General features: G+C 39.4%; 1 pseudogene; it reads left to right on the top strand.

The window, feature by feature from the left end:
• The first annotated feature begins 51,069 nt into the window (after positions 1-51,069).
• LOC138828827 (U6 spliceosomal RNA) lies at positions 51,070-51,166 on the top strand (annotated as a pseudogene).
• Positions 51,167-72,089: the final 20,923 nt, after the last annotated feature.

Raw genomic sequence — 72,089 nt, 5'->3', positions numbered from 1 at the left:
CCATCAAGTAAGTGATTTGAGAATAAACAGTGAACACCAAATTAAGGAAGTGAAGAAGTTCATACAAGATCTAAAACAATGCTTCAACAAAGAATTTAAAGCCATCAAAGCTGCCCAATTAGAAGGAAAAGAAATAAAATACAAAGTAGAAAGTTTTGACAGCAGGTTAGACCACGCAGAAGATCGAATCTCGGGCATTGAAGAAATACTAGGTATTATAGAGAAAGAATATAAAACCATCCAAGACAAGTCCAAGAAATATGATAGATCTATCCAAAACTTGGAAGACACCATCTGAAGGCCTAATCTAAGGAAAATGGTTGCAGAGGAGAACCTAGAAACAGAAGTTAATGGTCTAGGAAATTTGTTTAACAGAATCCTAGAAGAGAACTTCCCAAACACGCAAAAAGATAGACCTATTCAGATACAAGAGGCTTTTAGAATTCCAAATAGACCAGACTAGAATAGGACATCCCACCATCACATTATAATCCACACAGGATCAATTCAGACCAAGGAAAAGATCATTAAAGCTATCAAGGAGAAAACATTAATCACCAAAAAAGGGAAAGCAATTAGAATCACCTCACATTTCTCAGCAGAGACAATCCAACAAGAGTCTGATATGATGTATGCCATGCCCTAAAAATCAAACAACTATCAAGCAAGAATACTGTACCCAGCTGAACTCTCCTTCATAACTGAAGGCCAAATAAAAAACTTCCATAACAAAGAAACATTGAAACAATCCATCGCCACCAAACCAGCCCTACAAAAGATTCTTAAAGATGTCCTGCATATAGAAAACCAACAAGACCACAATAAACACTAAGAAACTGCACCCAAACTGAGAATCCAAGAACCATAGGAAGAACCCAGTTTTTGAAACCCCCAAGAAGGTGGATCACATGGCAGGAACTCCCAAATACCACTCAATCCTATCTATCAACATTAATGGAATTAACTCTCCAATTAAGCCACATAGACTGTCTAGTGGAATAAAAAAAACAACATCCTTCTGTCTGCTGCCTTCAGGAGCATACTAATTAAGGGATCTCTCCTTCAGCAGGATATTACCATTCTAAATATCTGTTCCCCAAACAATGAAGCACTCAAATTTATCCAAGAAACACTACTTTCCCTCAAATCCCACATAGATCCAAAGACATTAATTGTTGGGGATTTTAGCACACCACTCTTCCCACTAGAGAGATCAACTCAGCAAAAACTCAACAGAGAAACCGCAGATCTAAACATCTCCATAGATCAACTAGATTTAACAGACATCTACCGAATATTTTACCCAGCAGCATCAGAACACACGTTTTTCTCAGCAGCACATAGAACATTTTCTAAATTAGACAACATTTTAGGCCACAAAGCAAACTTGTCTAAATTCAGAAACATTGAAGTTATACCTTGCATTCTCTCGGACCACAAGGGAATAAAATTAGAACTCAACACCAAAAGCCACCAAAAAAGATCAGTAACACATGGAGGGTTAACAACACACTGGTGAATCATGAGTGGAAGAGATTAAAAGGCAATTCAAATGTTCATGCTATTCAACAAAAATGAGCACAAAATTTTCCAGCCCCTCTGGGACACAGCAAAGGCAGTACTCAGAGCCAAGTTTATAGCTCTGAGCTCCTACATCAACAAATTGGTGAGATCTGAAACCAACAATTTAATGACACATCTAAACCTCCTTGAAAAAGAGCAGCAAGATAAAACCCAATCCAGTAGATGGAAATTAATTAATTAATTAATTCTGACTTATCAGAATTAAATGAATTAGAATCCAAAAAAAATCTATAGAGAGAATCAAAAAACAAAGAGTTGTTTCTTCGAAAAAATCAACAAATTGACAGAAACTTAGAAAATCTTATCAGATAAAGAAGAGAATGCACCCAAATAAATAAACTCAGAGATGAGAATGGAAACATGACCATGGAGACAACCAAGATTAAGAACATTATAAGGGAATACTTCTCAAAACTTTATGCTAATAAGTTTGAGAACTTGACAGAAATGGGCATTTTTCTAGCAAATACTGACATGCCAAAACTAAACCAAGATGAGTTAAACCATCTTAACAGGCCCATATCAAGCATTGAAATAGAAACTGCAATAAGAGACCTTCCAGCTAAGAAAAGTCCAGGACCAGATGGTTTTAAAGCTGAATTCTACAAGGCCTTCAAAGCAGAGCTCACACCAATACTCCTCCATGTCTTCAATGAAAATGAAAGAGAAAGTTCACTACCGAACACATTCTATGAAGACATCATAACCCTCATCCAAAAAACAGGCAGGGACTCATCAAAGAAAGAGAATTATAGACCCATTTATTTGATGAACACTGATGCAAAAATTCACAACAAAATTTTGGCCAATCGACTTCAACAATTCATCCAAAAAATCATACACCACGATCAAACAGGATTCATTTCAGGGATGCAAAGCTGGTTCAATATATGCAAGTCAATTAATATTATTCATCACATAAACAAGAGCAAGAATAAGAACCACATGGTTATCTCAATAGATGCAGAAAAAGCATTAGACAAGATCTAACACCTCTTTATGATGAAGGTTTTGGAAAAATTAAGAATCCATGGAACATTCCTCAATACAATAAAGGCTGTATATGACAAACCTACAGCCAGTATTATACTTAATGTTGAAAAATTAAAACAATTTCCTCTTAACTCAGGAACAAGACAAGGATGTCCCTCTCTCCACTTCTCTTCAATCTAGTATTAGAATGCCTAGCTACAGCAATAAGACAAGATGCAAACATAAAGGGGATCCAAATAGGGAAAGAAGAAATAAAACTCTCCCTCTTTGCAGATGACATGATCTTGTATTTAAAGAATCCCAAAGACTCCACTCCCAAATGACTCAAGCTGATTCAAAACTTTGGCAAAGTAGCAGGGTATAAAATTAACCCCCCAAATCAATGTCTTTTCTGTATGCCATCAATGAGAAAAGTGGGGCTGAAATTAGGAAAGCAACTCCATTTGTAATAGCTCCACAAAAAATAAAATACATAGGAATTAACTTTACCAAACAAGTGAAGGACATCTATGACGAAAACTTTAAAATCTTGAAAAAGGAAATCAAAACAGAACTTAGAAAATGGCAAAACCTCACATGATCCTGGATTGGAAAGATTAACATCATGAAAATGGCAATACTTCCCAAGGCTATGTACAAATTCAATGTGATACCTATAAAAATTCCAACCTCATTCTTTAAGGAAATAGAAGAGGCAATCCAAAAATTCATAAGGAACAATAAAAGACCCCGAATAGCTAAAATGCTACTCAACGGCAAGAACACTGCTCGAGGAGTAGCAATATAAAATTTCAAACTCTACTATAAAGCCATGGTAATCAAAACAGCTTGGTACTCGCATAAGAACAGACCTCAGGACCAATGGAATTGATTTGAAAACCCAGAAATGAACCTACAGACTTATAGCCATCTAATCTTTGATAAGGGTGTTAAAAAATAGAATGGAAGAAAGACAGCCTTTTCAGTAAATGGTGCTGTAAAAATTGGTTAACTACTTATAGAAAACTAAAGCTAGATCCTTATACATCACCTTGCACCAGAATCAACTCCAAATGGATCAAAGCCCTCGGAGTCAAAGCAGACACTCTGAAAATACGACAGGATGGGATAGGAGAAACCCTAGGTCTCCTTGGCCCAGGCCGAAATTTTCTTTATAGAGACCGGGAAACACAACAAATAAAAGAAAAGTTGGACAAATGGGATTGTATGAAGTTTCAGAGCTTCTGCATGGCAAAGGTTATAGCTAGCAAGATCAATAAAAAGCCTACGGATTGGGAGAAGATCTTCACTAGCCATACAACGGACAAGGGTCTCATATCTAAAATATACTGGGAATTCAAAAAATTAAATCCTCCAACAACAAATCCTCAAAGAAACAACTGCCCAATAAATAAGTGGGTTAAAGACTTAAAGAGAAACTTCTCTAAAGAAGAAAGAAGGTTGGCCAATAGACACACGAAGAAATGCTCAACCTCCCTAGCCATAAAAGAAATGCAAATCAAATCAACGTTGAGATACCACCTCACCCCAGTTAGAATGGCAAAAATCAAGATCTCTAACAACAGCAGATGCTGGAGGGGATGTGGACAGAAGGGAACCTTACTGCATTGTTGGTAGGAGTGTAAACTTGTTCAACCACTTTGGAAAGCAGAATGGGGTTTCCTCTAAAGACTTCACATAGAGCTCCCATACGACCCAGCAATCCCACTTTTGAGCATTTACCCAAATGTTTACAAACAAGAACAAACTAAATGTACCAGCACAACTATGTGTATTGCAGCATTATTTACCATAGCTAAGATCTGGAACCAACCCAGATGCTCCTCAGTAGATGAATGGATTCAGAAAATGTGGTATATATACACAATGGAATTCTATGCCTCCATCAGAAAGAATGGCATTGCCCCATTAGTTAGGAAATGAAAGACTTGGAAAAAATTATATTAAGTGAAGTAAGCCAAGCCCAAAGAAACATAGTTACCATGGTTTACCTTATTTGTAATATGTAGTATATGTATGAGTCAAGGAGAAAAGGTTAAATAATGTGATGTTAGGAAAATGAACTCTTAGATTTGTATTTTAATGTTTTTTTCTTTCATGCATTTGTTTCTAACACATTTATAAGATTATTTCTTTTTTTCTTTGTATGTCCCTCCCCCACTCTATAATCCCTGCTTTCACTATATTTGATGTAGGTATAATTTCTGGAGATGGGGAAAACCAAGTTGTTTAAGGATACAGGTGGACTTGTTGCAACAATGAGAAGTACAAGTTTTCATGTCGAAAACAAACTTTACAACTTTGATGAGGGGGAGTTGGGGAGGATTGGCAGTGGGGGTGGTGGAAAGGCTGGGAAGGGATGTGAAGGGTAAACAAAGGAGGAGGCTGCAATTCGTTATAAGAAATGTACTCATTATCTTGCCCATGTAATTGTAACCCCTCTCTACAGTATGTTCACAAACAATTAAAATTAAAATTAAAAAAGAAAGATTTTTATGGCACCTTTTCTGGAAAAAATGATTTTCTTAGCATTTCCTGCCATTTGGAGGTGGAAGGATCAGGATTCGAATTGTGGGCTCTAGCTCCCACCACTTAAACCCGAAGGTAGGGAATTCACTGGTCTGTCCAAGAATATCAGCAAGACCAATGATTAAGTAGGCACCAGTGGCTCTCAGCAGTCCTCCATGATACTTGCAAAGCTGTGAAAGGAGATTCATGGTAAAATTCACCCTAGGCTGGAAAGTACTTGAGACGCCTGTCCAACTTCAGTTTCAACAAATCCAGAAGTAGAGCCATGTGGCTCCAGTGGTAGAGGGGTATCTTTGAGCAAAAGCAGCTCACGTACTGTGCCTAGGTCCTCAGTTCAATGTCCGGGACTGGCAACAAACAGACATACACAACAATCTGTGTAGCCATCCGGCTGTGTGTTGGTTGACACCACTACCAGAAGTTGCGGAAGGTAGAGGTAACTGAGTGGTAAGCAAGAGTCTAGAGGCGAATTTGGAGTAAAATAGAAAATTGGCAACCTATTAAGTGAGTGGGAGAATAGAGGATTTCCCAGAGCCTGGGAATGTGGCCAGGCCATCTTTCCCATCAAAGCACTCAGATGTCTGAAACAACAAGACTCTGAGTCAGAGCTGCGGGCAACAAACTACTGCCAGAACACCAGCAGAAGAATCCTCACGTCAGACCTTCAACATTCAAGAAAACAAAGAATACAAAAAAGGGAAGGATTCCAAACACAAACACCACTGGGGAGGGTGATTCAACGGAGGGTCTGGCCAAAGGTGATGCTTACCACAGGCCTCCCCTGCCTTTGGACACAGTCACAGCCACCAGGGTCCAGAGTGTCAAGGGTCCAGATACCACCAAGAATCTGCAGAGGTGCTACTGACATATGGTGCCTTCCCTGGACTGCAGCAAAAGAAGAAACCGGGTGTTCTGTGCCGAGATCCAACCACTGAAGCAGGAAAAGAAAGACCTGCAGGATTGACAAGCGAAAGAGAAGGAGAAGGTAGCCCAAGTTCACAAAGCACCGAGAACAGAGCTAGACATCCACAAGCTACCCATACAGTGGTTGGTTTTAGCAGAAAGTGATTTACAATCGGCACCAGCCCACATGCAGCTCGCGGCCGATGACAGAGAAATGAAGCACGAAGCTCTCACCAGCTGCCTACAGGCTGCAGAGCAGTGCATGGGGGAGCTGGAGATGGTGGCTTCTGTGGTTACTACTTACAGAAGGATACTGAAATGTTTGAACAGCTGAAGGATGTAACACTTCAGCTCAAGGAAAAGACCAGAAGCTTCTATGACCTGGAGCAAGTGAACACAGAGTTTTCGGAGAAGCTGGAAGCACTCTGGACATAGAGGAGCAACAGGAAGAACAGAATCTGCAAGTTCCAACAAGTGCTGCAGAGGTGTGATGTACTAAAGAGGCTACAGGACAACCTGAGCTGAATGGTGACCACAGCAAATCTGGAGACAGACACCTTCTCCCAGAACCTGAGCATTGAGAGTTCCATGCCGAAGGAGGTGGCCTGGTGGCTGACTGAGCACGTAAACCAACTGACAGAGGAGAAGGAGTGAGGATCGAGGTAGGTGCTGCACCTAGAGAATAGTTGGGGGAACTGAGAACGAAGCTGGCAGAGCCATGGCCCCCCAAGGGTCCATCTCAGGAGGAACAGCAATTGCAGGCCCATGCCTACTGCACGCAGATGGGGTTGAAAAACCTGGAGAAACAACTTCACATATAGGTCCAGGAAAATCAAAGTCTCCATTTCCAGATTGCGGAGCAGCAGGAGCAACTGGGAAGACTAGAGGAGAAAACCAAAGATCGGCAGGAGATCCCCGAGACCCCACGATATGCATGTGTGTGCAACCCACAGCTGGAGGAACAGCTGGCCTTGCTGCGGGATGCTCTCTGCAGGGTGAGCAGTGAGAAAAAGGAGCTCACGAGCATCGTGGACTCAGTGCAGCAGGTGAAGAATAATCTGCGGGAACAGCTGGACTGCTCAGAGGAGAAGATAGAGGAATGGAAAGAGGTGGCTGAGAGAGAAGGCCAAGCAGCTCGTGAGCTGCAGGGGCAGCAGGAGCAGTCCCTGGCCTAGCTGCAGGAGCTCAGAGCCACCTGCGAGCAGCACATCACTTCAAATGAGCAGCTTTGCTCCAAGTAGTAGGTCCTGCTGTAGAACCTGCAGAAGCAGACCCAGCAGTTGGAGCAGCTGAAACAAGTGCAGGGTCCGACCAAATGGAGGGACTAGGTGGTGCCCCCAAAGTGGCAGGACAGTTTCAAGTGCCTGGAAGTGACCAGTCCAGAGGAGGAGCACCTGCAGGCCCAGCTGAGCTTCCTGGCTTTCCCTGGGGAAGGGGAAGCTGTGAACCCTGGAGAAGCAAAAGCTGAGGAAGCGACTCTCCTCGATGTGCCCATGGCAGAAAATGGAGATGTCCCCCAAACTGAGAGGGATGTGGTTCTGTTAGCACTCTCAGAGGCTGAGATCCACAGGGGGAATCTCCTGCCTGACTGCTGCAGGCACTCCCCCTTCCCCGGACAGCTCAGTACCAGATAGAGCTGGAGCCACAGGTCCCCCGCCCATGAGCTGCCACCACAACACATGAGAGAATGAGAAGTGGGACATGTGGGCATCCAAGAAGAAAATCTGGTTCATCCGCAACCTGCCTGATGAGGTGGACTTCCAGACTCCTGCAGATGAGCTCCACCATCGATGCAACCAGCTGTCGGCACATATCCGCACCGTCCAGGAATCCCTCTTGGCATGTAAAGGACAGATGTTCATTCTGGATCAGCTGTGTCAGGAGAAAACCGAGTGCATGTGCCGGCTGTCCTAGGAGAAGATGAAGAGTAGATAGCTGGAAGAGTTTCTGTCGCTCCTACACGGGGCTCCAGATACCGACACAGGCTGAGCTCTCCACCAGTCCAGCTTCTTCAGAGGCCTCAGGCTCCTGGGTGGGCAAAATGAGGAAGGCACAAAAAGGTTTTGAAGAATTGCTACTTCAGGATAGTGTGGAAAATGCAAGAGGAGAAGTCAGGGTTTGCTGCCCCATACAGGACTCCCCCACAGAGCGTGTCCTGCTGCAGATCCCCACATCCAGAACTACCCACAGCTGGTGCACTCAGGCTTGCAGTGCTCCATCCCTTTTCTCTGTAGACTGATGGGGATGATGACTCCCTATGTGACATACTGATTTACCAAATCCTCAGCAGCCACCAGAACTAGGTGGCCAGGTGGGGTTCTCTAGGCCTCCATCTACCTGGTGATAGGAAGGGTAACCTGTGGGCCAAGTAGAGCAGAGGCTGCTGGGAGGAGGCCCAAATTCCAGAGCCATCTAATGGCCCATTGCTGGCCAGGGAAGAGGCCCATGTTATGCTTATCACAAAGCATAAATTGTTTCCAAGGGGAAAATAAAGCCTCCACAAGGATTTGTTCTTCCAGTTATGGGGCTTGAACTCAGGGCCTGGCCACTGTCCTTGAGCTCTATTTGATCAAGACTGGTGGTCTACAAGTTGAGCCCCACCTCCCCTTCCAGCTTTATCTTTGTGGAATCAAACCCAGGGCTTCAGACTTGTTGGCGACCAGTCTATCACTGAGCTACATTCTCAGCTAGGATGATCCTCCTCCCCCAAACCCACATGCCAATCCTCAGATAAATAGGAATTAGGGGCTAGCATGAATATGAAGCACAAGTCTGGTTCACACGGAAATACTTCCCTGCCCCTTCTTTGACACCCTTATTTAAAGTTTCTCTTTTACTATTGAGGGATGAGAGAGGGAGTGGGACATCCGAAAGAGGAGTACCAAGAACAGTGCCCCCCTGATTGCCACAGCCTCCCCCACACAAGTGGTGCTAAAGATTCCCATCTTACCTGACTCAATGTTGTGTCTACACTGTCTCCCTACCCCAGCAAGGCTCAGAATGAAATAAATGTCAGCCCTGGCTTCAGCCCACACCCAGAGTAGAAGCCTAGTCCCAGGTTGGCTTCCACCTCTGACTTCCCTGAGTTAGGCTGGACCCACCATTCACCACTGTGTTGGTGTCAATGATCTCATGGATGGATTTCAGGAAGAACGTCTATGGCAAAGAGCAGAATCAGCAGTGTGAGCAGGGAGGAAGGAGCCAGGGCAATTGGTCTGGGATCTTCGTCCTTGGAGCCTTGCCGTCAAGCCAGAGCCATCCTGTCCTGAAGCACAGCCAAGGACAGGGATTGGACAAGATAGAAGAGCATGGGACTAAAGGAGGTACTGCTTTATCTTGGCACTCTTGAAATTTCCAATATTTGGCCCATGTCAATCCCAAAGCCAACATGCAATGCCTCTCCTTGTTGTTGTTGTCCATGAGCATTGTCCCTGAGCTCTTTTTCTCAAGGCTTGCACTCTACCACTTGAGCCACAGGGACACTTCTTTTTTTTGTGATGATTGTTTGAGGATAAGAGTCTCACAAACTTTTCTACCCAAGCTAGCTTGGAAGCCAGATCTCACCTTCCTGAGTAGCCAGAATAACAGGCGTGAGCCACCAGTGCCCAGCATGTGATGCCTTTTTAAAGGATCTTGGCAAGTCTGTAAAAGGTATCCCATAGGGTCTGGATAGACCATGACCCAATAAAGGAGCTCGGATTGGGGAAGGCTGATGTTATAGCCAGTCTGTTCCCCAAAATTATAGATGTTAGGTGGTGTTGGATGCATCGAAGTCCTAGGCCAACAACCACCAGATTTAGTGGGGAAAAAGGTAGAGAATACCCAAAGGTTACAGTGTAGAAATCTCTAATTTTGCATGAACATGGTGTGTGTGTGTGTGTGTGTGTGTGTGTGTGTGTGTGTGTGTGTGTGTGTGTGTGTGTTTACCAAGGCTTGAAGAGCCTAGGTGGGAACCTTTAGCTTGTTTGCACAAGTTTGATACTCTAATATTTGAATTATAATATTTCTTCTTCCCAGCTTTTTGGTGATTCTTTGGAGATAAGAGTATGCCCAGGCTAGCTTTGAATCTTGATTGATCCTCCAGTGTCAGCCTTGAATAGCTAGGATTATAGGCATGTCTTTTCATACTTTCTGTTCTAACAGCTGTCTACTTTCCCTGGCCTAGATCTCAGACCTCTACATCAACTCCCAGCAGCCCCTGGCTCTGTGGAGAACTTAATGCTCAAACCTGTCAGTGCATCCTATTTCTTTGTCCTCAGGGGAGAGTATGTTTCCTCTGAAGCCTGGAGGTTTAGGGGAGGGGAAGGAGGGATAGCTGTAGATGGGTGCTTGGCTAGGAAATAGGTATTCTGTTTTATCCAAGAAGGAAAGCGTGGCCAGATGCTAATGGCTCATGCTCTCATATTCTTAGCTCCCTCAGCACGCTAAGATCGGAGGACTACCATAAAGATGCAGCCCAACAAGAAATGTCTCCTCTCCCAAGAACCACCTGAAAACTGGAAGAAAAGCTGTGGCTCAAGTGGTAGAGGGCTATCCTTGAATGAAAAAACTGAGGGACAGAGCACGGGCCCTGAATTCAAGCCCTACAACCAAGATGCACTCATGCACATGTGTGCACAAGCACACATACACACACACACACACACACACACACACACACACACATATATACATATATATACATATACACACACACACACACACACACACACATATATATATATATGGCACTACTGTGGCTTGATCACAGGTCCTCAGAACTTCCTGGCTGCAACTCAGTTTTCTGGAGGCTGGTGGGCTAATACTGTGACCCCATTTATGGATTGGACATTGTCGGCTGTGAGTTGAAATCCCAGCATGGCCAATAATGTATTCATGGAGTAAGAAGCCAATTTTGTCCCATTTTTTTCCTTCTCTGTGAAAGTCCTGGGTCTCAGTATATGTGATAAGATGTAATAAAATAAATGTTTTATGTGTAATAATACTAAATCATAAGGGTAAAAAATGACATATGGAATAAACCCTTGTATGTAAATAGATCTCATATATGAGTATTATTTTTTTCAGTACTGGGACTTCAATTCAGGGCCTTGGAACTTTTCTGAACTTCTTGTCTTCTAGGACGGTGATCTTCTCCTTCACCCACAGTGCCGCAGAGTTACCCAGACCCTGAGTTTAAATTCCAGGCCTGCCAGTAAAATGGTGCAAATTCCAAGCCTGAGCCTTATTATTATTATTATTACTATTATTATTGTTGTTGTTGTTGTTGTTATTTGGTTGTAGTCCAAGTACCGGGCTTGAACTCAAGTCTTGGCATCTCTGCCAAAGACGATCCTGGGATCTTAGGTCCTTAGTTCAAATCTCAGGACTGGCAAAAAATAAAAAGGAAAAGGATAAAACTGAGAAGTTCAATAAGGTGGTTTTACTTTTTTTCCCTTTGTATTGTACCATCCTGGGGCTAAATAACAATGCCCAGACAATGTACATGACCTTACCTTGCTGATGTTTGGTGGGATATTAGGGAAGCCAAGCCGAAATCAGCAACTTAGGCCTGAAGGTTGAATCCTGGGACTCTCAATAATGAATGGCTGGCGGGAGATTCTAAGAAATGCTTTCCAGGGCTGTGAAGGTGGCTCAGTGGTAGAGTGCTTGTGTTGCATGCTAGAGGCCCTGGGTTTGATTACTCAGCACAACATAAGCAAAAAGAAAAAAGCCACAAGTGGCGCTGTGGCTCAAGTGGTAGAGTGCTAGCCTTGAGCTGAAGAGCTGAGAGACAGCAACCAGGCCCAGAGTTCAGGCCCCACGACCGGAACCCCCCCCAAAATTAAAACAAATTAAAATTAAAATTAAAAAAAGAAACGCTTTCCAATAGGCATCTGTACAAATAGAATGTTGTAAAAGCAACAATTACATTAGTAGTGTACAATTACATTATAAAATTATTCACAACCATTATACTACATTGACTAATTTTCAATTAATACTTTATTAGGCATTTAATCATGATACTTAAAAAAGGAAGGAATAATTTAATTGGCAATATTTGGTAGAAATATCAAATATGCAATTTCATAATTTACAGACATCTCTCGTTAAATATATCTATATCTATATCTATCTATCTATCTATCTATCTATCTATCTATCTATCTATCTATCTATCTATCTATCTATCTATCTATCTATCTATCTATCTATCTATCTATCTATCTGTCTGTCTGTCTGTCTGTCTGTCTGTCTGTCTGTCTGTCTGTCTGTCTGTCTGTCTGTCTGTCTGTCTGTCTATCTACCAATCTACACATTTATCTGTTTATACACTTGTCACTACTGGGGCTCAGTGGTAGAGTGCTCACCTAGTAAGTACATAGCCCTTGGTTGGATTCCTCACTACCATGTGCATAGAAAAATCCAGAAGTTTTGCTGTAGCTCAAACTTTCGAGGACTAGCTTTGAGCATAAAGGCTTAGGGACTGTGTCTAGAACCTTACTCAAGCCCGAGGACTGGCACCGAAACAAAAACAAAAAAGGAAAAGAGAATGTTCTGACTGCAACTATATAAGGATAGGGCTGCAAATACCTCATCACAGAGCAAGCTGGGAGTCTAGTACTGACATTTGCCATCTAACCTGAATTAGCCAGAGGTAATCCGCTGCAACCCAGTTCCATGAACTAGATGCTGCTGGCTTGCTCATCCTGTCATCCAAGATACTCGGGGGCTGAGATCTGACACTGGTGGGTTTAAAACCCAGCCCTGGCAGGAAGTCTGTAAAACACTGAGCTGTGGCTTAACGTGTTAGAGTTCTAGTCTGATCAAAAGATCTTAGGACAGTACCCCCAACATTTCAGTGCAATCCCCGTGGCTGACTCCCCCCCAAAAAAAATCTCACCCCTCTAAAATTTAAATTTGGACTGTATGTGGCATGTTTCTGAAAGAATGGTGATACTGATGAAAGCCCCCTATTTCTAATGACATTATGTGGGTTACAGCTATGTGATGTCTTTCATGAGTTGTGTGCTGAGTCCTTCATGGGGTGCAATTTTTTATTTTTTCATCTGGTTCTTTTAAGAGCTACACAAGTAAGATGATTGTGCAGATGAGAAATTGTGGCTCAGATATGTCCTCATGTTAGGGCCAAAATTATGTATGTACCTAACTCTAGTGAGTTGTCTCCTGCTGACAATTGTTTTGGTTTATGTTTCTTGATCATGAACCTTGAACTCAGGGCCTAGCCACTGACACTTACCAGTGGGGATCATGGGTAGTGCCCTACCATGTGGAGCCAAGGACCCCCTTGCAACAGAGTGTTACAGTCTAGTCATGTAGTAGCTGAGGTCTGTCATCCTGCCTACTCAGGAAACTGAGATCTGACGATCTGGGTTCAAAACTATCCCAGACACAAAAGGTCCCATGAGACTATTATCTCCTATTCACCACTTAGAAACTTGAAGTGAAAGCTAGTCGCTGCTGACTCATGCCTGTCATCCTAGGAACTCAGGATGCTGAGAGCTGAGGATCACGGTCCAAAGCCAGCCTGGGCAGGAAATTCCTTGAGACGCTTCTCTCCAGTGACCCACCAAAAACTTGAAGGTGTGCTGTTGCTCAAGTGGTAGAGCGATTGGCTTTCACTAAAGAGCTCAAGGATAACACCCAGGCCTAGATTTAAATTCCTCCAATTTCCAACAAAAGAAAGAAACCTGAAGTAGAATGCTGGGAATGTGTCTTTGGAGTACAGTGCTTTGCATGTGTGAATCCCTGGGTTTCATTCGTTAGTACTACATCACTAGAAAAAAACGTGAATTGGCTGTGTGCCTCAAGTGGTAGAGTGCTATCCTTGTACAGGAGAAACTCAGGTACAGTGTTCAGGTCCTGAGTTGAAGCTCCAGGACAAGGATATGAACACACATACATGCACACAAACATACACACACAGATACCAGAAGTAAAGCTGTGACACCAAATGATAAAGAACTGAGCTTCTGCAATGAGTTCATAGTCAGTACCCAGGTCCTGTGGTCAACCCTGAAACACAGCCATACAGGGCCCAACTAGGAGAGGTCAAAATTTCAAAATCTGACGAGTTTCACCAGCACTAGATGACAGGAAGCATAGTGATATTACACATGTGCTTTGATTTAGCAAGCTTCTGAAAACACAGGGAGGATCATTGCCAATAATGAATCATTTCATTAGGCTCAGGTCCCTAGTTGTCTGCCAGAAGGACCCTTGAATTAATTGCAGCAGGTTATTTCAACACTGGAACATAGTCTAACAAAGACAGGACAATTGCAGGGAACTTGGCCATGGAAGGTGCACAAATGAAGTCTTCCTGTCACAACAGAGCTCTTGGCAGAGAGATAGGTTGAGGTACATAGAGGCCTTTTTCTCCTGGCCTTCAGAGCCCACCCACACTCCTCACTAATTGGCCTAGAAGGAGTTTTTTTTTAAATCACTTAGCTGTACAGGAGTGAGGCCTATTCCAACAACGAGGAAGACTTCTTCCAGCAGTCCCTGATGTGGAGAAAACCTCAGGCTACAATGGGAACAGTGAGAGGAGCCCTGGAAGATGTACTGTCTTGAAAACTCTCTCTGTTCTATGAAATCATTCTATTCAAAGTAAATTTCCTAGCTGGATACCTTTCATCATAGGAACTCGACCTTCACCAATAGAAATACATGCATACATACAGGGGGTGACAAGTTGTTACTGGCTTTTTTTTATTGGAAGGTGCGGGGGTTTTACTGTGAGCCTAGGCAATGTTCCTGAGCTCCATTTGCTCAAAGGTAGTGCTTTGCCCTTGAGTCATAGCCCCATTCATGGGAATTTTTTATTCCTGTAATCCCTCAGAAATAAGAGTGTGGTGGGATTTCCTGTCCTGGCTGAATTCAAACTGGCATTCTCTACCTCTCAGCCTCCTGAAGAGCTAGGCTTACAGGTAGGATTCACTGACACTTTGCTTTCTTTTCTTCTCATTCTTTTCTTTCATCCTGACAATCTGAAATCTTCACAGTGTCATTCCAATGGTTTGCATTTTGAAGTAAATTACCCAGGCCTGGAGTTGAAGTGCCTGGACTGCCACCTACAAATGGAGGGAGATCTTGAGAAATCATTCCTATCCATGGGAATGCCTAATGGAATGTTATAAAAGTAACAATTAAATTTGCAGTTAGTTCATGATTCTCTTATAGAATGCCACACAAAAAGTATTGTCTTCCATTCTAGCACCATGGTATGATTCTCCCAATTAAGGAATACTGACTACTTTTACATTAATGCTTTAATAAGTATTCAACCATGATACTTCATTACATTCAAAGGAGGCATAATTTAATAACTAATAATCCATAATATATATAATTTAATATCCTCATATTCTCTCTCATATACATAGCAAGCTACACATCTATCTATCTATCTATCTATCTATCTATCTATCTATCTATCTATCTATCTATCTATCTATCTATCTATCTATTTATCTATCTATCTATCTATCTATCTATCCGCCACTAGTATTGCTTGATCTCAGAAGTGGCTGGCAGTCCAGTTTGCCAAAGGCTTTTGTTTTACAACTGGCCCATTCATGATTTGTGCATTGTGGGCTGTGTGTTCAAATCCCAGCATGGCCAAAGTTTATATGTGGAGTCAGAAGCCAATTTTGACCCACGTTTTCCTTCTCTGTGAAAGTCCTGGGTCTCTGTATGATGTATAATCTGTATGCAAATAAATCCATTTCATAAGATGTAATAAATGAAATAAATGTTATATATGTAATAATACTAAATAAAATAAATAGAAAATACATAAGGGTAATAAATGTCATGTGGAGTAATCACATGTATGTAAATAGATCTCATGTATGAATATTATTTTTTCCAGTACTGGGCCTTGAATTCAGTCCCTGGAAACTGGTCTGAAATTCTTGTCTTCAACGATGGTGGGTTTCCCCTCCCCCACAGTGCCAGAGAGATAATCAGACCCTGAGTTGACATCCCAGGCCTGTCAGAAAAATGGTGCAAATTCCAAGCCACGGTCTTAAATTTTTTTTGACTAGGAAAATGCACTGTCTTGAAAGCACTCTGTGCTATGACATCATTCTATTCAAAGCAAATTTGTTAGCAGGGTGCTATTGTTCATAACGACTATGGATGTTCACTGATAGAAATACATGCATATATACACAGACACATGCAATTACTGGCTTTTTTTTTAGTGCAGATTCTGAGGCTTAAACTATGAGCCTAGAAATTGTCCCAGAGCTCCATTTACACAAGGAAGCACTTTATTGTGCCTTAATCCATGATACTTCATTAAATGGAGGCATACTTTAATACCTAATAATTATTAGTAATATATTACATGTAATTTAATAATATATAGACATCTCACATTCTATAAATATATTTATATTTAAATGTACAGTGGAATATACATATACATCACTCTCTTTCTCTCACTATATATACTTATATACACGTATTTGCAGCAATTTACACATCTATCTATTTATATATTGGACACTCATGTGGCTAGAACTCAGGTCCTGAGAACTGCCTGGCATTGAATTTATTTGAGGCTGCTGTCCTTAAACTGACCCCTTGATGATTTAGACATTCCAGGCCCTGAGTTCAAATCCCAGGAGTGCTGAAGTCAATAGGTGGAGTAAGAAGCCAATGTTGACCTGATTTCCTTTCTGTGGAAATAGTGCCCTAGATACAATATGTAACATCTATGCAAATACATATATATGATAGATATTATACATGTATATAAATATTTTTTTGCCATTTCTAAGGCTGGAATTCACACACTGGGAAATGCTCCGGATTTTTTTTTTCTTCTAGGAGGTTACCTTTCATTTCACCCAGAACACAATAGTGTTACCCAGTCCCTGAGTTCAAATTCCAGGTATGGCAGATAAAATGGCCCTAACTCCTAGCCAGGACATTAACTTTTTGGGAGGGCAGGCACGGGGCTTGAACTCAGGTCACCACAACTCTGCCTCAGCCTTGATTACCCTAGGCTGATGTGCAGCTTTTACACCTACAGATGATCCAGGGATCCTACGACCTGAGTTCAACTCCCAGCTCTGGCAAAAAAAAAAAAAAAAATAAAGCAACCAAGATAGAGGAGGAAAAACCAGGAAGTTTTAGACAATAGTTTTACCTTTGTTTCCTTTGCACGGTGACCACCCTGGCTCTCAATGCCTCGGCTTGAAAATTGTACATGTCCTTGCATGGCTGAAGGCTGGTGGGCTGTCAGTGAAGCCTGAGCCCAACCAAGACAACTAGGCCCTCAGTTTGATCCTGGGACTTTCACCTACTCGTTCCTATCTATAAGAACAATCTTTGTAATATACCAATTGAACTACTAATTAGCTAGTCATTTGTAGTATAAGATTGTACACAATAAATATAGGTCATTGATTAATTTAATTTATACTTTATTAAGTCTCCTACCGTGATTAATTAATGGAGGCATAATTTTAGACCAAATAATTCATAGTAATAGAATATATAAAAATAAGATATAGGTCATCATTCTTTGTATAGAGTTATACACTAGAATCTACATAAATGTCTATCTGTCTTTCTATATAACTTTATTTATAGATTCATATACATATGTAAATACACACACACAGGCTTCAATCTACACATCTATCTGTATATATATTGGCCACTCCTATGGCTTCATTCTCAGGTCCTCAAATTTGCTCAACAACTTCACTTGCGTCAGACTGGTGGGCTAACATTGACCCATTCATGAAGTGGGCCTTCTAGGCCCAGGGTTCAAATCACAGAACTGCCAAAAACCTAATCCTGGTGGAAGAAGGCAAGTGTCCCACTTGCTTTCCTTATCAGTGAATGTCCTGGGTCTCAGGAATGATGTATAATACATAGCAAAATCTATGTTCTGTGTTATAGGATGTAAAAAATGTTATACATGTAATCATACTCTCTAAAATATATAATGAATGAATAAAAAACAAAATAAAATGAATAACTACACTAACTTCAATATGCAGTAAATATGTGTATGTAAGTATAAATCATGTATTTAAAATGTATACAAATATTATTTTTGCGAGTGCTAGGAACAGGCCTGTCTTTCTTATCTTCCAGCACTGTGAGCTTTCCCTTCCCCCACATTACTGCAGATTTACCCAGACCCTGAGTTCAAATCCCAGGCCCTGAAGAAAAAATGGCGTAAAAACAACTCCAAGTAGCCTAATAATTGTTAAATATTTTTAATGTATATATGTACGTATGCATGTATGTATTACGTATTTTTATTTTGCCAAGCACAGGGCTTGAACTCAGGGCATGGCAACTCTTCTCAGCTTTGATCACTCTAGCCTGGGTTGCAGCCACTGGACCCACAGCTGAACCTAGGTTCCTGGGCCTCAAAGGCTGACAGGAAAAATAAATAAATGAAAAGACACATAAAAAAAACCCAGTAACTTGCAGATGGCTGCTGGTTTTACATTTGTTTTATTTTCAAGGTGAACATCCTGGGTCTAAATGACAGGGCTGAAAAGTGTTGGTAACCTGGCATTGCTGAATGCTGTCGTTCTTCCAGAGAAGCCATGGGCCAACATGACAACATAGGACCTGTGTTTGAAGCTGGGTCCTGACCCCTACCAATGAAGGGAGATCCTAAGTTTCTCGTTCCTATTCATAGGAATACCGATGGAAAGTTATGAATGTCAAGGTTGTATTACTTGTTCCTGAATGATACTAGCATAAAATTACAGAGTGATTTTAGGAGGCTGATGGATTTTAATGAAAATGTTTAACACATTAAAAGAATACTATTAATTACATGGACACAACAGTTTCAGGACATTGGTCGATATAATTAATAATTCATTAAGGATGAAAAAAGTAATATTAATTACATGGAGGCATAATAAATACCCAAGAATTGGTAGGAATGTAGCCTATATAACTAAAATAATATGTAGACATCTCTGGTACTCTATAAAGATCTATATTTATTTGTGTACTACCATCTGCATGTCCATCTGTGCTTGTTTTGTCAACCCCTGGGACTAAATCTCAGGTGCTGGGAACTGCTTGTTGGCTCCATATGCCCCAGGCTGGCGTACTGACACTCACCCATTCATGAATTGGGCCTTGTAGGCTGTGAGTTCAGATGCCAGCACTAACAAAAATTGAATCTTGCAGTAGGACACACGGTGAAAAATGTTTTCTTTTTCTGTGAAAGTCCTGGGTGTCAGGTGTGAAGTTTCATGCATAGGCAATTCTATATCCAATGTAATAAATGTGGTAAATATTCCATGTGTTATAGCAGTCAATAAAATAAATGGTAAATGAATAAAAAATAAAATGAATAACTACTCTAAGCACAATTTGGAGTCAACATACAGGGCTCAATCTCAGGGCCTGGGCACTGCCAGGCAGCTGAATTGCCTAGGGGCTGCTGTGCTGGCAGTCACCTATTCATGAACTGAGCCTTCTTTGCCCTGATTTTAGATCCCAGCACTCCCAAAAATGTAATCTTGGAGTGAGAAGCTGAGCACGACACATGTTTTCCTTTTCTTTGAAAGTGCTCAGTGTCAGGTAGGATGTATAATTTGGATGCAAATCTATATGCTATGTAATAGGATGTAATAAAGGTAGAAAACATCATAGGTAGAAAAGTTACCACTACAGTAAATGATAAACAGATTGAATTAGTAGTGAATCATTCTAGGATAATATTACATGCAATAAGTGTAGGATGTGCACTAAGTTTAATTAATACTTTATTAAGCATTAACAAAATAAAAATTACAAGGTGACATAATTAAACAACTAATAATTGGGAGTAACACATGATGCATAATTTAATAATATATAGACATTTTTCTCATTCTATGAAATATCAAATTATATGTATGGATATATGTACATATATGATAAATAGTTATGGGATATTGAGTAATTATTAATTAATGCTTTATTGTTAACTGGGACACATCATTAAATGGAGACATAATTTGATACCTAAGTATTGGTAGCAATATTACCTATGATTTAATATTATGTAGAAATCTCTTTTTGTGTATATAATATTTATATACAGCAGTCTCTATCTATTTATACCTCGTTCACTCCTGAGGCTCGGTGGTTGAGTGCTCTCATAGTAAGCACGAAGCCCTGGGTTCGATTCCTCAGTGCCACAAAACAGAAAACTCAGAAGTTCTGCTGTCTTTCAATCGAGTGCTAGCCTTGAGCACAAACGTTTAAGGACAGTGTCTAAGCTCTTACTCAAGCCCCAGGTATGATAGCAAAAAAAGGTAGGATATTCTATAGAAGGACAGAACTTCAAATACCTCATTACAGAGCAAGCTAGGAGTCTGGTGCTGACAGCTGCCACCTAACCTGACTTAGTCACATGTAAACTGCTGCAACCCTGCTCCACGGGTTACCCATGTCATCCTGGCTCATGCCCGTTATCTTAGCTGCTCAGGGGCTTTAAAACCCAGTCCTGGCAGGAAGTCTGAGAGACACCTCAAAATGTGGCTCCAAATGGTAGAGCTTTGAGTTCAAGCCCCATGGCTAACACCCTCTCCCCAGAAAAACACCCCACTAAACCATTAAATGTGAACTTTTATGGTTTGTAAATTTTCCTCAAAGAATGGTGATACTGATGAAAGCACCCTAATTCTAATGACAGCTTGTGGAATGGAGCTATGTGCTGAGTCTTCCATTGGGTGCTCCATTCTGAGTCCTGCACAGGGTGCTATGTGCTGAGTCTTTCACAGGATGTTGTGTGCTGAGTGGTGCAAAGAGTGCCATGTGCTATGTCCTTAACAGGGTGCATTCTTACATCTTGTCTATGTAAGAGCTCCACAACTTAGAGGATTATACAGACAAGAATATTGCGGCTCAGATAGGCCCCCATGTCAAGGACAAAATTATGTATTACTGAAGACTCGTGAGTTGTCTACAGCAGACAATGGTTTGGTTTGTTTTTTTCTTGGTCATGAACCTTGAACTCGGGGCTGAGGCACTGACCCTTATCTCTTGGGCTCATGGCTAGCACTCCACCACGTGGAGCCATGGACCCCCTTGCAGCAGAGGCTATGGCCAAGGGGTCAGTAGCTGAAGTTTGTCATCCTGCCTTCTCGGGAAGCTGAGTTCTAAAGATCTGGGTTCCAAACTATCTCAGACAGAAAAGGTACTATGAGACTATTATCTCCAATTCACTACTAAGAACCTGAAGGGGAAGCTGGGTGCTTGAGCTCATGTTGGTTATCCTACCTACTCAGGAGGATGAGATCTGAGGATCATGGTTCAAAGCTAGCCTAGGCAGGAAAGTCCTTGAGAAACTTAGCACCAATGAACCACAAGAAAACCAGAAGTAGCTCTGTGGCTCAAGTGGTAGAGCACAAGACTTGAGCTGAAGGGGTCAGGGACAGCACCCACACCAAGACTTCAACTCCTTCAATTGACAACAACAACAATAAAAAAGACAGAAATAAACTAACAAAGCTGAAATAGAGGGCTGGGAATGTGCCTTAGTGGTAGAATACTTTGCATATATAAAATCGTGGGCTTCATTTCTCAGGACCATATGACTAGGACAAAGCCTGAAGTGGCTCTGTGGCTCAAGTGGGAGAGGGATATCATTGTACAAGAGAAACTAGGTACAGTCCTCACGTCCTGAGGTCAAGCTTCAGGACTCATGTATATGTGTGCATGCACACACCCACCCACGCACACACACAACGTGGTGTACACACATACACACCCACACATACACTCACAGACCAGAAGAGATGTTGTTACACAAAATGGGAAAGCACTGGGCTTCTGCACTGAGCTCATGGTCAGCACTCAGGCCTTATGTTCAACCCCAAAACCTGACCACCCAGGGACCAGCAAGGAGAAGTCAAAGGTTTCAAAACCTGATGAGCTTCACCAGTCCTAGATGACAGGAAGCTTTGTGATATCCAACATGTGCTTGGGTTTCCCAAGCTTCCGAAAACATAGGAAAGGCATCATAGGCCCACATTGCTTGCAATGAATCATTTCATTATGTTCAGTGCCTTAGTTGTCTGCCTGAATGACTCCTGAATTATATTGAGCACTGTAACTGAACAACAGAATATAGTCTCACAAAGGCAGGATAAGTGCACAGAACTTGGCCTGCCATGAGAGGTGGCACAAATGAAGGTCTCCTGTTAAAACAGAGCACTGGGGAGAGAGATAGCTAAGGGTACAAAGAGGCCATTATTCCTGACCTTCAGAGCCCACTCACACTCATTCTCACTAACTGGCCCAGATGGAGTTGTTTGTTACCCAGCTGTACAGGAGTGAGGACTTTTGTGTGCCTGTCTAGACAATGAGAGAGACTTCCTCCAGCAGGCCTGTGATGCAGAGAAACCCTCAGGTTACACTGTGAACAGTGAGGGGAGCCCCGGAACATGCACTATCTTGAAAGAAGTCTCTCTGTTATGAACTCATTGTACTGAATACAAATTTCCTAGGTTGGTGCCATTCAGTATAGCTACTCGGGAATTTCACCTATAAGAATACAAAGACATGGAAGTACAGGCTCTTTTTGAGGGGACACGTCCTGGGTTCTACCCCATATTTCCACATATGATCCTATTCATGGTCCCTGGGCTCCTTTTGCTCAAGGGTACTGCATTAAGCTTGAGTCACAGCACCACTTCTGGGTATTTCTGTGATCTCTTAGAAATAACTGTGTCATGGACTTTCCCACACTGGCTGGATTAAAACTAAGTTTCTCTACATCTCAGCCTCCTGAGGTCCTGGGATTACAGACAGCAGCCACTGGCACCTTATTTCTTCTCTTCTTCATTTTTTAATCTGGACAATCTGACTTCTTAACAGCGTCATTCAAAAGGTTTTAATTTATAAGCAAACTATCCAATGTTATTTATAGCTGCTTTCCCTTAGAAGGATTTTCTCTCCTCATCTTCCCCTCTGGTCACAGGTTTGAGGCCAAAAGTGAGAAATGAGTGTCACAGGATTTGGGAGCAAATATCCACAGTACATGCCAGTTCTGTCACTTAGCATTGAGCTGCTGTGAATTTACTGTCTCAGGATATGAGGACAGAAAACTGGAGTGATCCTCATACAGTCTGCATTGCTCCTTTTGCCTATAAAATGATCTAATAATTATGAGTGTTTTGTGTCTCCAAGATTAAGTGTCTAGAACACACTAGTAGCATCTTCATGTGAAGGGTTAAAGTTTTGAGGCAGTGAACACTTGTTGCTTGTTTCTAGCAGAGCAACACGTGGTGGTAATCCAAACACCTGGTTGATTGTGTGCCTTTATAAACCCTGCAAAACTTTAGCTTGGGGTTCTCCTCCTAGGATCCGCTGTGTTGGAGTGTAGGATGAGACCCAAGCTGCAGCCCGTTTAAATAAAACCTTAAAACAGCTGTAAAGTCTGACTCTCGATGGTCTTCTTGGAGTGGATCCTGTGACCTGGGTATAACATATTAGTGAGGGCTTGTCCGGGATCCCCCCAAAGACCCCCAAGATCTCAGCCTCCAAAGGTAATATAGAGCTGTCTTTGTTAATTTGTCTTGTCCTGTCATTTGTCTGTTTTACTTTCGTTTTCCTTTGTGAGAATGGCCACTCCGATTCGTAAAGGGTTGTTGAGGCAGATGCGCTTGCACCACAACCCTGGAGGAACTGGGAGATGTCCAAGATCCTCTGGTGGGGCAGGGGTCCTTGGAACCCCGCTGTGTGGGGCGGGGGGGGGGGGCAGTCCTTGGAACACCGCTGTGTGAATTGTGGGGTGGGGGTCGGTTCAGTGTTGGGCCAGAACTGACCAAGAGGGCGTCCTAACAGAGGCCCAACTAGCCCACTGTGGCTCTGCTCTTTCTGCTGTGTGGCCTGGGTGTAGAACCCCACCGTGACTGTAGTCAGTGGACCAATTTGGGAGATCTTCACTTTGTAAGCCCTTTTTTGTAAATGTCAGGCCTGCGTGTGTTTTGTTTGTACTGTTTATTGATTTTTGGATTGTACGTCTGACGGGACTGGAAACCATAGGCACCATTCCATCTAGCCTCCTAGACTTACAAAAAGTAACTGAGACAGAGGGAAAGAAAAGGTACCCCCCGGTTTTTCAGGGAGATAACTTGGAAGAAGAAATGTTTCCTCCCCCATTCTCTCCTTTCCAGGTTCCTTTTGCAGAACCTGAGAATGGTCAAGAGGAGGAGGGAGCTATAAAACACTCAGCACCTGCCCTTAAAGTTTCTGAGTGGCCAGTCACTCCACAACAAAGTGGGATCAAACCCCCCTTCTAATGCAGCTGTTTTTCCCATACGCACCATAGGTCCTGTGGATGCAGATGGTCAACAGCTACTCCAATATTGGTCATTTTCTACCAGTGATCTACACAATTGGCACACCCAAAATGCCCCCTTTTCTGAGAAACACCAGGATTTAATTTGTTTACTTGAAATTATTCTCTTTACTCACCAGCCCACTTGGGATGATTTTAGTCAGCTTTTACAGGTCCTTTTTACTACCGAAGAGAGAGACTATATCCAAGAGGCAGCCCAGAAACATATCCCTGGCCCCAAAGGAGCACCTATCACAGATCCTGCTCTGATCACTGCCTATTTTCCTGAGATCCAACCAACAATTGAGACAACAATACAGTTGAAAGTAGGGAGCGACTCCTCATCTATCGCCAGGCTCTGTTGGCATGTCTCAAGGTGGCAGCTTGCCAACCTACTGATATGGCCAAAGTTTATAATGTTAGACAGGGAGGAAGTGAAAGTCTGGCAGCATATCTTGAGTGGCTCCTGGAAGCTTTTAGTCAATATACCCGTATGATCTTGAGACCCAGGAGTCAGCTCAGATGATTATGTTTGCCTATATAAATCAAGCTGCACCAGACATAAAGCGAAAGTTGCAGGCTCTAGACAGACTTAGTGAAAAGTCTATTAGGGATCTAGTAGCTGCAGTGGAAAGGGTTTACAATAAGAGAGAGACAGTAGCAAAGACAAGAATGGAAGAACAAAGAACATGAAATTGAGTGTGAAAAGCGTGACCAGGCCAAAGAAAAGAGGCTAGACTGGTTGGACTTGCCACTATTGCATGCTGAGCATACCTGGTTCACAGATGGCAGCAGTTTCATTTGAGAGGGAAAAAGGTACACCGGTGCAGCAATCACCACGGACACTGAGATAGGGTGGGCAGAAGCACTCTCCCAGGGAACGTCTGCACAAAGAGAAGAACTAGTGACACTAACAAAAGCCCTACAGATGGGAAAAGGGAAGAGACTAAACATTTACACGGACAGTCGATATGCTTTTGCCACTGTGCATGTCCATGGAGCCATTTACCAAGACAGGGGGCTGTTGACAGCTGAGGCAAAGGTTATTATAAACGAAAAAGAACTTTTAAGCCTCATCCGGGCCTTCTGGGAACCAGCAAATATTGCCATTATGCACTTTCCTGGCCATCAAAAGTTAATTGATTCAATAACCAAAGGAAATAACTTGGCCGATCAGGCAGCTAAGGAGGTGGAACTCCAGCCCAGGGCCACAAGGTTTGCCTCCTGAGCCTCAGTACTCCCAAGAATACTTGGAGTGGATAAAGAAAATTTTCATGGCCTATAAACCCCCAAACAGAGAAAGAGATAAAGACTGGTGGAAAACTGGTGAGGGGAAACTTATCTTGCCACAAAGATTGGGCAAGCGGTTTCTTATGAGAATCCATCGGGTCTCTCACATGGGAACCCGAAGAATGGAGAACTTGCTCCTACTCTCAGAAGTAAAAATCAGGCAAGGAAATCAACTCATTGAGGAAATTGTTAAAAAATTTTAAAGCCTGTCAGCTCACCAATGCCCCTAATCAACTGGTTACAAAAGGAGCTCATCTCCATGGAGATAGGCCAGGTGTGTATTGGGAAGTAGACTTCACAGAAATTAAAACTGGAAAATTTGGATATAAATATTTGCTAGTTTTTGTAGACACCTTTTCAGGATGGGTTAAAGCCTCCCCAACAAAGCATGAGACTGTGAACTTCATATCTAAGAAGATCCTGGAAGAAATTCTACCCAGGGATGGCTTCCCATCCACCACTGGGAAGGACAATGGACCAGCCTTCGACTCAAAAGTAAGTCAGGGAATAGCCGTGGCACTGGAGATGGATTGGAAATTGCACTGTGCTTATAGACCCCAGAGTTCAGGTCAGGTAGAAAGAATGAATCAGACTCTAAAAGAGACCTTAACTACATTGGCTTTGGAGACTGGCCCAGACTGGGTATCGCTGTTTCCTTTTGCCCTGTTTAGAGTAAGAAATTCACCCTATCAGCTTGGCTTTACTCCTTTTGAAATAATGTATGGACACCCTCCACCCATTATCCCTACCCTTCAGACTGAATTGCTTGCTGATTTGGATGATATTGAATTTCTGTGTAAGCTTGACTATTTACAGATGGTGCATAAGAGGATGTGGACTCAGCTTAGAGCATTATATGATTCTGCTTCTATTCCTACCCCCCCCCCCATTTGTTTAAACCAGGGGACTGGGTGTTTGTTGGAAGACACAACCTGATATTTCTGGAACCACGGTGGAAGGGACCTTACATGGTGCGAATGGCTACACCTACTGCCCTTAAGGTGGATGGCATTGCTGCTGGGATCCACTGCTCCCACCCCAGACCAGCTGATCCCTTTGCCCTGGACAACCGTAGGGAAACATGGGAAGTCTCCAAGCATCCTACCCAACCACTCTGCATACAACTCAAGAAAAGAAAAATGAGCTGATTATTATTGGTATTGTTGTTTAATAGTATGGCTAAAGTCAGTTAGGGACCATACCCGTTCAAGATCAAGAGCTGTTGGAGTTTAGTTTGAGGCTGGAGCCACAAGACCATAAGTCAAGGCGGGGAATGAAGGGTTAAAGTTTTGAGGCAGTGACCACTTGTTGCTTGTTTCTGGCAGAGCAACACGTGGTGATAATCCAAACACCTGGTTGGTTGTGTGCCTTTATAAACCCTGCAAATATTTACCTTGGGGCTCTCCTCCTAGGTGCTGCTGTGTTGGAATGTAGGATGAGACCCAAGCTGCCGCCCGTTTAAATAAAACCTTAAAACAGCTGTAAAGTCTGACACTCGGTGGTCTTTTTGGTGGGGGTCCTGCGACTGGGGTATAAAAATGTTTCCATTTTTTTCTAGTACTCCTCGAGATTTAGACTAAGGGTTTGTGTGGAGTGGCTCCTCAGTGAATTCCTGAGGAAACCATTTGAAGCCTTCTCAGGAGAACGCCATTCAAGCCAGCAGAGCAGGAAAGTCTCTGAGACTATTTTCTCCAATAAACCACCAGAGAACCAGAAGTGAAGCAATGGCCCAGAGGTAGAGCTCCAGCTTTGAGAGAGAAAACTGAGTAGGAGATACAATCCAGACCAGGCAGGAAAGCCTGGGAATTGCTTAGGTCCAATTAACTACCAGCTGGAGGGAAGTGGAGCTGTGGTGGTGGTAGAGACTCAGCCTTGAGCAAAACATCTCAGAAACACATTGGGCCCTGCCACAAAAAAATTAAAAAAGAGAAGGCCAACTTTATGTATCAGTGCCCTACCTACTTATGTGTGTATATATATTACCTCCCATAGTGCAAACTCTGCTTTTATTTACTGGTTTATTTTTCAGATATGCTAGTTGTACATACTGCATCATTCTCTTCATTTCAGGCCCATTGCTTTTCTCTTCCAGGGTTCTAGGCCTGTGTCTTTATATGATGCACACTGAAGCTCTCAGCAGCCTTTATTTACATTTTATTATGAAGGCAATCCAGGAACAATCACAAATCTGGCAAGGGAAGAGATCAGGTTTCTTAGAAGTAACCAGAAAATTAAACTTGAGAACATAAAATGGTAGCATACTTATGTAAAAACTACCATTAAGAAAAAAATGAAGGAGCTGGGAATATGGATTAATAAGAAAGTGCTTGCCTAGCATGCAAGAAGCCCTGGGTTCGATTCCTCCAGCACCTGTACACAGACAAAGCCAGAATATGTGCTGTGGCTCAAGTAGCAGAGTGCTAGAGACAATTCCCAGGCCTTGAATTCATCCCAACAACTGGCAAAGAGATAGCTACCTTGGTAGGATGGTAGGTAGATAGATAGAAAGAAATAAAGAGAAAGAGAGAGAGAGAGAGAGAGAGAGAGAGAGAGAGATAAAGATAGAACGAAAGAAAGAAAGAAAGAAAGAAAGAAAGAAAGAAAGAAAGAAAGAAAGAAAGAAAGAAAGAAAGAAAGAAAGAAAGAAAGAAAGAAAGAAGGAAAGAAAGAAGGAAAGGAAGAAAGGAAGGAAGGAAGGAAGGAAGGAAGGAAGGAAGGAAGGAAGGAAGGAAGGAAGGAAGGAAGGAAAGAAAGAAAGAAAGTTGATAGATGAATCTGTTTTTGACGTCAGAAGGAAAGAAGGGAACATTCCCAGTCATGCGGCTTTCTGCAGTGTGCCAGGACACCAGCATCGCCTACACACAAATGCAGAGCAGGATGACTGTCTCTGTCCCACTTCTCAGGCATCCAAGAGCCCCAGAGTCAAGAGGGCAGAGCCAGGTTCTAACTCAGGTGCTTGGAGTCAGAAGAGAAATTGCCCTGCCCCTCCTTGGACTGGGGATTTGCATTAATGATGTAGAGAATGAAGTAAGGAGAATGGACTGGCAGAGATAGAAGGGCCTTCAAACTTGACAAATTGGGAGTCAAAAACCCACTCCCTAAGACCAGAGAGCAGGGTTTTTCTACTCTGTTCCTCCCCTCTCCAGCATTAAACTGGCTCTCTATTGGTAATCTAAAGATAGCCTGAGGCTCCCTTCACAGGAGGAAGGAAGGTTAATTAGTCATTGTTTGAAGAGACTGAGAAAAGCCTGATCCTGCAGTAACTCTAACAAATGTTTCACGTTGCCCCCAATGCTGGCTGTGCCTGGAATGAATGAAGTGGTTTTGCAGCTCACTTCCATGATGAATGTGTATATTCTGCCTCCTAATCCTGCAGGCCTAGTTCTCTGCACCTAGCCTGGCTTTTGAAACTGTTTTCTGTCCTTCAAATACAGTGTTACACTGGAGTTCTTCCTGCTAACAGAGTTAGGGCTTGGATCCTGAGAACTTCATTTGAACCCTGATTGGGTCAATAATATTTCTTTCCTTCTTCTATAGCTCAAGAACTCCAAGAACATTTAGAGTGCAAGTAACTTCTCATCACCAAGTGAAACAGGAATTTCTTAAGCATCTGACCTTTCAGAACAGGAAGTCAGAATGTCCTAGACTTCCCTGCCTTGGCTGGTTTCACCCTATGAGAGACCTCAGCCTCCTGAGCTAGGGTGATGGACGTGAGGTATTGGTTCTCGGCTAGGGTCAGAACTGTAATGACATTGACAATACAAGTCAACTGCTTATCACAAAGTGCTTGGGGAGCATATCAAGCCTTTCAACAATGTGCCTTTCAGAACCCTGTAGGACACAAGTTTATAATGCTAGAGTCTGAGAGGCTGGGCTTATGGATGTGCTACACTTGAACCTTGAGGTCTGACTCCAATTGTGGTGTACATCAGCATTCATTTTCCTAAAAATATTTTCATAAGTAGCAAATAGGAAAATTATTTTGATTATCCCTCAATCTTTTTCCAGTTGTGTGTCTCAAACTGAAGCCTGGGCGCTGTCTCTGAGCGCTTCAGCTCAAGGCAAACACTCTACCACTTGACCCACAGTGCCACATGGGGATTTTTGATGGTTCATTGGAGGTAAGAGTCTAACAGGCTTTCCTTTCCAAGGCTGTCTTCAAACTGTGATCTTCAGATCTCAGCCTCCTGAGAACGTAGGTTTCCAGAGCCACTGGAATCTGGAGTATTGTTTTGCCAGACCTGGAGCTGGAAATTAGGGCCTGGATACTGTCTTTGAGCTTCTTTTTCTCAAGGCTAGCACTCTATCACTTGAGCCACACCACAGCTTCTGGCTTCTTCTGAGTATGTAGCACTGAGGATTCAAACTCTGGCATTCATTCATGATGAGCAAGCTCTCTACCACTAAGCCACATTTCCAGACCCAACCTTACGATTTTATCCCTCAACTTGCCTATCCACAAGAAAAGGCTTCTGAGTATAAATCATCTAAACAAATCCGTATAGGAAGTTGTCCAAAGATAAATAAGACAAAATTTGTACTGGGGACAGACTCTAACCATGTGATGAGTTGACAAATGCCTCCATTTAATTATGTATTATATTTCAAAACTTAATAAAGTATTAATGAAAATTAGTCAATGTACTGAATTATTGTATATACTTTTATAATATATATACACAACATAATAAATATTATGTGTATAATAATACTAAATACAATAAACAATAAAATGAGTAAAATAAAAATTAAATACAAAATTAATAATAATCATAATATGAAATAAACATACATATTTACCTATATATCTTATATTACATATGTACACAAATATTTTTTCTATTGCAGGGTCTTAATTCAGGCCCTGGGAACACTAGCTTGAAAATCTTTTCCTCAAGGACAGGGATCTTAGCCTTCACCCAAAGTGCAAAAGAGTTACATGGACAGTGAGCTCAAATCCCAGCAATGGCAGAAATACTGGCCCCAGTTCCAAGACAGTGACTTAATATTTGTAACAGAAACAGTTATGTTTATTCAGTTCCATACTGAACACTGAAAAAAATCAGTGTAGAATTTTGTACAGCTACTCAGACATCCACTCCTTAACCCCAAAGTGCTTCTTGAGCACTACATAATTTTTTGTACGTTTTTTATTTTAAAAATGTTGTACAGATGGGTCACAGTTACATGAGCAAAGTAATGAGTACATTTCCTATTGAGCATTGTTGCCTCCTCGTTTGTTTTTCCCCTGCCATCCCTTCCCTCCCATCTTCACAACTAAAACTTCCCTGCTGAGGTCAGTGACTTATTTATTTTTGGCTTGGCATGGGATTTGAACTCAAATATTGGCAACTCTGCGCCTTCTGTCACATTGCTACAGATTCATCAAGACTCTGAGTTCAAATCCCAGGCTATTAAAGAAAACTGGCAGAAATTCCAAACCAAGTAGCTTTATTATTTCAATTTAGTTAGTTAGTTAGTTAATTAATTAATTAATTTTGCCAACCATGGGGCTTGAACTCAGGTCATGGTAACTCTGACTCAGCTTTACTCTCCCTAGGGTGGGGTGCAGCCTCGAGACCCAAAGCTGATCCTGGGACCCTAGGCCCAGAGGGCTTGCAGGAAGGAAAAAAAGCAGAACAGCACAAAAAGTGGGGAGCTGTAGAGGGCTCAGGGTTTTACATTTTTTTTCTTTACATGGTGACCATCCTGGGTCTGAATGACATGGTTTCAATGTGGACCTGGCCTGCCATTACTGATGGCTGGCAGGCTATCAGGGAAGCCATAAGCCAACATGTCAACATAGGCCCTCGGTTCAAATCCTAATCCTTATATTTACCAATGGCAGGAGATCACAAGAGACTCGTTCCTATGCATAAGAATACAGATTGAAAGAGTAGTTCATGCATTTGTCTAGTCTAAGATTGGATGCAATAATTCTAGGATGCTGATTGATCTTAACTAATAGTTTATTAAGCATGAAAAGAATAATATTGTTTCAATGGAGATATAATAAATACCTAAGAGTTGGTAGGAACGTAGTAGATGTCATTCAGTCATAGATAGACAGCTCTGGAACTCTTTAACAATATATATTTATTTGTATACCACCTCTGCCTAGCCATGTATTTAAGTTTAGGCTAAACTTTGGGCTTGATCTCAGTGCCTGGGAAACACCTGACAGCTTCATTGGCTAGAGGCTTCTGTGCTAAAACTCACCCAATCATGAATTGGGCCTGCTAGTCCCTGAGTTCAGATCCCAGCACTGCCAAAAATTTAATCTTTGAGTAAGAAGCCTAGTGTGACACATATTTTCCTTTTCTGGGAGAGTCCAGGGTGTCAGGCATGATAGAGAACACATTTACAAATCTAGATGGTATGTGATATGATGTAAAAATTGTAATAAATGGATAAATGATATAGGTGTCATCAAAGACAATAAAATAAATTGTAAATAAATGGATAAAAAAAGAAATAAAATGAATAGCAACACTAAATGTGATATGGACTGCACATCTGTATGGAAGTATAAATCCTACCACACCAAACACAGTATCTACTGAACATCTCTATGGAAGTATAAATCCTATCTTTAAAATGTATATAAGGAATATGTTTTCCATGCCTGAAGCTTGAATTCAGCCCACCCCCATGAGAAAGCAATGGCAGGAAATCCTAAGAAACTGGTTTCTGGACCAGGAAAAGTCATGGAATGTGATCGATCTCATCGAATGAGTAGTTCATGCATGATGTGACTAGGAAATGATAGGCAAGACTCATGGGGTATCACTTATTTGTAAAGCAGTGTTGATTAAGCTTGACAATAATCATCACAGTCATGAAATGAAGACATCTGGAAAGATCCAAGAATCAGTAGACACATGGTAGATTGGATTCCATCACAGGTTTTCGTCTTTCCTACTCTATACAACTGTGTACTCATTTGCATACTACCTTCAACTTATGAATGGATGACTACTGTGTACCCTCCTCCCCCCCCACCTGGGGGGGTCCATCTCAGGCCCTGGGAACGGCCTTACTCCTTAGTAGCTCACAGGCTGGTGTGCTCACATGGACCCATTCGTCAATTGGGTCTGCTGGTCCCCAAGTCCAGATCCCAGCAGTGCCAAAAGATTCATCCTGATGTTGGAAGCCAATTGTTGCACCTGTGTTCCTTTCCTGTGCAAGTCCTGGGTCTCAGCTAGGATGAAGAATACATGGGCCACCCTGTGGCCATGGGAATAGGTTGTTATCATGTGAGGCAAATTATACCTGTCATCATATACTGAAGAAAATACACAATACATCCATGAATAGCATACAAAATAGAATAACTACACTAAATTCACAATGCAGTCCACACACGGATTTGAATATACATCCCATGTTTAAATGATGCATTCAGGACAATTGTGGCCTCCCTGTTGCTCAATCTCTGTTCCTGGGACCCGACCAGCTCCTTAGTGGCTCACAGTCTGGTGTGATCACGTGGAACCATTGTGCAGTTGGGCCTTTTAGGCCCAAAGTTCAAATACCAGCACTGCCAAAATTTACCCTGTTGTGAGAAGCCAGTCATTGCACCAGTTTTCCTGTGCTGTGCAAGTCCGGGGTCTCAGCTAGGATGGAGAATGCACAGGTAACTCTATACTCATGGGAATATGTTGTCATCCAGGTCACGACAGTTATATCTGTCATCCTATACTCAAGAAAATACACAATACATCACTGAAAAAGACACAAAATAAAGAGAATGACTACACCAAATGCAAGATGCTGCCCATCCATGTATGGAAATATAGATTCTCTGTTTAAATGATAAATTTATGACCATATTGGCCCCCACCAGGGCTTCATCTCAGGTCCTGGGAACGACCTACCTCCTTAGTGCCTCACAGGCTGGTGTGTTCACCATGACCCATTCACCAATTGGGCCTGCTAGGGCTTGAGTTCAAATCCCAGCACTGCCAAAAGATTCACCTTGATTTGAGAAGCCAATCGATCCACCTGTTTTCCTGTCCTGTGAAAATCCTGGGTCTCAGCTAGGATGGAAATTCTATATAGACAACTCTATAGCCATTCGAATAGGTTGTTATCCATGTCAGCATAGTTATATCTATCACCATACTCAATAAAATACACAATACATCCATGAATAAGACACAAAATAAAAAGAATAACTACACTGAATGCAAGATGCATACCAAACTTGTAGGTAAAGAGAGATCCTATGTTTAAAAAAGGCAGGCTTGTTATTTTGTCCAGTACTGGGACTTCAAATCAGGCCCTTGATGAGGCCTGACATTCTAGTCTTCAAGGATGGTGAGATTTCACTTGCCCCAAAGTGCAACAGAGCTACCCAGACCTCAGTTCAAATCCAGCACTGACAAAAGATTCATTCTGTTGTCAGAAGCCAGTCGTTGATCATGTTTTCCTCTCCTGTGAAAGAACCGGGCTTTCACTAGGATGTAGAATGCATAGGCAACCATATAACTATGGGAACAGATTGTCATCCATGTCAGCACAGTATACCTGTCACCATACTCAGTAAAATACACAATAACTCCATGAATTAGACACAAATTAAGGAGAAGTGCACCGAATGCAAGATGCTGTCCACACATGTATGTAAATGTATATCCTATATTTGAATTACAAATTTATGACTAACTGGACCTCCCTGGGACTCGATGTCAGTTCCTAGGAATGGCCTATCTCCTTCGTTGCTCACAGGCTGGTGTCCTCACCTTCACCATTTCCCCAATTGCGCCTGATAGAGTGTGAGTTCAAATCCCAACACTGCCAAAAGATGAATCCTGATGTGAGAAGCCCATCGATTCACCTGTTTTCCTGTCCTGTGAATGTCCTGGGTCTCAGCTTGGATGGAGAATGCATAGGAAACCCTATAGCCAGGGCAATAGGTTGTCTTCCATGTAAGTTCTGTTATATCTGTTACATTATTCAGTAAAATACACAATACTTACATAAGACAGAAAATAAGAGAAAAAGTACTCCAAAGGCAAGATACTGTCCACACATATATGTAAATATAGATCCTATGTTTAAATTATTAATTTATGACTATCATGGCCCACCCTGGGGATCAATGTCAGATCCTGGGAATGGCCTAACTCCTCTGTTGCTCACAGGCTGGTGTGGTCACCTTGAACTATTCACCAATTGGTCCTGCTAGGCCCTGAGTTCAGATTCCAGTGCTACCAACAACTGGATCATGCAGTAAGAAGCCAAGTGTGAAACTTTTTTCCTTTTCTCTGAGAGTCCTGGGTGTCTGGCATGACGGAGAACATGTCTACAAATTTAGATTCCATGTGATAGGATGTAATCAATGTGATAAAGGGAATGAGTGTCATCATAGTAAAATCAATGGTAAATAAGTGAATAAAACCAAAAGTACAAGGAACAACCACACCAAACGTGTATGGACTGAACATCCATAGGTAAGTACAAATCCTGTATTTACAATGTACATAAATAGTATGTTTTCCAAGGCAGGGGCTTGAATTTTGGCTTAGATTACAGGCCTGACTTTCTTATCTTCAATTACGGTGAGCTTCCGCTTCTTCCACAGTGCTGTAGATTCACCTAGACTCTGAGTTCAAATCCAAAGCCTGGCAGAATAAATGGGGTGAATTGCAAGCCAGGGAGCTAATCTCTTTTAATTATTTTTTGCAGCAGGGGGCTTGAACTCAGGTTTTGGTAACTCTGCCTCACCTTTGACACCCTATGCTGGGGTGTAGCCACTGGTCCCACAGTAGATCCTGGGATCCTAGACCCCCAGGCCTTGTGTGGCAAAAATGTACAGAAAAAAATGCAGCGAGATGGCCTTTTCATGTTTTCTTCTTTTGCACAGTGACCCTCCTGGGCCTGAATGACACTGTTGCAAAGGGTACTTCACCTTTCATTGCTGAAGGTTGTCAGACTATTGAGGAAGTCATAGGTCCACATTGCAATGTAGGCCTTGATTTCAAATCCCAGTCATGACACCAATCAATGGCAGGAGATACTAAGAGACTCGTTCCCATCCATGGGAATAACAAGGTAATATTATCAATGTCACAGTTGAATGAGTTGATGGTGAATGACGCTCCTATAAAATTAGACAGCATCATTTCAGAAGACTAACTTTATTTAATATTTATGAAACATTACGTACAGAATGCAATAATTTCAGGATATTGATTGATTTACTTAATAGTTTGTTAACCATGAAAACAATAAGATTAATTACATGGAGGCATTATAAATACCCAGGAATTGGTAGGAATGTAGTCTATATAACTGAATAATGTATAGACATCTCTAGCACTCTATATCTGTATTTCAATCTGTTCTTATTTTGTCAACCGCTGGGGCTCGATCTCAGGTACTTGAGACTGCCTGTCAGCTCAATTTGCCACAGGCTGGCAGGTTGACACTCACCCATTCATGAATTGGGCCTTGAAGGCTGTGAGTTCAGATGCCAGCACTCCCAAAAAATGAATCATGTAGTAAGAAGCTGATGGTGACAGATGTTTTCCTTTTCTGTGAAAGTCCTGGGTGTCAGGAAGGACGTGTAATACATATGCAAAACTATATCCTATGTAATCAATGTAATCACTGTTCTATGACTCATAATAGTTAATAAAATGAGTAGTCAGTACATGAATAAAACAAAAAATAAAATAACTACACTGAATGCAATATGGAATTAACATATGTTTAAAAATATAAATCATATATTTAAAATGTAAACAAATAGTATGTTTTCTAGTGGTGGGCATCGATTTCAGGCCTAAGAAACAGACTTGAATTTCTTGAATTCAAGGAGGCAAGCTTCCCCTTCCCACACAGTGCAACAGCAGGGTTACCTAGACCATGAGTTCAAATCCCAGTCCTGTCAGAAAAAAAATGGCATCTCTATGCTATGTGATGCCCAATTCGTAGGTATTTCATTTGGCCTCCATTTAATGAAGGTGATTGTTTAAATGCTTCATAAAGTATTAATTAATATTAATCAGTGTCCTGTTATGTAATTGTGTATAATTTTATCCTCTAAACATTCAAGTACTGCCCATTTAATCATGACATACATCACATTCCTTTGGTAATCATATGAGTAGGAATGAATTTCATGGGATGTCCTGCCATTTGTTGGTGGCAGGACCAGGATTCAAGCTGTGGGCTCCAGCTCCTACCACTTAAACCTGAGGATAGAGAACTCACAGGTCTTTCCAAGAACATCAGCAAAACCAGGCATCAGTGGCTCTCAGCAGTCCTCCTTAAAACTTACAAGGTTGTGAAAGGAGGATCATGGTCAAAGTCACCCTAGGCAGGAAAGTCCTTGAGACTCCTGTCCAACTTGTGCCATCAAAGACAGAAGTAAAGCCCTGTGGCTCCAGTGGTAGAGAGCTAGCCTTGATCAAAAGCAACTCACAGATTGTGCCCAGATCCTGAGTTCTAGGTCTGGGAACAAACAGACATACACAACAATCTGTGCAGCCATCCGGCTAAAGTGGGTCACTCTCTTGTCCCCAACTGGATTGGACAGAGTTCCCTGGGAAAGGGGCTGCCTTCATTTTGACTCCACCCATTCTGCCTGCATCAGAAGATTCCAGCCACCCCTCTATTGTTTCATGGTTCTTTCTGACCAATGGGATAGAAGAATGGTGGCCACGCCCACATTCCTTGCTGCCCAGTAGCACCTTGATTCACTCTGTTTGTTGACACCACTACCTCCCCTCTAACCCGGACGCGCCTCTCATGTTCCCCACAGTCTGGCCCACGACCTGCCACAAATGTGCCCCAGGGGTGGGGGTGGGGGTTGACCCGAGGATGCCACCCCCATCCCCAGTGGATATTGTCCAGGATACGGGGAGATGCAGGTTGGGTGAGGAGTGGGCGCCAAAGATCCCCTGGCCTGCAGTAGTCGGAGCCACACAGCAGCATATCTGCGCCCTTCCACTCCCTGGTGGGAACCCAGTGGCTTTACTCAGAGGTGGGGAGCAGCATGTCTACACCTGCCTTCTGGGTTTTTTTCCTTTTTTTCTGGGGATGGGAGGTGTTGGAGGCAGAAGATAGACACCCTTACTGTGTGAGACCTTGTCTTTTGTGCTCAGTCAAACTTTCACCTGAAGACAGAGAGACAGACAGAGAGAGAGAGAGAGAAAGAGAGAGAGAGAGATTGAAAGAGAGAGAGAGAAAGAGAAAGAGAGAAAGAGACAGAGACAGAGAGACAGAGAGACAGAGAGACAGAGAGACAGAGACAGAGACAGAGACAGAGAGACAGAGAGATAACCTTTTTCCTTGTACAGCCTGACTGTGCTCAGGTGAGTGATCAGTTGGCAAATTGCAGGTGCTGCATGGAGGAGTCTTCTGTCACCTGTCTAGAAGGAGGCCGAATGCTTTGGTAACTTCTACCTGTTATCTTTGGGGCATGTATGGGTTTCACAGCTGAGGTCTGGGGGCCTGGAAGGGTGAGAGGCTTGAAGGGGACACAGCACAGTTAAATTACAAGAACAAGGGATCTGTGTACAATGGAACTGTGTACTCCCTTGGGCCTGGTTGGTGGCAGTGGGAGCTTGGGAGGACCTGGGAGTGTTGCCTGCAGGGGATGGCTTCCCAGGAGGACAGAGAGCATGGCCAACTCTTAGTAAGGATATGAGTTCTGCTAGTATGGAGTGCAACAGCATAGGTCAGTCTCTGAGTCTTCTCATAATGACGTCTGATGGGCGAGGCCAACCCTATTTTAAATCTTGAGCTGTGATCTTCAGATCTCAGCGTCCTGAGTACCTAGTATTATAAGCATGAGCCTCTGGCACTGGGACTCTGGTTCTTTTTGGTATATTAGGGTTTGACGTCAAGGCCTTAGGCTTGCCAGTCAAGTCTTCTACCATGCGAGTCAAGCTTTTCTGTCTTGGGCATTTCTGAGATGGAGAATTAATATATGCTCATTCTGGGCTGGATCATGGTCCGCCTATCTGTGACAGGCCTGAGCCACAAGGCCCGTTCTTCTGTAGTTGGGATGGTAGATATGTAGCGACATGCTCAGTCATTGGTTTAGATGGATTGTCCCAAACTCAGTCCACGGCAGCAGATTCTTGACCAGATGTGAGTCTCTGGGTTGGGCCTCAACCATTGGACTTCAATCTCCTCATGGGACAGTTGTGAGGAAACAAGGGATTGATACAGAGGGATCTCTGGAGCAGGGACAGGCACAGAGGGAGGGGCCATCTGATACTGTTCTTGGCAATTCTGTGAGCATATGATAGGAAGATACCCGGAAAGATCTCAGATGGTGTGTGTTATTAACGGTGCAACAGTTTTGAGATTATGAAACAAAACATCGCTCTCTTTCTTTATTACTCTATCCCCATGAGTAACGGGATCCTTCACTTTGTTCAGTTTTGAAGCTGGGGAAACTGAGGCACAGAGAAGCCTGGTGACCTACTAATGACTCCCAGCTGACAGGAAGCTCGGCCTGACTTCTCTGCCATGCTCCCTAGGACAATGGGTGCTATTCAGTCCACTTCTTGTGGTGGGAAGTCCACTTCTTTTCAGTCATGGGGCTTGAACTTTGGGCCTAGGGCAGCTCCCTGAGCTTCTCAGCTCAAAGCTACCACTCTACCACTTGAATCACAGCACCACTTCCAGTTTTTTGGTGGTTCTTTGGAGATAAGAGTCTCACAGGTGTTCCTGCCCGGGCTGGCTATAAACCACAATCTTCATATCTCAGCCTCCATTGTACTTAGGATTATAGCCTGAGCCACCAGCACCTGGCTTAAGTGGAATTCTGACCTTCTTTCTTTCGCTTTCTCTCTCAGGAACTGATTCAATGGGTGCTGGAGGAGGAGGTCCAGCATCCCCATGTGGCTGGAACCAAGGTGGTCCTCTCATTCTCGAGGTAGGCTGTGGGTCAGGAGCTGTCTCGCTCATTCTGTTGTACCAGCTCCATGAGGTAAGTCCCTCTGTGCCCTGGCTACACTGTGACAGTTATCCATTGTCCATCTAGCCTTACTGGACTCAGTACTGTGTTCAATGCTCTTTTCTAGCAAAAATTCCTGGCTAAAATTATGATACAGAGTTATAGAATGAAAATGTAATGCCATCTTAAGAAAGTCATTTAGCGTTTTGGGAATGTGGCTTCATGGTATGGTGATTGCCTAGCATGCATGAAACCCTGGGTTCAATTCCTCAGTACCACATAAATTGAAAAAGAAACACTGGAAGTGGTCCTGTGCCTCAAGTGGTGGAGGGTTAGCCTTGCGGAAAAAAAAACGCTGAAGAATAATTCCCAAGCACCGAGTTTCAGCCCCAGGACTGCCAAAACTACAGCAACAACAATAATGAACATTTAGTTAGTAAATGCGAAATAAAGAACCCATACTTGGAATATATAAATGCTCCTTCCATACTGATACCTGACAATAGTTCCTAATACATGTACTTTACCTATGTTAGGATACTGTGTTGAAAAAATGTTTTGTTCATTAGGTCACGGCAATTAATGCTAGGAATGTGCTTAGATGTCATGTGAAGATTAATTCTGGAAATTCAAAGATTCCAGGCTTTTGAGTGGGGTCACTGCTAATCACAATGAGAAGGATAGTGTAAGTGAGATTCAGAAACTATTTTGGCCAGTCATCTTACAAAAAAGGCGGAGGCTAATTAACAGTATTGACAGAAGAGAAGGAATAACCCCAGATGGAAAGAATAAATTATAGTAACTAAGGTATAGCAGAAACCGTTCTAGGGAACCATTTTTGCTTATTAAAGAACTAGTTATCAACTAGGCTAATTCCTCATTCCCTTTGGCATTCAAAATCTTCAAGGCTAGTTCTTAATCTCTGTGTGATGAATGTATCTCCTATGCTGATCTTTCATACCTGATCTCCTTTGCTTTCTAAAAGTCTGTCTTGCTGTATTTATCTATGAACATTTCCTAATACTAAATACACCTACAAAGATGAAAGAGGATGCTAATGTAAGAGTCCCATAGCTCATGAGTCATTTATGTAACAAAAGGGAAAAGGACATATTTATTGCTACCTTAATTATTCTGAAAAGCTGCAATGTCACATCATATGGTTCATATTTCCATTCTTTGTCTACATAGTGACATTAAGTGCACATAAATGCAAATATGAGCGGGGTGCTGGTGGCTCATGCCTGTAATCCTAGCTACTCAGGAGGTTGAGTCCAGAGGATTGTGGTTCAAATCCAGCCTGGTCAGGAAAGTCCATGAAACACTTATCTTCAATCAACCCCAGAAACCCAGAAGTTGTGCTGTAGCTAAGGTGGTAGAGTGCTCAAGTTGTGCTGAAGAGCTGAGAGACAGTGCCTAGGATCAAAGTTCAATCCCCACAACCAACAAAAAAGTGCAAATATAGGTTTAATTTTCCCCCAAAGGAATGATGAAGTCAATAGTAATCTTCCCAAATGATTTAGTAGTGCACCTACTTTTACTGAATTATTTGTTATGGCTTCTTTGCTAAACATATTCTCTTCTTTAAAAATTGTCAAATATTAGCTTTATAATAAACTTCATCTAATATTTCTTGGTTCAAAAGAGTTCCATAGAGTTGATGTCACGTAGCTTTCTTACTGTCTTAGTTCAAAGCCAACCCAGGCAAGAGAGTCTGTCAAACACTTATCTGTAATTAAACACCAAAAAAGCCAGAAGTGGAGTTTTGGCTCAAGCAGTGGAGTACTAGGTTTGGTCCAGGTAGGAAAGAAAGACAACTGTTCAGGGACAGGGGCCAGTCTCTAAGTTCAAGCCTCAGAACCAGCACAAACTAAACAAACAAGCAAACAAAACAAACCCTGGGTATTTCTTTGGGACTCTCCTTAAAATAGTGGTGGTCCGAGAAGAGGCTGCTTTTGCTGATCATACTCACTGGATCCTGCTTTTATGGAATTCTTATTGCTATGGAAAACTCAAGACCAGACTAAAGGAATTGAAAACTGATTCCTGCAACAAGAGAATCATCTCAGGAGTGAAACATCCATTGATAAGACACTTTAAAACCTCCATGTCTTTGCTTCTTTGCAGTAGAACACTTTTAAAACAAAGTTACTTCCTTTTGTTCTATGCCTGCCTTCAAATGGCATATTGTTTCCTTTTGCAATACTCTCAACCAGAAGTTTACAGACAAGTTTTATATGAGTAAAGGACACACTCAAAAAAGTCAGGGACAGAGTTTCCTTCCAGCCTTGGATTCTTTTCTTGTACAGTACAAAGCAACGCAATAGTTAACTTGAACTTTGTCATTTCTCTATGTTAAATTCCTCTCCTGGGATCAGTTTCCACATCCAGTAACAGTTACTTCCACTTACTTCAGAAACAATTTATGGTGCTGCTCCAGAAAAAAATGAATGTTTTCTGGCTTCTTTGAAATAGCACAAAGACACTTTTGGACATGAGGTAACACATGTTTCAGAGACAACTTAGTAAAGACAAATGCAATTTAAATTGCTTATAAATACATTATCCATGAGAATATTTTGTTCAAACTTCTCATGTGCTCTGTAAATTAAGGTGAATTTTAAATGGTAAGAAGGTTCTCATATAATTTTTTGTGAATCTATATTCTATGCATTAATTTCCCAACTGTCCATGAGTTAACAGTAAAAGAAACAATAGCAATTATAGGAGAAAAAGAAGTTCTGTGTTTATGTATAAGTGTTCAATACAATATACAAGACTCTACAAATAAAAATTTGAAACAATAAAGCCAAGTCCCGTATGTAGATTTATGGGAGTGATATAGAGAAAGCATTACCCCTAACTGGAACATGAAGCATGAGGCCACTCCCTTTCTAAATCACGCTTGCTGATCATGTAAATGTGCAAAAAGGAGAATGGAAGAATGATTCTGTTTCCAATGCAAGTCACATATGGGAGAATAGACTTAACTGGAAAAAAAGAGTCTATCTTGAGGGAACAGGAATTATACTAGCAATGAACCTGGTGGCTAAGATCACATTTCTTTTTCTTTCCTTTTCTTATATTCCTTTTTATTGTTGTTGTTTTTTGTGACACTTGAAATATGGGACAGGGCGCTGTCCCTCTGAAATGCAGCTCAAGGCTAGTGCTCCTCCACTTGAGGTACAGTGTCACTTCCAGTTTTCTGGTAATTATTGGAGAAAAGAGTCTCCAGGACTTTCCTACTCGTGCTGACTTTAAAACCCAATCCTCAGATCTCACAACAACTTGGTTTATGATCACATTTCTAACAGTGTACACTCAGGATATGTAATGTATATGTTCATCTATCTTTATATGAATTCTTGAGTTAAAAATCTGGGCTACAGTTAGACTTTACACTCACAAAAGTGTTTGAAGTTTAAAAGTTGATGCTCCTGGAAAAATAAAACCTAAGAATGTAAAGGAGTCTCGGAAGTTCAATTTGCATCCAGCTTGGACAGTATAGGCTTTGAGACAGTACCTATAATTAACCAGTCAAAGCTGGGATACCAGTCACGAGCAAGATTGCTGAATTACAGCTTTAAGTTTTTGCATACATACATATATACAAACATACACATAGAGGCACTTATATGTGCACACAAAAATACACAAATGAAACAACTCTCAGAATATGTAGTAAAGTTAGAAAACAATAGAAAATAGGTCCTGAGTAAGACTAGAATCAAGTGATAATTTTTAATATTAGAAAGTCCTCAAGTGAATTTTCCCCCAGAAGTTGAGAATATTACATAGGTAGGGAACAGAGATAGTAAGAGAGTCAAGCAATCATTCTTAACGGGATAGGATACATAGTGGAATGAATCAGGGAAGCCTGCAGGTGCATCTGAAAATGTTCATATCCTGTGTCAAATGTTAAAACACCTTTGAAAATAGTACATAAACAGTCTGAGCAGTCAGTCTAGTGGATAAAATCATAAGAGAAGTTCAGAATTTCTAGTCTGTTTCTAGATTAAATAAACAAACTATGGCAGGGCAATGTGATACAAGCCTGGAATTCTAGCACTCAGACAAGAGATAAGAGAGTGGAATTACATATCGATACCTTCCCTGGACCAGGTAGAATAATTTTGTCTCAGTAAAACAAACCAAACAACAAGAAAGGAATACACAGTTGGAAGTTTGGCCTAATTTTGTCATTATGTTTTGAGAAGTCAAGTTTCCTATTGAATGCACCCCATACATATCCTCACTTGTGTTTTAAATGCTCTTATCATTACAGAACATTCGTAGATGCAAAACAGCTCATGATTCCCATCCCTCATTCTGTTGGATTCCAAATAAATGTGGAAGGATTACAAAAGCTTAAGTCTGGAGAAATAGCAAAGTTCGTCTAATGTAGGACTTTGTAGACCTTGTTAAATTAGAATTTAGATTTAAAATATATTTTTTGGATTTGTTTGTAATTTCATATTCTATAGGATACTACAAAATTCTTTTAAAGTAGAGGGATTAATTGAAAAATTCACAAATAATTCTGGCATTCTATTTGCCTAGATATTCTTTCACAACAGTTATAATTAGAACATAGTTAATAGATAATTTGCAGAGTTCATGTATACCATGTTAATATGAATAATCTAGACAGAGTTGCCAAAAATGGATGACATTAATTTATACATTTAGAAAAACCAATTTTTGAAGGTTTGGTTTAATATGGTATGAAGAGAGTAATTGTGTGACATCTTCTTTCTTCTACCTATATGTACCACAGGAAGCCATTTCCTTATTTACGCGCCTCTGTATACATGGAGAAAAATGCTAGGTTTGGGTTTTTTTTTTCAATTTTGTTTTTTTTATTGGTTCATCCTAGAACTTGAACTCTTGGCATGGACAAGGTCTCTGATCCTGTTTATGCTCAAGGCTCAAGCCCTACCACTTCAACCTAAGTGCCACTTGAGTCTGGCTTTTGCACAGAAGTTTTTTGGAGGTAAGATTCTAAGAAACCTTCCTGCCTGGGAAGGCTTTGAATCATAATTTTCCTATCTTAGCATACTGAATATCTATGATAGTTAAAAAAGTCTAAATATAAATAATATTTACAAGTGTTCTGATCTCAAGAATACCAGTGGAGGAAAAATGATGCAGCTCAGTTTATTGTGGTGTTCTTTTCAGAACAAAGAGGGTGTCATATTAGAAGAGGTGTAGTATTTTTTCAAAATAGAGATAAGGTATTCATGATGTGAATTAAGGAATTTTAAGGTGTCCCTTACAAATTGGAAACTGTTGGGCTAGGATGACTTTATGGCATAAATCTTGGGATTGATGGTCATAGACATAATAGCTTACTCTTATAAACAATTGCTTACTCTTGAAGAATTAATTATTACACATGCTTCACAGTTTTATCCTCTACAAGAATGTGGCTATTTTTCTGTTTACTTCTCAATCTGTAACACCCCATTGGAAACTGCATCTATTGCAGAATTACATAACATGCAAACAGGTACTGTTTTGAATCTGTTAGGAATGTTGAGAATTTAAAAATGAGTAGTTGTTAGTCATAGGAATTTTGAAGAACACATATATTCTGTCCTCTAAAAAACTTACTTACTTTTAAAATTATGGGTTTCCATAGTATTAAACTGGGTCTGGTCGTGGGGCCTGAACTCTGGGCCTGGGCGCTGTCCCTCAGCTCTTCAGCTCAAGGCTAGCGCTCTAGCACTTGAGCCACAGTACCACTTCCAGCTTTTTTTTTTCTTATGTGGTGCTGAGAAATCAAACCCAGGGCCTCAGGCATGCAAGGCAAGCGCTCTACCACTGAGCCATCTTCCCAGACCCTGTTTTCTGTTTTAGAATGAGAAAGTACTAAATTTATTCTTTTTTGAAAAATTTGGCAAGTATATTGTGAAAATAGTGTCTAGTTGGATAACATTCAAGTTGATAAACCTCTGATAAATAATGGGTAATTAATTCAAATTAGAAGCCAAATAGTATTGATTTTTAAAATGTTACTACATAAAGAATTATATTTACTGTACCAATACAGTAAAATTACATTTTATGCAGCTTATTTTTTCAATTTTATTATCAAATTGATGTACAGTGACTTTACAGTAATTGTAAGGTAGTGAATAAAAAACATTTCAAACTTGTTACCCCTTCCTCATTTTTCTCACAGTTTTCCTTCACCCCTTCACCCCTCACAAGTTGTAAAGTACATTTCCCACATATTGTCTTGTGAGTATTGCTATTGCATTGGTTTGCCTTTTGTCCTTTGTCTCACCATTATGCTCACCATTGTCTCACCATACAGCAGGGATAAACCATAGGGGAAAACCCCAAAGAAAACAGAAATCACATAGTTCATCAAAAACAACAACCACAAATGAAAAAAAATCTGGTTCCATATCTTGGAATTCATTTTGCTTAGCATCAGCTAATATGGTTACATATATGCATAACAAAGCCACTGGAAAATAATAGCTGCATGGATACTATATCATGAAAACAGCATGTTAACATTTTGATGGTAAAGGTGGAATTACGATTGGTGAATTTGTGGTTCTGATAAAGGATTTTCAACAGTTTTAAATTTATGGCAGGTAAAATTTAATATTTCAAAATTTTTAATAACTTAGCCTATTAAGAAAATTTAAAATTGCCTGGAAGAATAGGCTTTCATGCAAAGAATCCCAGGAAACATAGTAGAGAGGGAGCAATGTGGATGAAGATGGCTCTTTTTCAAACTAAACAAACAAACCTCAGAAACCTTGCTGTAAATCCTGTAGTTTCCCTTGTAATTGTCCTTACCCAGGAACTATATTCTCACTGTTTGAAAGAAGGTTGTATTGGAATTTAAATTAAAAGTTCTTAAAAAAATAAGGCATCTAAATTTGTGAATTTACCTTTAATTACCAAACAGTAATTCTCTGAAAAAGATAATTTGAGTCAAAATATTTAGGGAGAAAGTGCCCTCCACAATGAAAGAAGGTGTTGGGATTACACATTTCTGTTTGTAACACTTTCCACAATGTCTTTGGACGTGAAGCAGTGAAACACAGAAAAAAAATAGATTGGATACTTCAAACCAATGATTTCACATTTCTAAGTGGCTCACAAAAAATAATATTCTTATTAATATGAGGTAGTGAAGACTTCTTTTATTACATATGCCAAAAAGTTCAGAAAAGAATTGAGCAAATGGAAAAATTAATAATAAAAGTTTTCTTAGAAGCCTTAGCTAAGCGTATTGACTTCAGCAGTCAAGGGAGGCCAAAACTTTTTGATGTAAATTGTGTTAGTATTTTTACTCCCTAAAGTGATTTTACAGAGCCCATTTGGCTCACTACAATGCAGAACTGATTGAATGAAGACATGAAAATACATTCCACATCCAAATGAGGCAATTTGAAGAGTTTTAAAAGAGAAATAATGAAGATGTAGCAGTGGTGGAGCCCGTTGGTCCTTCAGCTTCACTAGACTGGAAGCCAAGAAGCTGTGATTAATTGGAACTCTGACAAGAGCTAAGAGTAGGACATAGAAATAGGACATAGAAGCATTTTCCTTTTGTAACAGACACTTTCTTCCAAGGTATGGGTGATTTAACTCTATTCTCCTCCATACATCTTGGTGAACAAATGCAAGACCAAGAGAAAAATAATATATTAAAATAATTTTGCATAGAATAACTTCACTGTTCCTGATATGGTATCTAAGGAGAATCTTAAGAGAGAAAATAAAAAGTGCAGTATTTTTTGGTTTTCTCTAAGCATCTTCTTAGCAAAATATATCTTTGAGGTTAGACAATTCTGATTGAACCAACAAGTGATGGAGTACTTATTTTTGTGGGCACTTTAGACACAAGAAGTCTTTCAAGGTAAAAGAAAAAAAATCTATAGCCAAATATTTGTGATCACAGGCTCTTGGACTGTTTTCTGGAGACAAAGTTTTACATTAGATTTCTCCTTATTAACATAGATGTTATTTCATGGCAACCAAATACAAGAGGGAAGTTTTATGGACTCACTTGGCCAATTAAACAGCATGAAAGAAGAAAATGGCAAATAATATTTAATGAAATTACTTTGACCAATTACTTTGACAGAAGAAAGAAGAAAAAATATAATTCAAAATCCATTGACTTAAAAGTATGAAGAATGTGTAGTGAAGAGAGATTAGAGAAAATATAGAGGATTGTTTTCTCTCCAGTGGAGTAATGGGTTCTTCATCTTGTTTCTTCCATTCTACCTCACAAGCTACCAAGTGTGTCTCAGGACTGGATTATCCAGTTCAGACAGAAAACTCATAGAAGTAAGATACTGTATACAGCAGATATAGGTGATTTATAACCTTAGACAATCTATTTAATTCTGTTCAAATTTCTCCCCTATCCCAAACTTCCCTCTTTGAACAGCTTTCTTTGCTTTTCCCAAGACTGCCCTTCATTAACTGATTAAAATTTTGAGTGGTCATATTCATACTCTCTAGAGATTGCTGTTTGGTTGTGATTTTTGTGTGTTTTTGTTTCTAGTTGTGTTTTTTAACTGAATTTTAAAAGTTTATGCAATTGTGTTACAATTAAATATATCCATCTAATTGTCCAATGCTCCTAGATCAGAGTCACTCCTTCTATCGTTCTCAACCAACCCTTTCTCCAAGATTTATTTCCAATTTACCACTTCCTTCATCATATGTGTACATTCAGTATTCTAGCTGTATTTGCTCCTTGTTCATTTTTCATTCATTCTATGTCTTTACTATAATTCCTCTTTGGTTTCAACTTCCTGATAGTCATTCTGTTAAACTATTAATACTTTGAAAGGTTTATATACATTCCATGGAGTTTCAATCCTGCATATTCTTGAAATGATGTCAGCTTATATTTCCATAATTCATTCATCTGCAGCAACAATTTGCAAGACTGGAGACGGGAAGCACCTAAACATGATTTTTTCTCAACCGTTTGAAAGATTATTTAGTCAAAAAGAAAGTTAAAAAATGGCTTAGAATGTATTACTAACTGCATTTTTATAAATGGCTTTGTACAATGTTGTGATTCTTTTATTTTACATGGAATAATATTTTATACTACCTATAAGTTTTGGAAAAAGAAGAAAATTAAAATTTATTCCTAAATAGGAATATGATAGAAATAGAAGACAGATATTATGTTTGTCATATCTCTGATTAGTACCCATATTCAAGACTTAAAGTCATATTTCTTACTATGTTAGACAGAGGGAAAACATAAAATAACATATGATAAGGCAACTATTTGTGATTGTTTAAAATGTACCTTATTAAATGATGAAATTTATTAGCTAACATTTGGGTTTGAAATTTAGGAGGCTGACATATTAAACACATTTCTGAAAGGCCCATACTGAAAAACACAAATTGTGGCTGGTACTATTTCTACATTTTAATGAATGGTTGAACATGTTTGGCATTAGTGCTGTGTAAATAATTCAACTCTATTGTAACTTGCTCCCTACACTTGAAAAACTTGTATTGTCACTAAGTATCATCAACTTGTCAAATGTTATTTTGGCGAAAGTGATTTTAAAAAGTTTATTTGAAAAGGAATATACTTTCAGGAGATTAAATGTAGATTATCATTGGTTTGAGACTGACATTTTTATACCACAGAACCATGTTGTACTGAAGTCCCAGTGTTTTGAAGCACTCCTTAGTGATTCAAATGTTTTTCTGAATTACATTTGACCTCTAAGTCAAGTTTTCGGGCTTTGGTAGAACAATTATAGACCTATCCTTCCAGGAACTATTTTTTTGCCCACTTATGTTGGACTAAAATCTTTCGTTAATCATAGGTGAGGGGTATTAAAAATAATCTTATGACACTTTGTGAACTTGTTCACTCATATGGGCTGGTCATCTGTAAGTTGAATGTTTGAATTACAGTACTTTCTCTCAAATTTTGTGATCTCGTCCTTCATTTTAAGTTGCCTTGCATTTCACAATTGCTTACTGCTAATTCCTGCATCTCAAGGAATTGGGGCCCTGAAATATAGGAAATGCAAAATTGAGATGGATCTTCAATTACTTTGTGTTGATATGTTTCATGGGCCTTGGTGAAAACTCTTGCCCCTGTTATCTGATGATGCAGGTAACTGGGCCTTGGGATGTTAGGACCCATGGGTACTGCAGAAGAATAATATTTTTTAGACATCTTAGCAAAATTTGGGCATAATCAGTAAGAATGCTTCAGAAATATGGACAAAAACAGTTTGGGACAAGCGAGTTAAAACAAAAAACAGAGCAGCAGAGTAAAATCCATTACAGATTAGAGGAAAACATTGTTTTTTTCTCTTGTGGATTCAGAAGACCAAGAACAGTTATAATGTATCACAAGTTTATACTAAAAAGATTGCATTGATACGTTTCCTAGTCTAATATATATTTGAAACCTAAATATTTATATTCCAATTCTATTTATTGGAGTAAATAAATATCAATTTATTTGTCAAATTATCAACTAATTCTAGTAAGTTTCATTGTGTGAAATATAAAATCAGCACATAAAAATATAAAATATATAACTATATATAATATGATTAAAAGACACACGTTTTGTATTGTTCTGTTGTAGTTACTGTATCAAAGGCAACTCTGTTTTAAAGTATGATTCCATTATCTCTACTTCAGTGTTTGATAGAGTTAGAACTAAAGCTTTATCATTTGTAGATTTACAGCATGGAGGCAAGAGAAAAGACTGTGATTAAAACATTATCAATTTAATGCCTAATAATGAGGAGAAACATATGCACTTCTCCTGCAACTATGAAAATATTTGGTGATAAAAAGGCAGTAGTGTAAGTTCCTGCCAGGAACTTAGAGACAGGTCAGGACATTAAGTAATCATGCATACGAACAATTTTTTCACCTTCTTGGCTTTAGCTACTTTTAAATGGAATGTATAATAAACAATTATATTTTGATAAAATACCTTCTCGTCTGAACAGTTCTGTTTGAACTGTTCATCTCTCTATGATCCCTTATAACCAAGATTAGTTTTGTTCTAGTAAGAAAATCTTTGCTGTCATGGTAAGGTATTCTGGTTGGTCTCTTCCCACATGGAAGAAGGGTAAAGGCTCAGGTAGACATTTGTTCCAGTAAAATTTTATTTGGGAAAATGTCAGCTGAAGAAGTTTAGAAGTAGCTCTTAAGCAACGCTTAGTTTGAATCCATTAGGTCCACAAAGCTGGATAAATATGTACTTGAGAAACCATCACATTTGGACCAAACTATAAATAATAGAGAGTATGATCAAATTCCAAATAAAAAGATTTAAGATACTCATTGGCAAAAAAAGTTTGGAAATGTGAGCAATCGACTGATCAATATAATTTTTTCCACTATTCACAGAATTTTAGGGAAATAAGATCAATAGCATTGTTAGGAACAATAAGGTTTCCTTGTTACAAGTAGGCACCCATAGATATAAGCCTGTATAAAGATTGCATCATTAACTATTAAATTTAGAGGATACTACATGCTTCAGCAGCAAGTATACTCAAATTACAATACAGAGATTAACATGGCACTTGCACAAGTACAATATGAAAATTTGAGAAGTATTCCATATTTTTCATTCTTCACATGCAAGAAATGAAAAAAAGTGATTAAGAAGTTGATGACAAAATTACAAGTGTAACAATACCCGTAATTCATATAATTAAATTAAGTTTGACATCAGTGTATTAAATCACCTCAGAAAGGTGTTTACATAGCATAAACTTTACAAAACTTTTCAAAATAGACAACATTGTCATTTTATCCCAAAGAAAAATAATATTAAGACCTAGAAAAAAAGGACTCAAACTGTTTCTATATGGAATACAATCCAAAAGGACACATTAATGATCCTATATATTATAAAATAATATAGAATTCAAAGTATATCTAGGAGAAAATAAATTATGAACATTATGCAAACATAGAATATAGAATATTTTAAAATATACTTTTTCAGACAAGCACCAGAAATATTTTAGTTTCTGTACTACTCATTTCAACAGGTAAATTAAAATTATTTCTTATTAAAAAGTCACAAACTCTGAAGAAGTTATTATACATGTTTACAAAAACTATTGAATATATTTTTCCATCCAAGGCAGGCAATTCACTTGGAAGAATTCCGCGGAATCCATGAATTTTTACAGTAAAATTTTGGTGCTGCCGGGCACTGGTGGTTCATGCCTATAATCCTAGCTAAACAGGAGACTGAGATCTGAGGATCATGGTTCAAAGCCAGCCTGGGAAGGAAAGTCTGTGGTACTCTTATCTCAAATAAACCACTAGAAAACTGGAAGTGGAGCTGTGTCTCAAGTGGTAGAGGGCTCACCTTGAGCTGAAGATCACAGGGATAGCTCCAGGCCCAGAGTTCAAGCCCCATGACTGACCAAAAAAAAAAGATATTGCTTTTATTTGGATTGTGAAAATATTTTGTAGGGACACAAAAGATGGACTTGCATTTTTGAAATTTAAGAAACTTAACCCGACTATTAGGACTTCGGTGAACAATTTGTACAGCCTTTCACAACTTCATAGAGGTAGTGATACATACTTATCCTTTTGGCAATATCAAATACAGTTTCTTCTATGTTGTTCTTCAGGCCTGGATTTATATAATAGTTCAACAGAAGGCGATCCAGCGTATATTTGCTATCTCAATTCTCAACATCAAGATATAAGGGTGTCAAGAGTCCTTTAGTTTGGGGAAGTGTTACTGTGTCTCAAGAGGTAGAGGACTCCCCTTGAGCTGAAGAGCACAGGGACAGCACCCAAGCCCAGAGCTCAAGCCCCATGACCGAACAAAAAAAAAAAAACCCACAAGAACAACAAAAATCAAACAAACAAAAATTTTTGGGCTGGGAAAGTGGCTCAGTGGTAGAGCGCTTGCCTTGCATACATGAGGCCCTAGGTTCGATTCTTCAGCACCACATAAGCAGAAAAAAAAGCGGGAAGTGGTGCTGTGGCTCAAGTGGTAGAGCGCTAGCCTTGAGCTGAAGAGATGAGGGACAGCGTCCAGGCCCAGAGTTCCGGCCCCACGACCAGACCAAAAAAATTTTTTTTAAAAAAGAGTCCTTTAGTTTGGGCATTGGTATCTGTATCAAGATGAAGTAAGAAAGAAGCCACTCTGGTATTATTCCACGTATATGCACTGTTCAGGGGTGTCCAGTCATCTACAGTTATTGCATGTGCCGCTTGAGACACCAACTCACTGACAATGTTTAATTGTCCACCGTAGGCTTCTCGAAGAGGGGTATACTTATCATCATCCCTACTATTCACATAAGTGGCCTTTTGGGAAAGAAGTCTCCGCACTGTAGTAAGCTGAATATTTTCGGCAGCACAATGAAGAAATATGCTTGGATCCTTCTCCAATTTTTTTTCTTGCAATTGATACCATTCCTTACTTTTTCACCTTGTTCCCCATATTCCTAAGAATTGCCTAACCAGAGACTTTGAGTGCCAGTGGGAATGAGGTGTCCATTTATTTCCCTAATTGTTCACATTGGTTGAACTGGTCAGAAATATCTGGTGAATTTTCTGTAACTGTTTATTCCCCATGATTGTTTTTTCTCTTTTTCCAATTTTACTATTCGAAATTATTCTAACTGGAGAGTAGGGAATTGATGGAGAGCAGAGGAAAGACATTCCTCCATATTCAAATGTACACACTGAAAATGAGGACCAGTGATGTCTTCATGTGCAGCTTATTCTAGGCATGAGAAAATAGGAAATAATGCCTTCTATATAAAAGATTTGGGAAATGGCAGAGCAAAAAGTGAAATGATGCAACCAAAAATATAAAAGCAAAATAAATTAGGATAATTATGGAGCAATCATATTATCTATGAGAACCATGAAAGGGAGAGAGAAAGAAAGAGACAGATGTGTAATGACGTAGCTAGCCACAAAATCAATGCCTCTGATCAATTTGTAGAGCAAACAAAATTTTATTTTTTAAAAGAGATGGAAATCGAATTTATGTATTTACTTGAAGTTAGTAAATACATTTTTAGTAGCCTACGTAAAGAGACATAACTTTACCAAATTACAGACAGTAAAATAAATCCTTGATAGTTCTAGTAACAGATCTGACTGAAATCAGTTGAATCATACTTTTCTTGTACAATGAAGGAATAAGAGGGTAGGTAGTAAAGCAGCTAGAGAAGGCAGGGAGATTGTATCTGTGACAAAACTTTGGGGAAATTGGTATTGAGGATTTCTTACTGGTGATCCACTTGCACTGGAAGCATGATTCTGAAGTATTGCTTGCCGATTCTGAACTACTGATTTGATCATTATATTCTCCAAGAAGAAAATGAGAATTGACAGTGAAGGACTACTAATACATTTTGACCTTCTCACTAAGCACTTTCAATCATCAAAATTACATGAAGACAATAGACAGGCCTACTTTTTAGATGAAAGCAAGTTTCTTATAAAAACAAGGAATGTATGTAGTCATGCAAAGCACTTCTATTTTACCAATGCCTCATACATTTTTCTAATGTTGGGTACCAATAAATAATGGATCTATTAGAAAGCTCTTAAGGCTCCTATGTTCAATAGTGAGTTCTCTTACACTATATCATGGTATTTTTTGTGTATGGTTTTAAGAATAAATTTACATTACTAACTTGAATTTCTGACAGGACAGTATCATCACTGTACATCTTGCTTCTATACTCTCATTTTAAAATTACCATCTAAGTATGTGCATTAGATAACTATATAGGAAAAAGTAGAAGCCACACTGATGGTTTATGTCTTTAGTAGTAGTTAATCAGAAAGATGAAATCTGAGCATTGTGGTTTGAAAGCAGACCAAGAAAAAACAGTCCATTAGATTCTGATTTTAAAGTAACCAGCAAAAGCTTGAAATGGAGCTGTGGTACAAGCAGTAAAATGCTAGCCTTGAGAAAACTGAAACAAAAAATAAATTCTGGGACAAAGCTAGGCCCTGAGTTCAAGCCCTAGTATTAGCACCAAACAAATAAATTAATTAATAAGGTAATTAATTAATTAAAACTAAATTAAGTGGTCTCATGTGGAGAGGCATGTAAAATGTAACATGCGTGGTAATGGTTTATGTATTATTTTGTAATAAGGCATATTATCATTTGTCCTAATCACTAATATTTTATGTGGACTTTTTTGTACAATAAACCCTCAATTTAGCATGAATGTATATGTGTGTGTACATGTGCGAACATGTGTGTATGTGTATATGTGTGTGTGTGCTGTTGCAATGTTGCTTGCCAATGTGGACAGGGTGAGGCTGAAAAAAAGCTAACTGTGTTGCAATGTTTTTATTTATCAGTGTTCTGTCATGTCATTTCAGTGGAACCATCCTTTGTACATATTATTTGTCTAATAATATCATAATCAAAGCATTTACAATATTAAGTTAGAAAAAGAGACCGCTGTCAGCTCTTATTGTATGTTAGGTAAAAAGATTCAGACATAATTAGTTGGTAAGTTGTTGCTATAAGATGAGTGTCAGTACAAAATACGTACTTGACCTCTTAAATTGGTTATACTTTTAAGATACACTCATAGAGTGATTTGGACTGACTTGACCAAACAGGTATTACTCTCTGATTATTCCTGTGAAACACAAGTTGGATAAACTCTTTCCGGATTTCTGTTGAAAATCACTTTCTTTGCAAGATTATATCTATTCTCACTAAGAGATAATCCAACCCATATTATGTTTGAATATCCCATCTTATTCATTGAAAATAAGTATTGTGGATATGCTTGTTAGATATTCCTTTCAAAAACGAACAAACAAAAAGCAAGTGTTATTTCCAGATTGTGGGTGCATTTGAAGGTGTTTTGTACATGCACAGGTATCTTTACTAATGGCTCTTTTGTGGGAGAAAATACGGCGACTTTAACAAATAAGGCTTTTTGAATATCTCTTCCAATATACATAACATCTCGGAGCAAGTCTTGCAATTTCTGAAAATCTTTTGAATATTTTAGTATTATTTCAGTTCATTGACTGTAGAGCTAAAATTTCTGAAATATTGTTAAGATCTGAAAATGTAAGTGGGTATATACCCATTTTTATGCTTCATTTTATGAAAACCCAGTTTTTATGAAAGTAAATGGAATAGAATAAAAGAATTAAGTGAATTGGGTAAGCTAATTATTAGTGTAATTTTGTTTTCTATTAATAGTCTATTGAATGTAGATGATGCAGTTAAATTATTTCCTCTATACTTCAGTTAGGTTTAGAATCTTTATAGTTATGAGTGAACTTTTAGTATAAATAAAGGTCTTTTAAAATGATTAGGATTAACCTTGTGCTTTTTGTCCTACTCCCAAGAAAATGAGTTATTTTTAAGTGTTAATAGTTTATCATTATGATTATCATAGCGAATCATTATCATTATCATAGGGACTTAAAAATGCAGTAGTATTGTTGTCTTTTTAAACCAATTGTATTCACAAGTTGGAGAGTCTTTAATTCATAATTAGGTCTTGGTGTCAATGATTTTTAACCTCTTGTTCCTAACATTAATAATAGGTAAGACTGCATTTTTGGGTATATGAAAGGTAAAATATTTATCTGGGGTCAAATGTGATTTTATATCAGTCTTTCTTTAATAACATTTTAAAGTTGTACATTTCTCTCAAAATGGTGGGTATAAAAAGCAATCAAAATACTTCTAATGGTAAACAATTTAGGTGAGCTACAATGTGGAAACGATTGCTCCAAAAGACCTGCAGTCTGTTTCCATCAGGAATTGGGCAGGTCATTCTTTCAGTAAGACTGTGTTAACCAGAGATGGGGTACCCAGGCAGTGCAGTGTTGAGTGAAGGCATAAAATTTTATTTCTACTATTTTGAGCTAGAAATCAAGAATTGTTATAGTTTAGCAGTTCCTTTCACCAGGGAGGTATAAATTGATTATGAACTTGGAGTTTTCTTATTACAGTTACTTATTTTCTTTTTTTGTTGTTGTTGGTCATGGGGCTTGATCTCTGGGCTTGGGTGCTGTCCCTGCGCTCTTCCACTCAAGGCGAGCGCTCTACCACTTGGACCACAGTGCCACTTCCAGTTTACTAGTGGTTTATTAGAGATAAGAGTCTCACAGTCTGTCCTGCCCGAGCTGTCTTTGAAGCACAATCCTCAGATCTCAGCCTACTGAGTAGCTAGCATTATAGGCGTGAGCCACCGGTGTCCAGCTTAGTTACCTATTTTCTAACAAAGATAAAGGAAATATTATTAGAGTGTGCACAATAATTTTGGGAATTTTCCTAGAATTAGTAGGCTGAGTGCTGGTATTTAGTTATAAAATAGAATGAAGTTAGTTCATATAGTGAGAATGGAACGCAAGCTAACACTTACCGTGTGTAGAATGTTGTACTAGTAATTCCAACTCTGAAGACTTAAATATCATCATCTTAGAATTAAAAATAGAAATAGTTTCACTTGATGGGATTATTGTGAGGAATAAATTAGATACCAAAGGTAAAGTACTTGGAAAACCAATCAGAATTTGATACTTTCTACCTTTTATTTTATCATGTGATATATTCTAATATTTTGACTCATGGTTTAAGGTCAGATGTCTCCATTGTTTTTAATTATATTTTTATTAAATAGTTGTACGAAATGTTTTCCATTCAATGAATCAGTTTATAATTACAATGGATCTTTACATAACTTTCTCACATTTTTCCAAACCTCAACCCACTTTCGTTTTTATTAGTTTCATACTATCTGCATTGAATATTATGGCTTAACTCTCTACTTCCATAAGTCTCTTTATTTCTTCCCTTTGATTTCCCCTCACATTTTCCAAGTGGTAGCCTCCTGGTATTCATTTTGTTGGATTAAAAGTTCAATTTTATAAGAAATTACACCTGTTAAATACTCCTCTACAAATAGCATGCTTTGATTAATACTGTTGTTTAACTTGCATAAAATTCTGGCTTCTAAATACGCGTTCTTTTTGTGTCTGGCTGTGACTTCGTTTACTTAACATAATTTTAGTTCTATCCATTTCTTTGCAAATGCTGTAACAGTCTTTATAATGGATGGGTGCAATCCAATTGTGTATATGTGCAACATTTTCTCCAACCATCCCTCTGCTAAAGTGCGTCTGGGCTGTTTCCATAAATTCTCTACGGTGAGTAGTGCAGTAGTGAACATGATTGTGAGAGTGATTTTATGCTAACCTTTTGGAAAAAATCATCACTGTTTTTCTGGGAGCAATCCTCTAGCCAATTTTCCAGAATTAGCACATCCCTTCCTTCATCTATATCACAACGTTTTTCAGGTCCTCAAAAACACACTACTCCCTACAGGTACCAATCAGCTAAATCTACACTGTGCCCATATTCTTTTGTTGTTGTTATTGTTTTCTTTCAGGTCGAGGGGCCTGAACTCTGGGCCCCTCTGGTGCTGTCCCTCAGCTTTTTTGCTTAAGGCTAGCAATCTACCACAGCGTCATTTCTGGCTTTCTTCTTTTTGCTTATGTGGTGCTGAGAAATCAAACCCAGTGCCTCAGGCATGCAAGGCTAGAGCTCTACCACTGAGCCACTTTCACAGCCCCGATGTGCCCATATTCTTTTAATACATTTTTCATAATTTTACACATAATTTAGTGAGAACATTCTATGTACTTTCCTAATGAGGGAATGAGGTATATGACAATAGAGCAAAAGTAAGAGATATGGAATTAAATTAGCTATTATCATATTTTAAATAATTTTCAGCTCTAACTCATAGCCTCATTTAGTATTATTTTAATCTTTATTTGATTACTTCACCTATCCCCTAAATTAAAACATGTGAATTATATACAAAGGCAAAAAATTGTGGTTTCATTTTGACACTCATGTGTGAGGATGCACAATATGGGCAAATAAAGGGATTGGAATTAATAGCCATTATACATTTTGTTAAATGGTTTTCTCAAACTGATTCTCACAATTCATATTTCATTCAACAACAAGAAACATGTGAAAATTCCCTTTGTTTTGCTCCTCATTAAACTTGTTTCCATGTTATTTTATAATGAAGGATGATTTCATAAATCTACTGTAGATAAAAAAATATGTTAAATATTTCTATATGTATGTATTGATATAAATATAAACATATATATTATAAAGGTTATAATGATAAATTATAACTTCTGTAACTGTACAATTTACTAAATTATTAAAAACATGGGCGACTCAGGCCTGGAATCCGGGTTACTCAGGAGGCTGAGATCTGATGATCATGGTTTGAAACCATCCTGGTCAGGAAAGTCCATGAGCCTCTTATCTCCAAACAACCAACAGAAAATCAGAATTGGAACTGTGGCTCATAGTAGTAGAGTGACAGCCTTGAGAGAAAAGACTCAGAGATATCACCCAGGCTCTTAGTACAAGAACTAAAATCTACCTGTGTAAATAGAGTATTTCCTTCACCCAAATGCACATCCATGCTCATTTGCAAAGTAACTCTGTTATGTTTGGAGTACCACATAATATTATCACTTAAGTAGAAAGTATTACAACATGGATAAATTCTACCTCTCTCATGGATTTTTCTCCACTCAAATATTCAAATCTTGCAATTATCCCCATTATTTAAAGTCATAGCTTTTTTTTTCTTTAATACACATAAGATTGGAATTTGAATTGAGTGTCTTGTGTCTCCTAAATGGATGTTCTTACCACTTTGGCATGCCCACAGCCCTAAATTATCCTGATTAACTTTCAGATAGAATCTTGCTTCCAACTTGTGTGTGATCGTGGGCTCAGTCTACTTTATGTTATACTTCCTGGAATTTAGAATTTTTAACAAGTGCCTCGCATTGTGTACAGATCTTTCTGTCTAGTCTGAGCTTTAACCACTATCCTCACAATAGTAGACTCCCTCGTAGTCAGGATTTTCATAAGCTTATCATAGCTATTTTTAAAAAAATCTTTTCATTTCCTGCAGGTTCTTGAGTACTGAGTTAATTGGTGTTTTCTTGGGTTGTTTTGTTTCTTTTGAATGTATGTGTTGAGTTGTTCCTCATTGTTCCTTTGGTTTCTTTCACTCAAGTTCTTACTTATAGTGCGGAAAAACCAATTCTTCTTTCTCAAGATAGTCAAGGTGAACATTATTTATTCCAAAACAATTCCAGTAATATTTAAACACCTTCAGAAATTTCGAGAAGATGGCAGAGGAGAATCTGGTGGCTAAACAAGCTCTTGCATAGAAAGCAGTTCTAATGTTCCAATGAACAGTCCTAGGCACACCAAGTGTGCCATCACAGTACAGAGAGTTTGGGCAGAGAGGGAAAATCCAGGTAAGGAGACAGATCTGAGCATTTTCCAGCAGCCATGGCTGAGGTTGCTGTGGCGACTGTGGTGCCATCCATAGCCGCCATAACTACAACCCAGAGAGTCTGGGATAAATGTGCCAGATGCAGCGGGCAAGCAGATTTTACTCAAAACGAGCAAGAATTGACAAGTAGCAGATATCTTCATCCTGCAGATAGCAGACCAGAGGCTACCCAGGAACCCACACTCCAGCGTGAGTACAAAACTGACATCCTCACTCCTTCTCAAAGGGAGCAGAGGAGGGAAGGACACCCCTCCCCCCAACACCGGAGATATCCACCTTTGATGTAGACAAAAGCCTGGCTAAGTAGCTAGATCCAACTCATTCTTTGATGAAAACAAAAGAGTCATTTAGCGAGTCACAAGTACCTACCCTGACCTGCCATTCTCAACTCCACCCATGGGAAAGTCACCACAACAAGGCAGAGAAAGCTACACCCACGAAGAGTGGCCTTCTTCACTGGGTAAACAGAGCCAGAGGCTGCCCCTCCCTACAACAGCCCTGACAATCAATTGAAATTCAGTAAACATAAACCCTGAGAATGGCTCCAGGCTGGGCTCTGTGAATGTCTCAGAAGCTAGCCCCTCAGGGAAGCTACTGTTTGCTGAAAGGCCTCAACTTTACCCAGAACCCAGCCTTATCACAGCAACTCCAAACTAGAGGAAACAGCCACCTCCCTCTTTTGTGATACTCAAAGCAGATCTCCCTCCCACTGAACTAGCCTGGGAGGCGATCACAAATTCTGGGTAAACAAACAGAATTTTTTCTGCCTGCCCAAACAAACTGACTTAAGAAACCAATCAAGCCACAGAAAACCAAACACCACAAGCAAACCAGAGACTCCAACAAGAGACTGGTTACTGACACAAGGGAGATACAGGATCTTCCCATCAACCCCCCAAAAACAAAATCAAAGAAGTCTTTTTTGGTATCTTTTTAAATTTTTACTTTTTAATTATAAAAATTGTTTTCATTAATCTTTTTTTTCTTCCTCTTATAACTTTTAGGTGTATGTGTGTGTGTGTATGTGCTTTTTTTAAAAAAAGTTTACTGACATGTTGGTCTTTTTTGTTCTTTCTTTCTCATTCGTTTTACTTTTTCATCTTTTGTTCTTTTTGCATGAATTATTTGTTGTTCTGTTCACCTCCTATATACCTGTCATTGATTATAAGACCTTATCCCCAATTGTGTACATTCTTAATCCAAAAATGTATTACTCAATTCAAAACCTCTTAGGATTAAATTCCTTAATAGCAGTATTATTTATTTATACCTATAAATTATTTTAAGTATTTTTATTTTTTAGTTTTTCAGGTCTCCTTTCTATCCCTCCCCTCCTCTCATCCCCGTTCATCTCTCAATTTTACTTCTTTAAATTTTCATTACTTTTAAGAGTTTCACTTTTTAAATTTAAATATTTGTATTTCCTTTTTTGCTTGTCTCTTATTTAAATTTTTTTCTTCTCTCTTTTCTATCATTCTTTCCAATCCATTTCCCTCTGTGAGATTAGGACTTGGTTAATTTCACTCTCCTTTTACCTTTCCACATCCCTCTAACCCAGTTTTCCCCACCTTTCTCCCTAAACATAACAATTTCTGGTTTTTCAAATTATTCTTTGGTATTCTTAGCCCATTAAAACATAGTTATTTAATGTTGAATGGACTGTATCTGTTGAACTAGATTGCATCTTCAAACATTTGACTATGCAATTACAGGGCTTTGGTTGATGCTTGCCTTAAAATGGTGTTCTAGCACAAAACTGGCATTACTTTCATCCCAAATGGGCAGAACAAGCAAGAAAAACACAAGGAAAAAGGCAAGTCCGGGTATCTCAATTCCCATTCAAGATAATCAGGTGACAGAACAGATGAGAGTTCCCAAAAAGCTCTACAAACACTACTGGTAAACATGGTGAATGAAAAGATTGAAACCTTGCAAAGGACTCAGTGTGAACGTGTTAGGGAGAGAGAGGAGGCAAACCAAAGATCAAAACAGGAAGCTCATGGGCTTGAGAAAGCTACTCAAAGATTGATACTGGTATTGTATGAGCAGGTTGAAATACTCAAAGAGAAATAAAGGAATTGTGTGAGCAGGCTGAGATCAGTCAAAGAGAACTACAGAAGTTACATGAACGTGAGAAATCTAATCAAAGAGTAATACAAGAATTGCAAGAGCTGGATGAGCATAGACAAAGATCAATAGAGCCATTCATGGAATCCATAAACACTCACCTGAAAGGAGTCAGGGAGACCACAAAGGGAATGTTGAATGGAGCCCAACAGAAGGAATGGGAGTCCAAGGAAACCATAACCAATCAACTAAGTGATTTGAGAACAAACACTGAACACCAAATTAAGGAAGTTAAGAATTTCATACAAGATCTAAAACACAGCTCCAACAAAGAATTTGAAGCCATAACAGCCGACCAATTAAAAGGAAAAGAAATGAAAAATAAAGTAGAAAGTCTTGACAGTAGGTTATCCTATGCAGAAGATTGAATCTCCGGCAGTGAAGACAGCCTAGGTATTATAGAGAAAAAACATACAACTATCCAAGACAAATTCAAGAAAAATGATAGATCTATTTAACATTTGAAAGACACCATCAGAAGGCCTTATCTGAGGGAAATGGGTGTAGAGGAGCACAAAGAGACAGAAGGTAATGGTATAGAAAATGTGTTCAACAGGATCCCAGCAGAGAACTTCCCAACAAGCAAAAAGATAGGCATATTCAGATACAAGAAGCTTTTAAAACTCTAAATAGACCAGACAAGAACAGGACTTCCCATCGTCCAACTAATTATAAGCCACACAGGATCAATTAAGACCAAGGAAAAGATCCTTAAAGCTGTCAAGGAGCAAAGATCAGTCACCTATAAAGGAAAACCAATTAGAATCACCTCAGATTTCTCAAAAGAGACAATTAAAGCAAGAAGAACCTGGAATGGTGTATGCCATGCTCTAAAGAGAAACAACTATCAACCAAAAATAGTGTACCCAGCTAAACTCTCCTTCATAATTGAAGGTCTAATAAAAATCTTCCATAGCAAAGAAAAACAAACAATATATCTCCACCAAATCAGCTCTACAAAAGATTCTTAAAGATGTCCTAAACATAGAAAAACAACAAGACCACAATAAGGGCCAAGAAACCACATACAAACAGAATCCAAGAACCATAGAAAGAATCCAGAAGGCGCAGCACCCAAGAAGGTGGATAAAATGGCAGGAGCACCCAAATACCTCTCAGTCCTCTCTCTCAATATTAGGGGATGTAACTCTCCAATTAAGTGACATAGACTGTCTAGTTGGTTTAAAATGCAAGATTCTTCTATCTTCTACCTTCAGGAATCACAACTTGCCTATAAAAATCAAACACATTTTGAAAGTGAAAGGCTGGAACAAAATCTACCAAGCAAACGGCCCCCCAAAACAGGCAGGAGTTGCAATCCTAATATCAGATAAAATAGACTTCAAATTAACATTATTGAGGAGAGATAAAGAAGGTTACTACATACTAATATCTCTTTCAGGAGGATATTAAAATTCTAAATATTTGCCAAACAATAGTGCACCCAAATTTATCCAAGAAATACTACTTTAAATCTCACATAGATCCAACGACATTAATTGTTGGGGACTTTAACAAACCACTATCCCCACTAAATAGATCAACTCGGCAAAAACTCAACAGAGAAACCGCAGATCTCAACAAGTGCATACATCAACTGATTTAGCAGACATCTAGCAAATATTCATCCAGTAGCATCAGAGTACACTTTTTACTCAGCAGCACATGGAACATTTTCCAAATCAAACTTGTCAAAATTCAGAAACATTGAATTCATATCTTGCATTCTATCAGACCAAAAGGAAATAAAATTAGAACTCAACACAAAAAGCCACCAAAGAAAGTCCAGTAAAAGATGGAGACTGAAAAACACTCTGTTCAAACATCAGTGAGTCATGGAAGAGCTTAGAATCGAGGTTCAAATGTTCATATTATTCAACAAAAACTAGCACAGAGATTTTCTGCTCCTCTGGGACACAGAAAAGGCACGATTTAGAGGCAAGTTTATAGCTCTGAGTTCCTATATAAACAAATTAGAGAGACCTGGAACCAACAATTTAATGAGATCTGACACTCCTTGAAAAAGAGAATCAAGATAAACCCCAATCCAGTTGATGGAAAGAAAGAATTAAAATTCAATCAGAATTAAATGAATTAGAATCCAAAAAACCCATATGAAGAATCAACAAAATGAGAAGGTTCTTCAAAAAAATTAACAAAATTGACAGACCCTTAAAAAAGAAAAAGAAGAGAACACACCCAAATTAATAAACTCAGAGATGAGAATGGAAACATCACTACAAAAACAACCAAGATTTAGAACATTATAAAGGAATACTGCTCAAAACTTTATGCTAATATGTTTGAGAACTTGGCAGAAATGGACATTTTCCTGGCAAATATTGACATGCAGAAACTAAGATGAGTTAAACCATCTTAACAGGCCCATATCAAGCATTGAAATAGAAAGAGCAATAAGAGAACTCCCATCTAAGAAAAACCCAGGAATAGATGGTTATACAGCAGAATTCTACAAGGTCTTCAAAGCAGAGCTCACACCAATAGTCCTCCAACTCTTCAATGAAATTGAAAGAGAAAGTTCACTACCGAACTCTTTCTATGAAGCCATCATAACCCTCATCCCCAAACCCTCATCAAAGAAAAAGCACTATAGACCCATTTCTTTGATGAACATTGATGCAAAGCCTCTCACCAAAATTTTAGCTAATCAACTTCAACAATTCATCCAAAAAATCATACACCATGAGCAAACAGGATTCATTTCAGGGATGCAAAGCTGCTTCAATATGCACAAATCAATTAACATAATTCATCACATCATCAAGACCAAGTATAAGAACCACATGGTTATCTCAATAGTTGCAGAAAAAGCCTTTGACAAGATCCAACACCCCTTTATGGTGAAGGTCCTGGAAAAATTAGGAATCAATGGAACATTCCTCAATACAATAAAGGTTGTGTATGACAAAACTACAGAAAGCATTATACTCAATGGTGAAAATCTAAAGCTATTCCCTCTAAAGTCTGGAACGATACAAGGAGGCCCACTCTCTCTACTGCTCTTCAGTGCAAACATAAAGAGGAACCCAATAGGGAAAGAAGAAGTATAGCTTTCCCTCTTGGCAGATGACATGATCTTGTATTTAAAGACCCCGCTCCCAACTTACTCAAGGTTACTCAAAACTTGGGCAAACTAGAAGGGTATGAAATTAACCCTCAAAAATCAATGGCTTTTCTGTATGCCAACAATGAGAAAATTGTGGCTGAAATTAGGAAAGCAACTCCATTTGTAATAGCCCCACAAAAAATAAAATACCTACGAATTACCTTAATCAATGGAGTGAAGGACCTCTATGATGAAAACTTTAAATACCTGAAAAAGGAAATCAAAACAAACTTAGAAAGTGGAAAAACTCCCATGTTCCTAGATTGGAAAGATCAAATCGTGATAATGGCAATACTTCCCAATGGTATCTACAAATTGAATGTGATACCTATCAATATTCCAACCTCACTCTTCAAGGACATAGGAAAGGCAATCCAAAAATTCATATGGAACAATAAAAGACCCTGAATAGCAAAAACAATCCTTAACAGAAAGAACAGTGTAGGAGGAAAATAAGTACCAAATTTCAAACTCTTCTACAAAGCCATAGTAAGCAAATCAGCTTGGTGCTGGCACAAGAACAGACCTCAGGACAAATGGAATAGAATTGAAATGAACCTAAAGACCTACAGCCATCTAATCATTGATAAGAGAGCTGAAAAAAATAGAATGGAAGAAAGACAGCCTCTTCAGTAAGTGGTACTCTCAAAATTGGTTAACTACTTGTAGAAAAATAAATCTAGATCCTTATATATCACCCTGTAGCAGAATCAACTCCAAATGGATCAAAGACCTCACAATATGAAGACACTCTGAAAACATTACAGGATGGAATAGGAGAAACCCTAGATCTCCTTGGTACAGGCCGAAAAATGCTTAATATATACCCAGAAACACAACAAATCATAGAAAGGTTGACAAATGGAACTGCATGAAATTGCAGAGCTTTTATATGGCAAAGGACATAACTCGCAAGATCCATAGAAAGTCCACAAATTGGGAGAAGATCTTCACTAGCCATACAATGGACAAGGGTCTTATATCTAAAATATATCTGGAACTCCAAAAAATTAAATCCCCCAAAAACAAATCCTAAAAGAATCAACAGCCCAATAAATAAGTGATCTAAAGGCTTAAAGAGAAACTACTCTGAAGAGGAAGGAAAGATGGCCAATAGACACATGAAGAAATGCTCAACCTCCCTAGCTATAAAAATTGCAAATCAAAACAACATTGAGATACCACCTCACCCCAGTTAGAATGGCTATAATCAAGAACTCTAATAACAACAGATGCAGGAGGAGATGTTGATAGGGGAACCCTACTGCATTGTTGGTGGTATTGTAAACTTGTTCAACCACCTTGGAAAGGGTATGGAGGTTCCTCAAAAGACTTCATATGGAGCTTCCCTATGACCCAGCAATCACACTTTTGGGCATTTACGCAAATGATCACAAAGAAGACCACACTAAAGCTCCCAGCACAACTATGTTTATGGCAACATTATTTACCATAGCTAAGCCTGGAACCAACCCACATGCCCCTCCGTAGATGAATGGATCAATAAATTTTGGTATATATACACAATGGAATTTTTTGCCTCCATCAGAAAGAATGACATTGTCCCATTGTTAGGAAAATGAAAGTCTTGGGAAAAATTATATTAAGTGAAGTAAGCCAAGCCCAAGTACACTTAGGCCCCATGGTTTCCCTTATTGGTAATAAATAGGATATGTCTGAGACAAGCAGAAAAGGTAAGATTCGTTGAGGTTAGGTGAAATGTACCCCAAGATAAGCATTCAAATATTTTTTCTTTCATGCGATTGTTTCTAACATATTTATAAGATGAATTTTTGTTGCTTTGTATGTCCCTTCCCCACCATAAAGCTCCTGTTTTCACTGTATTTTATGTTGGTATAGTTTGTGGAGGGGAAGGGAAAAAACAAATCTTTTAAAAAAAGGATAGAGTTGGATCCATTGTAACAATGAGATGTACAAGATGTTTTGTCGAAAAATGAACTTTAAAATTTTCGCAAGGCGGGGCATAATCGGGGGGAGGGGCAGGAGGGATGAGATGGAAAGTGATAGGAAGTGGAAACAAAAGAGGAGGCAACAATGCTTGATAAGAAATGTACTCATTATCTTGCCCATGTAATTGAAACTCTTCTGTATGGTATTTTCAGAATAATAAAAAAAAAAACCTTCATACCTATTAATGGTATACGAATTCTATGTGTTTAGAAGGGTCTTTTTATCTTCACAGCCGTTTTTGGCATACACAGACATATCATGGATTATATGAAGATAATAAATTTCCAGACGCTTGCCAGGAGGAGTAAAACCTACAGTTCATTTTTTTCCAGATGCTTTCCATTTCATGAAAGAAATATGCTGCTTGATGTAGGATTTCACAAAATTATATTGCTAGAAAGAACTTAAACAATCATCTAACATTACAGAGATCAGGGAGATGAATTGATCTCTTGAATAATTTACTTTTGGGTCAAATAGAGCAGGCGGCCAAAAAGAGAGTAGACTTTAGAGAAACATGATGAGTTGTATGTAAATAGGTGCTTAGCTGATTTTGTTCATTTGTGAACTAATACAGGGAAATAAAGTACAGCAAGGTAAAAAAAAAAAAAAAACAAATAAAGAACTCTGCATTGAAATACTCATTTGTGTGTGTGTGTGTGCACACGTGCCTGTACACACACGTGCATGTTCATGTGCTCATGCATGCATTCATCATTCCTGCTCTAAGCATCTGTGCCCAAGGTACTGGTCTACCACTTGAGCCACTGCTGCACTTCTGGTTTTTTGGAGATAATCACATGTTTTTTCATGATTGTACTGGCTTTGAAAAGTGGTTTTCAGATCTCGGCCTCCAGAGTAGCTAGCTAAGCTGATTCACCCTCTGAGTAGCTCGCTAAAATTCTGTTTGTCCTCTATGCTTCATTGCTTTTTTATTCTTTTTTCTGAGGTAATCACAAACCTGTCATATAAATGTCTAATTGCTTTAAAAATACTGTTACTGTTTGGCACCAGGGGCTCCAATCTGTACTCTTAACTACATAGGAGGCTTGAGAACAGAAACCAGGCCGAATTTTAGGGGAGTTCCTTCTCAATCTATAGCTGGGTGCATTGGATCATTTCCAACATCGTGCACTATCTAGAGACTAAGATTGGAAGGACTGCAGGATCCAGGAAGCTAGACAAGTTGGTGTGCAACTCTGATGCCATTGATGATGGGAAACTTAAAAGGACAGATCAGGTGCATGTTCTTGTGGAAAGGGAACCCTTATCCTAAAATTAACCACTGATATAATGCCAGCCTAGCAAGAACAATACCCCAATTTGAAATCCTCACAATTTTCCAAAACCAAAATAAATACATACATTAACATCCCAAAACTTAGTACAATCTGTTTTTTGCTGTAATATCATCTTTATCTGATTATCATATGACATGGCAGAATAGTTTCTTCATTAAACTTATGATATATTTTAAAAGAACTAGAAAATTCTTTCTCACTTATTAAGTGCAAACGAATGGTATATTACCTCTTTTCTTACATATTTGACTGCCACTAAAAATCCATTCAATGATTAGTATAGTAATATATTCTGATTTATTACTTTATTTGTAACAGTTGTTAAACATGTTGCTTTTCTGCTGAAGTATACGTATTTAAATAGTCATAACACAGGGTGCTATATGCTGAGTCCTGGGAAAGAATGCTACGTGCTGAGTTTTTCAAAGCATGCCATGCACTGAGTCCTATACACAGCGTGCTATGGACTCCCTCCTTCAAAGGGTGCTGTGTGCTGAGTCGTCCCAAAGGCTACTATATGCTAAGTCCTTCAAAGGACACATTGTGCTGAGTCTTTTTCTTAGTGTGCTTTGTGCTGTTTTTTGAAGTATGCTGTGTGCTGAGTCATCTCAAAGGGTGCTATGTTCTGAGTCCTTGAGAGGTAGTTTTCCCCAACAATCTCTCTCAGTCTCTCAGTCTCTCTCTCTCTGTCTCTCTCTCTAACTGGGTCACTGTGCACGTTCTTGATATGTGGAGTGGAGAGGCTTGGAGGAGTCTCCTCTAGTGGTGGGGCTGAGGGGAGATTCGATCCCCTGAGCAAGTGCTAGGGTTGGCGGGGATTGCAGAGCTGAGCTGAGGCTGTAATTACTGCGGCCTGGAAGCCTTAGGGCCCAGTCAGGGCTGCTCTTGTGTGCAAGGGTAGGGGGCAGAGCCAAGGGGAAGAGGGGACTGGGCAGAGGTGAGGAGGAGGCAGGGTCCGGGGGCCTCACTGTGTAGTCAGCTGTGGCCAGGGTCTCCCAGGAGTAGGTGTACATGCGCAGAGGATGTGAGGCGGCCTGCAAGAGGAGTAGAATTAGAGAGAGAGAGCAGAGAAGATCAAGGATAGGCACGAGGGTAAGTGGCTTCACATGCTCTCTTCGTGGATCAATAGAAAAATAGCCAAAATGAGAATAAAGGAAACAAATGTACAGCCAAGAAGAATATAGTTAGAATAAAGTTAGAGGCAATAAAGGTGCAGCCAAGTATATAGGAAGCCTTGAACCAACACCCCCTTCCTGCAAGCATGCTTCCATGAAGCTTATGCTTTGTCTGGTGTGATCTCTCATGCAGATTCAGCAGGAGGTATCATGGCATTTCTTCCTTTTTTTATTTTTTAATTGAAGCTCATGAATGTCTTGGTGCCCAGAAGACATAAATCTAAAGATCATCCGGAAAATGACTGGAAATATAAGAATAAGAATTGGGAGAATTGATCTGACAATGGTAATTATAATTATTACATTAATCCAATCCAGAGGATTGAGGGCCTCCACCTTATGCTTAAATAATGCTGCCAAAGATTGTAAACTTTTTACATCTAAATGAGCTTTACTAACTGCTGTAATTTTATCCTGTAAGCCTCCATAACATGAGAGATTTCTTTATCTCTCCAGACTGCTAACCAATGATTTTTGGTGGCATTCCAATTAAAAGAAATGTTATATTTTAGAACAGTAACACAGATATATTTAAAACTAGCATGACATTTAACGGAGAGTTGTGTTTTTAAATTTTTAACTTCCTGACCTATAGCCAGAACCACTTCCTCCAGAGCATTTATTTTCATTTCTAACTTTTTATCTATAATTTGTTGTTCTGCTAGGGCTAATGAAACATATTTGTTTAAATCAGTAACAAAATGATCAGTGTTTACTTCATTTACTAAGGCTGCTGTAGAAATTGCTAAAGAGCTAATTATTGTTAATAAAGCACTTATTCCTAAAATCAAGGCCGCAACAAAGCATTTTGGCTGAAACACAATATCCAGAATTTTCAGCATTTGTAAAGCAGAATTTTTAAACTAAGGGTCATTTTATAGATCTACACATAACATTACATATGAACGTCTTTTTAAAATAACAAATCCAGAATATGTTTTATCCAGAGAAGAAGTAAGACAATTAGTAAAAATATAATCCTTACAGCTAATATAATAAGATTTTCCTTGATTAATAATGATTAAATTATCTAGTTTTCTAGCTAAAATTCCCATAGGATAATCTACACATGCTCTTACCCCAATTGCAGTACTCTTAGTTTCTTTGGGCTTTTTCAGTAAAATCATGTTTGTTGCTGCAAAAAGTCTAAACAAATACAGATGAATGCCCATTTTATTGTGAAAGGGAGAGTGACTCACCAAAACGGAAGCCACCCACGCTGGAGTGAGCCATCTTTTCAGGGGTTCCCCGTGCCTATCAGGAGCATAGCCATTAAACTTTCCTGAATTATGTTTTAAGTAGGTGGCATAATCATAATCAGGGTTAGTAATGGAAAAATCAATAATACTATCTGGTGCCCCAAAGGGTTGTAAAAAGAGGCCTTTTGAAATCCACATTCTCACCATTTCGGTGAGGTAATTAATACATCCCCAAACTGATCTTTGTCATGATATTTTTGTAGGCAGTTATCTAAATGTATATTCCTCTTGGGAATGAAAAAGTATTCGTTATAAGTATGAAAATCTAATGTCATGCCAATTTCCCACATCAATCTTTTTTTGAACTTTTTATCATTGGATTGATCAAGGGTATCAGTCAAAAAAGTTCTATAGTTTATAGGCAAACACCTGTGGAGATTTTCTCCTGATACCTTTATGCAAATTGGAGTGGTATCTGTCATTCCTTCATAATTAATTGTTTGAGAAGTCATATGAAAATTAGAATAGTCCTCCAAACCCAGTAACAGGTCACTATTATTTGTCATTACTTGTATTATATCCTCATCCCCCCACCCCATCCTACAGGATGTAGAAGAGGAGGATTAGGAACATATGTCCAGTATTGTTCTGCTGAAACAGACACTGCCTGCACAGCAATAATGGCAAGCATAGCAAGAAACGTATTTTCAACAGTGATAGTCTTTCCTGTAGAAACAACAATCTCCTCCGCAGAATGGGTGAGCTTCTTAATTTATTCCCAGGTTGGTGGTTGGGCTTCTTTTGTTGTCTTCGCCTGTTGAGGAGAAAGGTGAAGACTTTTGAGCTTTGCCATCACTTTCTTCATTTGCATCTTCTGTTTTGTTTTTTTTTCCTGGGTTTCTCTTATTTTTGTAGGGCACACAAGTCGGTTGCGATTCCAGATGGGTGACTCGGCTCCTGTGGAAACACACATGTATACCCTCTTCCCGAGGTGATTAATACATCAGGTGCCTGTGAGCAAATCTTTCCTTTTAACTTTTGGCTGAACTTTAAATCCAATTTCGCTGCAATGTTTTTGCATAAGTGTAAGATTTTGTTGATTAGTATTAAGGTGATTAATTATAAATAAAGCATGATGGTTTCTCTAGTTAATAAGTTAGCCATCATATTTCCAAATGAAAGAGGACCTGGTAAATTTGTATGTCTCTTATGTTTTCAATAAATAATTTTTCTTTTCTAAGTTGAATTAATTTTTGTAAC

This window comes from Dipodomys merriami, unplaced genomic scaffold, assembly GCF_024711535.1.
Source record: "Dipodomys merriami isolate MVZ:Mamm:240054 unplaced genomic scaffold, mDipMer1.0.p SCAF_165, whole genome shotgun sequence".
In the NCBI taxonomy this organism is placed as follows: domain Eukaryota; kingdom Metazoa; phylum Chordata; class Mammalia; order Rodentia; family Heteromyidae; genus Dipodomys; species Dipodomys merriami.
The sequence above is the reverse complement of the archived record's forward strand: the minus strand, read 5'-3'. Positions and strand labels throughout refer to the sequence as shown.